Raw genomic sequence first — 72,089 nt, 5'->3', positions numbered from 1 at the left:
ACCGTTTTGTTACCAAAATGACTTTGAAGCTGTATCTCTGCAATTCCTTAAAATATTGTTATAGTGTTGTTGTCACTTCACTCTAGTGATGTTACGTATGACACTGAAGCTTCGATGCGCGTATCACACAAGCGACACAATTTCTAGTGAGAGCCCCGTATCGGGGTGTGTATTGGTTTACTAGAGTCACGTGATCAATGACAAACGAAGCCTCACTTTCTGTCCAATCACGGGCGCGTTTCGCTTTGGGTGTCAGAAGGCTCCAGATTGTATTTAAGGAGTCATTGTTATCTCAGTCTGGTTGATGGGTTTGTGAGGAGAGTGCTGTACTTTGAACGTTAATCAATTACATTTAAATAAGCAAAATTCATTTTTCACTACTTAGGCTATTATTATTTTTTTGTTTTTGTGTCTTTTTGTTTTTGTAAAATCTTTGCACTTTTTGGTGATTTTAGGTCATTTGGTGTTGGTATTTGGGTTTTGGGTGGGATTAGGGGAGAGGGGATAGGGTGTAGGTGTTTGGTGAAGGGTTTGTATTTAGAGCAATGGCAACAGCCAAAAATAATAAAAATAATGAAAAACTTTTTCACCTTTCTGTCATTCCTACAGTTACATAAGCACTATCAGTAACAAGTGTCATAAGCACATTTAATAACAGATGATCCTATCAGACAATGTCCTTATTCATTGTGTGTGTGTGTGTGTGTGTGTGTGTGTGTGTGTGTGTGTGTGTGTGTGTGTGTGTGTGTGTGTGTGTGTGTGTGTGTGTGTGTGTGTGTGTGTGTGTGTGTGTGTGTGTGTGTGTGTGTGTGTGTGTGTGTGTGTGTGTGTGTGGAAAGAGAGAGAGAGAGAGTAGGCCTACATTAAATCTTATTGAATCAAAGCGTACATTATATTTTATTGTCACACAATATAATGGAAAAATTAATTTATTTAATGAACAAATCAAACACAAACATGTAAGGCTTTTATTTGTACACATAAAATATGGAGTGTGTTGTGGTTGCTTCATCTGCCAGAGCTTTTAACACAGGCTTCTGTTCTCGACACTCTCGAAGCTTTTAATCATTTCCTGGAACAGTCAGGGGAAAGCCTCAGTGATTCATGAGGCTTCATTTCCCCATCCCTTTTTATCCCCATCCCTGTCATCCCTACAGTAGTTTGCCACAAATATTGTCTGGACCAGGACTCTTATTTAACTTCTGTGAAAGAAGCTTCATCCTTAAAATCCAACTGACCAAATCTCAAATAAAAATTATTAAGAGCATTGGCAAGCTCACCATTTGAACTGAAACCATCCATGACAATATTAGCTCTATTCACTCTTCGCTGTATACCTACTAGTTTTCATACCGAACCAAGATGAAGCAAGATTCTTCTCAACTCTCTACTTTAATTTTATACCTTTGTTTAGCCTTTAGAATTTCCCCTTTAACCTCATTTTTTGCTGCTTCTCTTTCTAATGTCTCTCCTTGATTGTAAGACTAAGACAGCTTCTTCTTCTGTAGACTTAACTGCTTTAGACATCCAAGGTTTATTATTAGGTTAAACCTTAATATTTTTGGTAGTAGACTTGCCTGGTTAAATAAAGGTTAATATGGAATTGAATGTCTCAAAGCATAAAATGTTGTTAAGAGGTATCAGTTTAGGACCCAAGGAGCAGATGTTTGAAAGAGGACCCAGAGTCAGAATTATAATAAATTGAAGAAAAGTTTTACTGAAGATAGGTTGCAGTTTCATCAGCAGAAGGTCCAGGTCCTTCCAGGTCGCCGATCTGGGTTGCTGGGTGCCAACATGTCCAGAACAACAACTCAGTCTATCTCCAATAATGCCAGTGGTTCCTTAACTTGTAACCATGAAGACTAACACACACACCGACACACGGCTTCCTCAAGGTTGGATTTGGCCAGGCTCTAACTATAAACAGGAGAGTCTTCTCTAAACATCAATTTAATACATTCTTTCTCTCAAGGAGAAGCTACACTTTAGTCTAACTTGAAAGTAAGGCTTTAACAAAGAAATGGTCCCTTAAATTATTGGCTTCAATGACCCCTATATGTTTTAATACATGTTGAAGACCTTTCTCAAACACAAAACAAGTCCCTATTTCATTTCTGGAAGCCGGGCTAAATAAGCAAGCACTGTTACTGCATTCAAATATCAAATACAGACATTAAAGAATACATGAAAAGAACATTTCAGTAATCTATAACAAAGTAAAATCTCCAGAGATGTCATTCAACTCATTTGAAGGAAAAATATTGATGAATATCTTGATTATAATCACTCATTACGTATACATTGAAGCAGCAGTGGATTCCAATCTACCCCCTTCAATGTATTCAGGGCATCGGGAAGAGATAGATCTTGAGGGCACATCTATTCTGCTGTAGTCAATGATGCTCTTGATCCCCTTGCACATTCTCCGGGGATCATTGGTGAAAAAGTGACCCTGCATTTTCTGAGCATAATTAGCCTTTGCCCCCGACCTCTAGTTCCCTCTTGTCGCTCTCAATGCAAGTGCATCTCCTGTCCTCAATGCTAAGTCCCGTGCCTTCAGAAGACACTGCACCTCTCCATTCAGCCAGGGTTTCTGATCATGTAGTTCCCTGAGAGCCATGCTAGCATTAGCACTCGGGGGATGTACAATAAACACAACTGTAAACTCTTGAGGCAGGTAGTACGGTCAGTCGGCATTTCAGTGGCAAATATTCCACCGCTTGACTGCTTACCGGAGAGCAGTTCGTACACCAGCCTTTGTTTATGTAAACACAGATTCCTCCTCCGTGAGTAAGCTATATTTGTCAGTTGGTCATTATGACAAAATACATCCCTTCAGGATGGTATAAGATTCTGATCACTCAGTCTAGAGTTTTACAATAATGCCAGCATAATGTGTGCAACATAATGTCATTTCTTACATAGTCGGTTTAGTATTTGTTTATTGTCCATTATTTTAGAGTTTATCAGAATTCTTTGAACCTTTTTAAATTTAGATACAGTTCTTGGACATAATTTAAATATTTAAAAATACTAATTATTTAATTTATTGATTACTTATGTATCATATTTTAATGGAAATGAAATGAGCCACTGACTCATAAGTGAGGCAAAAGAAGTTAGAAACTATTATCCCTCACTCAGATAAAAGAAAAGAGCCTGTTACTCTTGTTAGTAACACAAAACCACTTATCCCTACATACTTAGTATTATATTGCTAATTACAAGAGCATTAACATTAACATTTATGCATTTGGTAGACGCTAGGTATACCATTATGCATTCCCTGAATCGAACCCAAGACTTTCGCGTTTCTAGTGTCATGCTGTGTTGGTTGACCTACACAGCAATAACCAATAGGCTACTGATGTTTGTTTTTTCTATATAATATTTTGAAATAATGTAACTTATTTTATCCGAATGTATCCACATTCCTTACTGTACAGGTAAGTGATTTATTTTGATATCTAATTTTGTATTTTTTTTTACTCATTTTGTACACAATATTACATTTTTTCTTGTTCTGCAATTAAAAATAAATAAAACGAAAAGAATGTAGGCCTACGTATTCGTTCAGTTAGAGTGGCCATCATTTTTGTAACAAGTTACAATTTTAGTGACCATAATTTTAATTTTGTGTGGTCATCATCATTCAGTGGTTAGTAGATTACTACCTGGTTTCACAGACAAGGCTTGAGTCTAGTCCCAGACTAAAATGCATGTTTGAGCTGTTTAAACTGGAAGCAACTTGTGCTGACATATAAGTGCCATTGTTTTGTCTCAAGATGCACACCAGTAATTTTTTTTTCTTCAAAGGCATGTTTATAAAAGCTACGTAAATGTCCTACTTTAACTAGGCCTACTCCTCGTTTACTCGAGGAATAGTAGTGTGCAACTGTGCATACTAAACTCGGCTCTTTGGTGCTGCCTGCAGTCCTCTTTTACATACTAGGGCGGATCGTGTCTAGTTTAAAAGAGCGGTTGCACATTTAACGTGATTTAATTGGCCACCTTTACTGTCGTGTTACGTCAACACGAAATCCTATTGGCTACGTCAAGTAGCAAGTATTACTACTGGCCAACCAAATGCCTTCGCGCGGTATTTTGAATAGTTTTCAAACATTGGTAGTTGTGCGCCTTATATTCCTCCGCAGATTGACAGGGAAACTAGTCCCTCACTTTTATAATGCATTATATGTTATACGAATCTCTGAATAAGGCTCCGATTAATTATTTTCATGCATTATGTGATATTGTGTTTATATATAGTAAATAACTCTTAGTTGTTTTATTGTATTTTATTTTGCGGAGGGATATATGCCGTCAAGTGAAGACGGCAACACGCGCTGACTGCCTCGATAGACAGTGTGTTAATGTTGGCGCTAGTAGTTTGTGCTAACGGCAGGAGCGACAAGGACAACTATCCGAATGCTGGATTAATCTGATTTTAATTATAAAATCAGGGCTGAACATCGATGGAATATACTTTGACATTTTGATTTACGGAACTTTAGGTAACGTTAACTTAAAGAGACGCTTCATTTCACGAATACAAAGGAACTGTTTAAACTGACACTATGCTAACGACAGATGCGTGAATCAAAATAAATCGATAACTTTATTTTCAGTGAATATGGCCACAAATAGTGTAAACAATATTTAATTCCACTCGGTCACTAAAACGAAGCCAAATGTGAATTTATACCTGTGCTTTTTTCCTGTTATGTAATGTTTTAAATGTCTTTGGCCATGTGCTGATCTTGTGTTTTCAACTGTCTTAAGTTATGTGAGTGTGAACTATATGTAGAGACTATACATTGATATGGAATATTCAGACTGGTTTCTTTGTATATAATATTTTTTTCTTTGTGTTGCATTTATTTTCGCTGATGATATTCGAGTTATGTTTTAGAAACTATTGTAAAATACGGCATTTACAGTACGTTGATGAAAATGTAGTCACTCAATTAATTATATTTTATTTTGTCTTTTGTGTTTGCTAAACAAGGTAAGTAACGTTAGTTTTAAAATGCCTTTGCTGGGGAAGATAGTCGTGATCAAAAGACATGGAGGAGGAGATGGGACTGAATTTCCCCTCACAGCGTCCTGTATGTTCGGAAGGTCAGTAACACATCTTATTACAATAATGGCTTAAGTTACATGATGGCTGTGAATATTTTCAACTATTTCATCTACTGCCAAGTTTTTATAGTGAGGCACGTGAAAAAACAAAATCAAAGGATAAAATCACCACTATAGCACATACACACTATGATTGAAAGTAAAATCGAAGTACATTTGTTTAAAAACTTTAACATTTGGTTTCAAAATATCTAAAATGGCGAGAGCCAAACATGTACAGTTCTTCTTTTGATGCCAGGCGGGCTTCATTGACGTCAAATTTGACGTAGAGATCTCTCCAACCAATCAGAATGCGTTATTACTTAACGGCATGAAGTACATGTAATCGTGCTCATTTCATAGATCATGCATGTAACTGGTTATAACCTTTGTGTTTTAGTATATTTACAGTTATGTTTGGCAAAATATTCACTTATCTAAGTTTTGTCTGTTGGTGATAGTGGTTTATGAAAGTGGACAAGAGGGAATGTTGACAAATGAAACAAAGTTGTTAAAATATACAGGTTTAATGTGTATAATAAAAAAAAAGGAAATCTTGAATAACAAATTAATAATGTACTTGAATGTGTGGTGCATATATGGTTTGTCATGCTGTAACTTTTTTTTTAATTTGATATGTTCTAGACATCAATGAACAAAAACAATGTTGCCTGCAAAAACTAAGGCACTAATGCAAGAAGCTATTGCTAGAATATTTCAATCTATTTTAATAACTTATGGTGAAACTAGAAATAACCAATAAATGGAAGATAGATTCATGGATCTTTGAATATCAACTTAGACCACATGCAAACAATGTTGAAATTATATTTTAATTATAAATTTGTTTGAAAATTAAATAACGTTGATTTTTGCATCATAGTTCAATATTTCTCATTCACCAAAAATTAAAATTAGCTGTTTTAAAAGACGTTTTAATGTGGACTCTTTACCTTTTTAGGAAGCTGGACTGTGATATTCGTATTCAGCTGCCGCAGGTGTCTAAAGAGCACTGTAAAATAGAGCTCAATGAGAACAAGGAGGTAATTTTATTTTGATATATTACACTATGACCCTAGTTTCAAAGACAAGGTTTAAGTTAGTCCCAGACTAAAATGCATGTTTAAGCTGTTTTAACTTAAAGCAACTTGCACTGGCATATCTTAAATATGTCAGTTTCATTGTTTTGTCTCAAGATGCTCACCAGTAATGTTTTTTTCTATGGCACATTCATAAAAGGTACTTAAATGTTTAATTTATTGTCTCTTTCTTGTTTAAGCTCATTTTGACCAATTTAAGCTCTGTGAACCCCACACGTATTAATGGACAAGTGATTAATCAGTCTGAACGTTTAAAGCATGGTGATCTCATCACAATCATTGATCGTTCTTTCAGGTGAGTCTGATTTTTATTATAATTATTTTGAAAAAAAAACCATCACATTTTTCTTTCTTTCTTTCTTTTTTCTGGGATTAATTTGTTTTGTGTGGTTTCATATTGTCATAATGCTAGGTTTGAGTACCCACCTCCAAAGACACCGAAGAAGAAGAGACTGTCCACGGTTGGAAAAGACAAAACAGTTCAGGTATGTAGTTGAAATGACTCTTCAGGGTTTTTCCTGGGTCAAAATTGGTCTTCGGTGGTGGCCAAAAGACACTCATCCTTTCTTGCCATATTTTTTTCCCCCCACTTTATTTCATAGCTTTGTAGGATCAGGGCTTGACATTAAGCCTTTTCATGTGCTTGTCCTTTGGAAAAGTAAATCTGTCATTCACTTGTCAGAGTAAAAAAGTTGCTTGTCCGGAATTTTTGTGTGTGTGTGCTGTAAATATAATTTATTCTAAAGAAATATTCTCATCTGTGTTCAATCAGCTCTGATATATTTAAATCTGCATATTGTCATATCTGCACCTTTAAAGAGCATTCTCCCCCCCCCCCCCCCTAATCTTATTAAATGTAGGCCTATGCTTCATCTTTCGTTTTAAACCGTTTTAGAAACCGTAAAATTGTAATGGTATCGGTACCGACTATAGGGCCCTATAAAATCCGTTTTATTTTTTCCCAAATTCCGTTTAATTTTTTCCCAAATTCTGTTTTTTCCGTTTTAATTTTTGCAAATTCCGTTTTTTTCCTTTTTAATTTTTGGGAATTCAGGTTTTTTTTTACCCTTTACTGTTATTTTAGTCGTAAAAAGAGTGTTTTTAATGTTAATGATTAAAATGTACACAAATAAAATAAGAATGACCCTAAATTTATTGAGGTAACAAACAAAATTCTCATTTTAAGAGGTGTCAAATGTGGTTTGGTTTGTTTACATTAGTGAATGTATTAGGCTAACTAACATGAACCAGGAGCAATACATTTGTTACTGTATTTATTAATCTTTGTTAATCTTAAGTTAACCCTAACCCTGTATTTTTATTATGTTACTTCACACAGTGCATTAAGCTAACTAATGTTAACAAATACAACTTTTCATTTAAATAATGTAGGCTACTAAATGGGGAAATTAACATTAATAAAGATTAATAAATGCTGTAGAAGTCCAGTTTATTAATAGTTAATGTTAACTGATCTAGTTAACTAGAGTTTAATAAATGTAACCTTATTGTAAAGTGTTACCGATTTTGTTATACACCGAACTGATTCAGTGTTGGACAGATCAGTTGTTTTAACCATTCATTAAAGTGAATCGGTTCAAAGGAGTCATTAGTTCGTGAATCGGACGTATCATTAGCAGACTTGTACGCGTTGTGTGATTATCCCGGCAGTTAGGACATCGCACAAGATTTGTCAACACAAAGTTGTTGGTGTTGTGAGACAGATGATAGATATTTTTTTTGTTACCGTAAAACTTCAAATAATAGCCGAGTCCCAAATTAGAGGCCTGTCTCTTTTAAACGCCTGGTGTGACGACAGGTTTGGGTAAATAAAGGCCGGTCTCAAATAGAGGCCTGGTCTGTTTTTTATTATCGGGTTGTATTTGATCTTCTAAAACCAGTCAGATCGTCTGTTCTATGTTTTGATTAGATTTCACGTGACAGACGAAACCGTTCATGAACGACTCATCACTATTCGCGCGCGTGTGTGTGTGAGGGAAAAAGAGGAGATAATATTTCATTAACTTCGGGATGTTATCCTTACTTATGGAAGTGAGGATCACCTTATCCATTGTTTCAAAGAGGGAGAGCCGTGCGCATCTGGGCGGGAGCTGTTAGTGCAAGCAGGCAGAGTTAGCGGAGGCTGGAGAGGGAGAAGTGGAGGAGAGCGACGTGGAGGAGGAATTCGCCAATGAACTTGTAATTGAGGATCGCGGGGATGATGATAGTGATGAATAGAGTAATTTTTTTTATCACATGATTGCAGTTGTTTTACAGGGTAGCCTTCATTCTTTCTTGTTGATGTGTTTCGGGCAACAAGTTCATATGCTCGATAGCGGTAACTTGTGTTCTGCCCATTGCTGTCACATCGTTTCGTTTTTTTTTTTTTTTTATGCTGCCAATAGCCAAAGACATTTCTTACATTAAATGTTTTTGTTAAACACATTTGAATTAATTATCAATATAACATAATATAATGTGGTAACCTCCTACTGTCATGCTTGAACATCTCAACACTAAATTAAAGGCCTGTCTCTTATAGACGCCTGTCTCAAATACAAGCCGGTGCAGTTCGGCGATTTGGGTAAATAGAAGCCCGGGCTATTATTTGAAGTTTTACGGTAATTTATAATTTATTTCTTTGTTAAATTTTGATTTTGTCATCCTGTAGACTTTGCAAGACCAGCAGGAAAAAAGCACACCCGTTCATGCAGAGAAGAGGAAGTCAGAGCATTCGTTTGGTTAGTGATCATGAAATTTATTTTCTATGATATTCTCTGAAGTTCTTTGTTTGCTGAAGTTGTTTTTCCCCCAGTCTTGCTAATTCTGCTAGAATATAATTTCATATCTGTGATTGTCTTGTGTGCTATATTTTTACAGACACTTGTTTAAAAGATGGGTCAAATTTACCGCCATCTGTGGAACAATCTGTTGAGAATGAACCAGAAGATGGCAAAATTAAAAGGGACAGTATGTCACCTTTTTGTGAGCTCTACCAAATGGTCAAACAGGACCTTGTTGCTAAATCACCATGGAAATCTGAGCTACCAAAAACACCTCTTGCAAGACCTCAGGTTGATCATGAGGAAGCTCCCGCTGCAGATGTTAAAAGTAGCCCTAAACCGGTCACAACTCCATCTACCAAGAAGCGAAGATCCTTGAAATCCAGTTCTGAAGATATGACTGGACCAGCTATCCCTCAGAGCTCATTTAATGCAAATCAGGAAGAGAAACCTGCTGATGATATGCCGTCTGAAGGGTCCATCACCCCCTCATTGACAGAGAAAGGTGTAACTCCGGTCTCCCAGAAGAAGAGAACACCATTGAAAACGCCTCAGAAGTTAAGTGCTGGTGAGGTTGTCCAGCAAATTCTCTTAGAGCCTCAGTCTGAAGAGAAAACTCCTAAATCCCCGAAAGGAAGGAGAAGTGTTGGATCACAGGATCAGAGCCTTGATCTCCAAATGCCTCTGGGCCAGCCTCAGACTCCAGGCCCAATAGGTAAGAACACTGAAGTGAAAATGTCACCAAGAACATCCCCAAGATCAAATGCTGGCAAAAGGTTTCAAGTCCAAGGTGGTCCACATGAGATTAAGGCTACAACATCAAGTTCTAAGAACAAAGGTAAGACCGTAAACACTGATGTCTATGGTAGCGATCATAAAAGAGCAAATCACCTTTTAAAAATAACTTGGTGCATCAAATAACGATTGTATCAATTACATTGTTATGCCACTAGGTGGCGACAGGTGACTGTTTAAAACATTTATTTGCCTTTGAATCATTCAGTCAAGAGGTTCATTCAAAAACGCTGATCCATCCAGTAATGAAACAAGTGAAGTATTTATGAGTGAGCCATTGAATCTTTCATTCAAACTGATTTAAAATAAAAAAGTAAAATTCATTCAAATTAATAAAACATTTTAAATAGACTGCAGCAATTACATTTTGTCAGAACCTCTGGTAAATTACATGTTATTTTTAGTTGTCTGTTCAGAATAGTGGGAGAAACGTGATCTCTGTTTGAAACAAAATAATCTTGATTCTCATTTTATCCAGTATCGTGCAGCTCTACTTATTGTTTTCTTGGCATGTACACCATTTGTCAATTAGGTAAATGTTGCAAACATATGCCGTTATTTAAAAATATTTCACCATAATTTTGTTGGTCCTGCAGATGGTACTTCAATTAGTGAGTTGTGTGGGGGAAACCAATCTCAAACCGAAGTAACGGTTCCAAAAGCAAAGAGAAAGCGAGTGTCCTTTGGTGGACAGTTGACCCCAGAGCTATTTGACAAACGTCTGCCCCCGAATTCCCCCCTCCGCCGTGGGGCAACTCCACGATACAGTTTGGGACCTTCCCAGAAACCTCAATCTCTCCTACGACGAGCATCCACCATTGGTCTTTTGGTAATACTTAAAACCAATTTGTAAGGACAGTAACATTTATCTATTGAAAACTTTCAAAGGTTTTTAATGTTTCTTTATTTTCAGGCTCTTCGACTTGAAGAAACTGTTCCAGATGTTCAAAATAGTTCTCTGAAGAAAGCTTCACCCAAACGTGCTGCGAAGATTCCATCACCTGCCAAAAAGTCACCGAGTACCAAGGCTAAAACTCCATCACCAAAACATCAAAAGTCACCATCTGCTCCATCCAAGGTACCTGCCACACCCAAGACACCTGCATCTGCTAGAAGAGCATCAACTTCAGCTGTTGAGGCTGCCAGTGACATGTCTTTAACGGAGACACCCAGGGTGCAGGGGAGGTTTTCAGTCTCTCGCATCAGTACTCCATCGCCTGTCCAGGACCAGGAGGAGAAGTCTGAAGTACAGTCAACCGTTGTAGAAGACATGCCTCAGAAGTGCGAAACACCAAAGATACCCTTAAGGAGGAAGAGCATGAAGTCTTCTGCAAGAAAAACTCCTAAGAGTGCAATTAAAAGTGCACTTGATGTAATTCGTTCAAGACGTAGTGGAGCGTCACGGGCTAATCTAAAAGGTGAAAGATTTAATCTGGTTATATTCATGTTGTCCTGTTTTGAAGGTTTAATCTTTAATTGATTTAGATGGTTTAAATAAATATTTAAAATGTATGTTTGTTTCTCTGTTTTAAGTGTTGACCTCTTGGGCTGATATTGTGAAGTTTGGTCAGATCAAACCTCAAACAGAAGTTACAACTAAGAAAAAACCCACAAAGAGCAATGTAGTCAAAAGAAATGTGGTACCAAAACCCAAGGTAAAATGCGAAATATTCTTATCAGTCTCAAATGTTTCCCATAAGTTTTTTTTTTTGTTCTGATTCATTTTTCTCATTTCTGTTGATGGGTTTTATCTCATTGAATGGCTGATTAATCTGACTTAATTACAAATTACATTTAATTACCTATGCAGACACCTGCACAGAGGTTGAAGGATGATATCAGCACTGGGCATGCAGCATCTCCAGTCACCATTGTTGTTGGCAAAGCCCATGTGAGGACTAACCAGTCTTTTGGTGCTGCACCTAAAATAGTCACCAACATGGCACTATTCAAAAAGGACATGAAAATGGACGAGGACTTTACAGGTTTGTTCAGTATTGAAGAAAACGTATATGCATGCATGTAATAAATGTTCTGTGAAATTGTTAGTTCAAATTCTAAATGTTTTGTTAGGTGTTGCAGACATTTTCAAAACGCCAGCCAACAGCAGGTCTAAGAATATTGTTCCCATAAATAATGAATGTCCCGATATGCTTTTGGATGAGATTTCAGTCATGAGAACACCAGAAGAATTGGGTTAGTGTTTTGGACTTGTCACAAGTTAGTTATCTACTGTGTAATGTTTTGATATCATTGATTTCATGCCCTTGTTTTTCACTGCCCACACAGGAGAAATGATTGTCTCTCCAATAAGTGTGATCTCCACTGCCAAATGTGGACAGTACAACAATGAAGCAGTAACACGACTTCTTTTGGACAACCAGGATGGTAGTTTATTCGAAGATGAAGGTCTTTCTCAACTCACTGACAACTCAAATGAGGCAAGTGGCCATGACATCATTCCAGATCAAGAGATGTCCCCCAGTGACCAAACAGAAGAAGAGGCTGCCCCTGAAATGGTAGTCAAAACCCCAAAACAGAAAGCAGCACCATCCTTGTGCCTCACTGGAGTAAAGCGACTCATGAAGACACCCAAACAGAGGGCTGAACCAATTGAAGACTTGAGAGGAAAGCTGCTCAAGACCCCCAAGGAATATAAATCTCCCCAGGAAGAAAGTCTGGAAGGCATTAAGGAACTCCTAAAGACTCCCAAATACAGGGGAGCTCCAGTAGAAGACATGGTTGGAGTGAAAAGAGTGATGCAGACCCCAAAAGAAAAAAACAACCCTGTACTGTGCGCAGCTGGTCTTAAGAGGCTTATGAAAACTCCCATAGAAAAGTCTGAGCAACATGAAGAACTCGCAGGTTTGAAAGAATTGATGAAAACACCAAAATTAAAGGGAGACCTGGAGGAGAATCAGTTTGGGCTGAAAAGGTTGGTGAAGACACCTAAACAGAAGAGAAATCAAATTGAAGAGGTCCTAACTGTTGTTAAAGAACTGATGAAGACCCCCAAACACAAAGAACCAGTTGAAGATCAAGTGGGTATTCAAAGGCTGATGCAGACTCCCAAAGAGAAGGATGAACCTGTAGAGAACTTGGCTGGTGTAAAGCAGTTAACACAGACCCCTGATCAAAAAGGAGAACCTTTCAGCAATCAGTTAGTAATCGGTAAACTGATGATGACCCCTCAAAATGGAGTGATGTCAGAGGAAGTTATCACTGGCTTTAAAGAACTTGAGCCAGAAAAAAACACCCTGACCACAGAAAATGGTGTGACTGAGCCTGCTGAGGTAAACGGTTAGGTTATTCCTGTTAAACATGCATGTCATGTCTATGCAGTAAATAATTTAGTTGATTTCAATGGAACTTTTTGCCACACTGCTGGCTTGCAGTGTATATATGTAAACGTTATTCAGATAGATGGTACAGTCATTCTGTAATCTAGGTTTGTCAAATATAATTAATTGATCTTCATATATTTAATGTTTAGATTCAAGAGCCTCTTCTAGCAGTGGAAAGTGGTTCTTTATTCGTGCCAGCTAAAGGTGAGTTAAAATTGGGAAATGCACGTATGTTCTCTACTTTGTTGTTCTCAGTCCTAAAATTTGGGAAATTATGTATGTTTTGTTTAATCTTAAACAGTAGGTACACAACGTTAACTACTTGGATTGAGCTAAACTTTTGCTGTCATGACTTATCCCATAGATTTTGATGAGGAATGCGACAAAGAAAATGTCTGTCCAGTTGAAACCATGGAGACTGAAGTGGATTCCCAGTGCACCACTGAAGTCATTGATTCTATTCACAGTGATGTAGAGACTGATGCTGTAATCCCCCAGGAAACGCATCTTAACCAGATTGAAGAGGAGTCCGTTTCAGTTGAGGCTATTGATGTCTGTTTTTCTGGGACTGATGAGAAAAATGAAGAGCAGTCTGAAGAATCTGTTTGTACCTCTGAAAATAGCAGCGCAACCGTTAAAGCTACCCTAACTTCATCCACTGCTGAGGAAGAGGAAGGAGAGATAATCAAGTCTTCAGTTGCCAACAAAATTCAGCGTGGCAGTCGAGGCAGAGTGCCACAGAAATCCAAAAATGCTAACAATGACAAGGTCAAACCTCCTGCTGTGCTGTCAATAACTGAAGAGAAAAATATAAATGGTCCACTTCCCTCTAGCCCTGCCAGGGGAAGGAGAGGCAAGAAGCTTCTCGAAGTTCCAGAAGTCACTGCCAGCCCAGTCAGAAAATCTGCCCGTGGTAGAATACCCAAGCACCACTTTGTGGGTGAAGAGGAAAAGAACACTGAGGCTTCCCAAGTTCCTGTAGACTCCATGAAAACTGAGAGACCAGACTGCCTACCTGTAGTTACCAAAACCAGGAGAGGAAGAAAAGCTAAACAAGATGATGTTGCAGTTGAGCTCATTGATGATATAAATGCTGGTGACCCACAGTGTCCTGATGCACCTGCAAATGAAGAGCTTGTCCAAGCCCCTGTTGTAAAACCTGGGAAGAGAAAGAAAATGGTTAAAGCGGGAAGCCATCCTTCAGAAGAACTTGAACAGAAAACACCTGAAATTGTTTGTGAGGTAGATGCTGTTGCACCAGGTGGTGTCAAATTGTTGGCTTCACCAGTTACTGAGACTGTCTCTGCAACTAGATCTAGGAGAGGGAGGCCACCAAAGAAGGAACACTTGAAAACTGAGCCAACCCCTACTTTGGAAAATGAAATAACCAGCACTCATGCTGCCGTAGTGGCTGAGAAGCCACTGCCACCTGTAGCAAAGTCAGGGCGAGGAAGGAAGGCTAAAAAAGAAATTGTCAAGGAGCAACTCTTGGATCATGATGATGCCATGGTTGTTTCTCAAACTGCGGCAGAGATGTATGTTGAACAAGATAAGCCTGAAGCACCTGTGATCAAGTCTGGCAGAGGACGAAAGACCAAACAGCAGAAACCACAGATGGCTGAAGAGGTTGTTGACCAACCAGCTGTAGATGCCAGCACACTTTTACCAGTGACCGAGGAACACACTGAAACAGTGGTGAAATCTGTGAGGGGAAGTAGGAAGACAAAGCAGTCAAAGGTGACAGAATCAGATGAGACTGAGGAGAACATTGTCAGCCTTGTTGAACAAGCAGAGACCCCTGTTGTGAAATCTGGACGTAAGAGGCCAGTTATTGCAAAGGAAACAGAAGTGGAGGCAGAAGTTTCTGTCAAAAGAGGTCGCCGTGCTGTTGCAAACCCTGCACCACCAGCTGCTGTGGTTTTCAGCCGTGGACGTAAAGCAGTTGCCAAGGCAGAGTCAGAGGTTACTGAGGATGTAGCTTCATCAGAAGAGCCAGCTAAACCTGTCAAACATACCAGGCGAGCAGCAAAAGTACCTGAATCAAAGAGAGAAGAAAATTCCATGACACAGGCAGGTTCTGAATTGGTTGCTGCTGAGAATACAGCAATTGTGGCACTGGAGAAGGTGGGAAGAGGAAGCCGTGGCAGAAAACAGAAGGATTCAACTAAAGACATCCCTAACAACCCAGTCAATGAATCTTCTAAAGCCAAGGAAGCTAGTGAAATTAAACCCTCAAAAACAGTTAACTGGAATCCTGATTTGGTGGTCTCTAAAGACATTGAACCTACTTCAGATGTAGAACAACAGCTGAAAAAATCCAAAAGGTTAGGCAAAATACCAGCTGAGACATCCTCCATATCAAATCAGTCAACTGATCTGCCACCCAGAGGCCGCAGAGGAGCCAAAAAAGAGGAACATCCTGTTGAAGAAGTTCAGATAAAAATCAAGCCATTGAGGGGAGGAAAGGTAGTGGGCTCTGCTGCACCTAAATCAGATCTCAGTGATAGTAAGGCATCAAATCCCCCCAAAAGGAAAAGGAATGATTTGCTGGAGGTAATTGACGAGTCGTCAAATAAGGAACCTTTGCCTAAGAAAAGAGGAAGAGTAGCCGTCAGCGCTAAAGTTCCAGCTGAGGTCTCCAGCAAAGAGAAAATGCCTGATACTGAACCAGAAAAGGCTGAGGTTAATCCCAAGAAGTCTGGTAATAGAGCTGTAAGAGGGCAGAAAAAGACAGCCCAGGAACCAGATCCAGCACCTGCTCCGGAGTCTGTTTCAGGTACGCAGTCTAGAAATGCTGTCTCCAGTGTATTCCAGAATACAAGAGAACTTTACCTTGGGGTCTAGTAAGACGGGTGTTAAGTCAACCTGATTGTGCATCTTGTGACTGTAAAATAGTTTTTTTTTTTTTTAGGATGTAGCGTTCATATCTTTCAGTGAATTCTATTTATCACCTCAGTCCTTATCCCAATTTGGACAGGACTAGTCGTCATGGAGGACGTTAGAGTAATTCGTGTTTCACAGGTGTACTTTGTGATTTTAATCCTGTATGAATCTGCTATGTCTGTATTTTTCTCATAAAACCTTAGTAAAACTTCCAGGGCAAATTACCTAAGTTTTTTCGGCAAACCCAACAGTCCTCTGGGAAATCTAATCCTGTTCAAATGTCTGTGATTTCCAATATTGTATTATGCTAACACTTGAGCTACCTTTTGCACTTCAATCTTTCACAGACTTTCATTTCAATAGGGATGCTGCCCAAAAAAAGAACTTTTATATATATATATATCTGTGTGAGATATATATATATATATCTCACACAGCAGATGATCTTCTGTAAAACCCACGGCTAGAAAACACTCCCACTTCTGTAATTAACATGGAGATGTTAGTACTGTTAAATCGTTACATGAAATCAGACATTGAGTAATAATAATTTGAACTCAAACATCTTTTAAAATCTAGTGCCTTCTGAATAGGGCTTTGTGTCAAAAAGACATAAGCATTGGACCCACTAGCATCAAATAAAGTACAAAATATTTTGCCTGTTTGATCTCACAATAAATATTTATATTTAGCTTTGTGGCATGTAAGGCCACAAAAGCTGATGGGCTTGACAAGTGTCCTGTGTGTGTATATACTGTTTAGACCTGTTTTATGTACATTCAGTACATGTTATAATTGGGCTTTCTGTTTTGAATTTGTTGTGCTATATCATTTATTCACGTTTTGAGAGTTAAGTTAACATTTGTTTTCTCACAGGGACCACCACTCGAAGAGGAAGAAATGTTAAAAAAGTAGAGGAAGTGGACATCTCTACTGAGGCAGCTCCCGTCAGGCGTACCAGGAGGAAGTAAAGCACTGATCCCACAGAGTGGTCTTAATCTTCAAGTCTCTGAAAAAAAAAAAGTTTTAGTTTTATATATTTGTACTATTTCATTATGATATTTTTCTATACATTTCTGTGTAATTTTAGCTGCTTTTATTTTTTAGGGAAAAGTGTTTGTGTACACTTATCGAATGTTTTAATTCAAGAAAATGTTTAAAGACCATTCCTACAGTTTAAAGGATGAACTTCCCTCCAAAACATTTATCTTCTATATCCCTTTGTGTTCTTTAATTTGTGTTTTGTTTTTTACTTTTAGAAATGTATTAAAAGAATAAAATAAGCGAGGCGTTACAAAACTTGGCTTAAGCTGTCACAATTTGCATGTAATGTGGTTTAGTGGTATGACATGTTTGATGTGACATGCTTTTAAAGTTTTCATTAAAAAGATATTTGTAACCTCATGTTTGATTATTTTTTTCTTCTCTATTTTCAAATTTATTCTGTTCGATCTGAAGATGTTTCAACCTTTCATCCATTCATTGTATCTAATCTAATGCAATGCTAATGCAGGTGTGCCAGAGATCAGCAAGTTTCAAAACTACATGTGTGAGGGGAAAACACCTGCAGTGCAATACAAGAAAAATAGTTAATGGTGTATCTACACTAGTACATTTAAATTACGATGGTTGTATAAAATGTTAATAACGTGGTACTTTGATACCATGAAAACCATAGTATAAATAGGCTATTATGTATTTTTACATAGTACTCCATATACTAACTTTGTTTTATCATGGTTGATGTCCAAATCTAAAGTGTCATTTCTGAGGTGGCCCAAGAAGATTTTCTTTCTTTGGACAGAAGGGCAGCACCTCTAGTGTAAATAAACAGAAAAATTTGTTGCAAATTCTGTAAATTCTTTCAACAGTAATATCAAAAAATAAATAATGCTATGTTCTACCATGGACCTGAATAATTGGTATTATAAGTTGGCACCATGGTATTTATTTAAGTGGTACTCCAATGTGCAATCAAGGTAGTACGGTAGAGTAGTAAGATATTCCTGCAATCTTTAATTTTTCTCTTATGTTAAATGTAATCTCAACATGTTTATTGATTGGCTCTGCTCTTATTAATCTTGAATTTTCATAAATTTGAGATTTATTAAAACTGTCCACTTAAGCAATCTATTTTTTTTACAAGTGGGTAGTTACCTGTGCATTTATTTTGAATATTAAAAGTTTTTAGGTCTTAATTGTTAATGGTGGTTTGTGGACAGCAATTCATTTAGATTTGTATAGTAACAAAAGGTTAATATTTTAAAGTGGAACGTTAAAGAGACAGAAGGTCATAAAGGCGTGTGGCTTTTACGGTTTTTATGTTTTAATTTACTAATTATTATAATTCATTGAGCTATGTAATAATTCGAGTGGTGAGGTATTGTAGGGTAAAATTTGTTGTATATTATTATTATTATTTTTTTTTTACAAAACTTCAAGCCTTGATGCACAGCGCAGCTCCGCCACACCAGCAGGAGGCAGTACTCCGCGCAGCAGCTCAAACTGAGGCGTTTACGTCATCAGAGTGATCCGTTGAACAGCGTTCGCGGAAATTTTTGAAATTCAACCGAAGCATCGACGGAAGAATAAACTATATATTCGTGAAATATCTGGTATGCTGATATTCATATCTGTCGTATAGTACGTGTTAACCGAGAATCGTCCTCCAGCTGAAGTTTATATCGGAGGTATTGTTTTGTCCATAATTCTCATTTATTGCGTTACTAGCATTATGTAGTTAATTTGTTATTCATTTAGCACCATTTAATGTAATGCAGTTTGGTAAGAAATTGATAATTTCTCAATCCTTTTAGATGGCTGTTGTGTTTCAATGTTTGTATGTGTGGGTTTTAAGCTTATGTTCGGACAAGTTAGTCATATATATTGCTAACATATAAGTTACTACAGTTAAAGTATAGTTTTGTTTGGTTGTAACGTTAAGATTCAAAGTACTGAGTAAATCTGCCTTCTTTGTTTTTACGCATTCCTTCTATTGGACTATGGTTTATTTACATTACATGCCTAAGAACAACACCGACGCATTCTTTATTAGTAGTATTTTAAGTCATTAAAAGTTAAGACAATGGCCGAAAATATTAACAAATCCAAACTGTCTTATGCTGGATTTGATCACTACTTTTCTTTTACTGTTGTAGTAACTGAGTCTTTTCTCTGTCCTACGTGTGAAGGGTGTGTTTATAAAGGTCAAGATGAGTCGGCGACCCAGCAGCAGATATTCGGAGATGCCCATGCGAGTGACAGACAGCAGGATGAGCCTGATCAATGCCACCCCTCAAAAGTACACCCCATCTATAATTCCTTTTACACTATATTACTGTAGATGTATTTAGTGTACATCTGAAGTGGTTTTATTGGCCTAAACTGCTTTCAACGGTCATGCTTCTATATATTTGATATGTTAAGTTGAATTTCATTACAGCAAGGACAATGTCTTTGGCAAGCTGAACATACCTAAACCTCAGTCTACCACATCTGAGAGACGAACAAGCTTTTTTGGAAAGTGAGTCTGGTAGTAACTTGTGATTGTGCATTGATCATGTCATTTAGGCCTGGTTTCACAGACAGGCCAGGATTACACCTTAGTTCAATTAGAGCATTAATATTGCTTTTATAAACATGCCATATATATATATATATATATAAACATTACTGGTGTGCTTCTTGAGACAAAACAATAGCAGTGACATACTTTAAGATATGATAGTGCAAGTTGCTTTCAGTTGAAATTTTAGTCTGGGATTAGTCTTAATCATTGTCTGTGAAATTGGGGGATAGAGTTTTTATTAAACCACAATTGGTTAATCATGTACTGTAGTACAACAGTGTCTACATCTTTCTCCACAGAGGCATCGGGGCAGGTGGCCAGAGGAACAGCATGTTTGGGGCATATGGGGGCCCAGAGAAGATGAAGGACCCCAGACCCCTTCATGACAAAGCTTTTGTCCAACAGTGTATCAAACAACTTTGTGAAGTATGATTAGTTTTAATGTCATATTGCGGGTTGGTGAAAAGTTAAAGTGATAGTTCACCCAAAATTAATAATTCTGTCATCATGTACTCACCTCTAACAAGTGTACACTTGTCAAGCCTCCATGTGTCAGATTCCTTGTGGAAAACAATATTTCTTTAGAAGGTTCATGGATGTTTTTCAGCGTTTTCACAATCAATGGGTTTTCTATTGGGACTGTGAACAGATATTTCTAGTTATGGTCAGCTTTAAATGAATAAATATTTTGTCAGTTAGAAATTGCTCTTTGAGGAGGCACACTATATAATATGGTTTTTAAAAAGCTTATCTTGTAATTATAAGCAACTTAAAAAGTCAAAGTAATTGGGCCAAAAGTCTTTTTACAATTAATTTATTTTTCCATTATTTCCAGTTCCTGGTGGAGCGAGGCTTTCCAGGCAGCATCACAGTGAAGTCTCTCCAGTCTCCATCCACAAAAGAGTTTTTAAAGATATTCGAATTCATCTACACTTTCCTGGAACCATCTTTTCAGATGCCCACTGCCAAAGTGGAAGAGGAGATCCCAAGAATGCTCAAAGATCTGGGGTAATCACATTATCATAAAAACAAAGGATGACAATATTACTTCATTACTACGCCCTGTACGAAACGCTACAATAGTAGTCTGATGTCAAACACACTTTTCTCAGTGTTAACCACCCTGTATTTTGCCCTAATCGTTAAGAGATGATTATCGTTTTGTTTCAGATACCCTTTTGCACTCTCGAAAAGTTCCATGTACTCCATTGGTGCTCCTCACACGTGGCCACAGGCTCTCGGAGCTCTTATCTGGCTCATCGACACAGTCAAGGTGACTCTTCTTCAGACCTTTAACATATTTACGTGAGATATAATCTGTACATAGAACTATTACTGGTTTCCATTTTAAAGTTATGAAATAAGCGAGACTTTCACTGTTGCTCATAGCAAAGCAAACATTCCATAAATATATGTACACTGCTATTCAAAAGTCAAGGTTTTGTAGGGTTAAGGTTTTGTCACTACCAAGGCTGCATTTCTTTGATCAAAAATACAGCAACGGTAATATTGTGATATATTATACCATTATACCATTTTAAAAGGCTATTTTCTATGTGAATATATTTTCAAATGTAATTAAGTCATTTAATGTCAAAGCTGAATCATCTCATTAGTCATTAGCATCATTACTCCAGTTTTCAGTGTCACATGATCATTCTAATATGCTGATTTGCTACTCAAGATTTTTATTTTATTTATTTTTTTATGTTGAAAACAGTTGTGCTGCTTAATATTTTTATGGAATCTATGATTAAGTATTTTCAGAATTATTTGATGAATAGAAAAAAAAACAGCATTTATTTTAATTAGAAATCTTTTGTAACATTTATTTACTGTCACTCTTGATCAATTTAGGGGGTGTTCACACTTGGCATGTTTGGTTTGATTCAGAAGATTTCTGTTGCAATTGCTCTGTTTGTGTGTGAACGCTGCCATCCGACCATTTCTGCTGAAAAGATGGGGCTTGGTCTACTTCCAAATGAACTCTGGTCCGTGTTCCATTTGTATTTCAGTCGAACTGTACCAAAGACAGGATGAGACCCACAAGAAGAGACCCTAAAAAGGACAGAATTCTCCAGCATGCTTGTTTTTTCTCCTCATAGTTGCGATGTTGTCCATCACATTTCAGTACATGTGATGGAAATGCGGTCTCCTTATAGCAGATGTTTGTTTGTGTGACGGAGGAATTCCTGCCGCTGTTTTGACCCTTTTACATATTTTCTAAGCTCTTATTCATGAGTTCTCAGCTGGTCCAAATACCATCATATGTAGACACATACACTGAGCGCATTTAGCCCAGAACACAGCATTGTTTTGGATGTTCGTTAAGTTCTGTTAAAAAAAAAAACATCCCCCCCTCTCTCTTTTTAGGTTCGGTCTTAAAAATGACAGCGTGAAGGCTAAAGAACCAAGAGAACCGAACTACAAGTGTTAACACCCTTAATGTGTCCTTCCTGAACAAAACAATTCTTTTAAAAAAAATTGTGCCCTTGAGTTTTGACGACAAGGACCATTTTCACTTGAAACTCTGAAAATCGAGCTTTCCTTACTATCCCAGACTGCAATGTGAACAATAACGTGCAGCTTTGACTGACATGTAGATATTCTCCCTACAGCTCTTCAGTGGTCAGAGAGACCAGGATCTGCTGTTCTCTGACTTCTCAGATGAGCTGTGTGATATAGAGGAAGGGGCCGAGTACAACAAGGTACCGTATCAGGCAAAACGTCTGCTTTGACTGTATATTTCACTCTTTTGCATAATTGTAGACATCACATATTTGCCAAATGTGTAAATGTATATTATCTCTGTAGCTCTTCATGGATTACTGCTCTGACACCTACAACAAGTTCATGCAGGGAGCAGATACGTTTGAGGATGAGGAAGATGACTATCTTAATAAACTAAGTAAGTTACACCACAGTGTGATTTATGTAAAGTGTACACTGAACTTATTTGGATGGGGGAAATTTAATGGAGAAGATTATGATGGAGGTAAATTATGTCTGACCTTCTGTACAGATTAGACTTCCAAATTTCAGTAAAACTAAAACAAAGTTGGCGTGAAATAAAAATGTACCCTATTTTCTAAATGCATGTTATTGTAAACAATTTATGTGTACGTGTTTTTTTTTTTTTTTTTTTTATAAATCTCATAATGTTTAATCAATGTCATAGCTGGACCTCTTGTGATGCATGGACATATTCTCCAGTCATTTACCCACTTAAACCCGCTCCTGCAAGCTTGTTCACCTGCCTCTGCTTTTGAGTGCAACGGCCACATTGCAACATCCATACAAAACCATTGCATTTTTATTTTGAGTTTTTTTTTTTACATTTGGATGACAGTAGTAACAAGACCAGATATTTTATTAGGAACTACAACATAATACATGTTTGACTTTGAATGCCTTACTGATGCCACATTTGTTTTTCTCCAGCACTCCATGTTTATGTGTGGGATATCCCTCACATTAAGCAACTGAAACAAAAATAATAAGAAGGGAAAACTTTGTGTCTTTATGTTCATAATAATCACAAATATGGTTTCATTGCTGATAAAAAATATTTTTGGAATTCTCTCAGAGAAGCTGTACAATGTGGATGGGGCGCTGTTACACTCCCAGCAGGAAAAACATGCGATACTGATGGAGCACGTGGAAAGACTTGAAAGGGAAAGTCAAACTGTGAGTGTTTACATGTTTCCTTCACTTCATTTATCAGGTTCATTCAGATCATGAGAATTACTTCTTACTATAATCTACTAATTTTAGAATAATAGCATAAAATAATAAAGTCAGTCAAAACTGTGAAAAACATTAATGTGAGTATGAAGTATGAGCTTCTTCAAAGTTGCCACCCTTTGTCTTCTTGATTTACATCTTTTCACACACACATCTCTCATCTACCTTCATGAAATGGCTGAAAATGTATGACCCCAATATGAAAAAGAAAAAAGGATGGATTGTGAAAACTAGGCTAGATGTTACATAGGTCATTAAGGTCTTAGAGAGAATAATGGATATGGAAAAGTTAATGTATTTGCTCTTTGCGGAATAGATCTGCTACTCTGCTGCAGAGCAAGTACCAAGACTTTGCTACAGCCAATACATTCACAGACATTGTTGTGAGCATGTAAGACATGTTGCTGCACATGTAACATGCATGAAATAACCCCTCAGCAAAGCAGGAGACAAGACATGAGAAGTGTAGAGCCCTCTTAAAGAGACTACAGTTTGCACTTATCTTGGATGTTGATTTCAGATGCTTTCTGAAGCGCGCTGCAGACTGCTAACAGCAACACTACCGGTATTTGGTTGATGTTGAGCCGCTGCTGATGCAACAGCAACCAATCAGCTGCCCTATGTAGATGACAATGCGATCGCAAATAAATGACTTAAGGACCTATCAGCCTGTCTAGAGTCATCAGCCTAGAGTTTCATGCCAAAACTAGGTAAAAAAATAAATAAAAATATCAATGTTAATGCTGTGTGTATTGACAGGATCGTTTAGCAGGGAAGAGGACCGAGAAACTCAGATTACAGGCTGATCTGCAGAAGCTGCAGGATTATCGTTGTAATATGGAGGACCATAAAACTAAACTGAAGGAAAAAGCTGCTGGACTGTCTGAGGAGCTCGAGGCTGTTGGTAAGAGAGATTACAAGATGCAGTCACACATGCCTTGTTCAATTTGCACACTGTACGTTGTCTTAGCTTTGCCTTGAAATCCAGACCTAAATCTGAAAGATTAATGGTCTGGCGTCGACTAATGAAAATCGGCCAGCTCGAGGGGCGGCACCAAGCATGCATTTGAAAATCTCACTGCACGCAATTGGATAACACTACGACCAATCACAAGAAGTTATCGCTTAGCTACCAGCGGAGCTAACTGGTAGATTAGACTCTTACCGTATCCGGTTGGCAAAACAGCAAAAACGGCATTCTTGCAAAGGAACGATTCGAGCGCCGTCTTCTGTTCCTGTTTTAGAGAAAAGGCCTAAATATTTCATTGTAGCGGCCAAAGCCGTTTCAAACAAATGGTGTTCATCTATAGCCATCTTGCAATGTTTACTAATGACTTCAACGTCGTAGCGCTGTCGTCATCTCGCCTCTGGCCCGCCTATATCAGATAACCCGATGTGATTGGTGCAGCTCAGATCATTACTCTATGAGTAACATCAGACACCAGAGTCACTCGCTGAGCAAATTCAACTTGTGCTCTCACGAGAACTCTGGATTACCAGGGTAGTCTTAGCTCTGCAATAAGTAAGAATTTCATTGTCCTTTGTACACTACATATGATAATAAAGATACAAAGGTTGAATTCAACTGGTAAATGTCCCTGTTCTTTGTACAGAGATGCAGTTGGAGGGTCTGAAGCAGGAGAGAATGAGGCTGCAGCACATCCTGGAGAATCAGAAGTTCACTCCAGCTGATATCGAGCGTATTAACCGAGAGAGGAATGAACTGCAGCAGACTGTTCAAAGCTTAAACCAGAATCTTGTGGAGGCTGAGCAGCTGGTTTGGAATGAGGAGGTCAACCTGTCCAAAACCAAAGAGAAGGTCAGGACTTTACCCACAAACAGATTTCCCAGCATGTCTAGTAAGAGTTGTTTCACAGACCAAGGTCAGGTGCAGGTCAGTGGAACAAAAATAAGGTCTAGAGATGTGGTTTTTAAAAGTTTAACAACTTTTAACTTAAGTGCCACGTTTTTTAGAATGCTGTGTCATGCATGAGAAGGTGCAAAAGACGTTGCAGTGGTCAATGAATAGGTACTTCATTTGAATTAATACATACTTCGTGACCAAATAGTATGTTCTGTTGTGTGTAGTATGAATGAAATTCGGGCAAACTACATCTACCATGTTGTTATTGTAATGTGACTTAGTGTCATTTATGTCACTTTACTGTCATTCACAACTCCTCTCCTGTGGCCTCATTGGATAGTATTTATATTACCATAAATCTCCTGGACACATCTCTGATGGACACTTTACTATGTATTCAGACATGACTTTTTTCGCATACTTTTTTTATCCTTAAAGGGGGGGTGAATTGCTGTTTCATGCATACTGAGTTTTTTACACTGTTAAAGAGTTGGATTCCCATGCTAAACATGGACAAAGTTTCAAAAGTTAAGTTGTACGTTTGAAGGAGTATTTTTGTTCCAAAAATACTCCTTCCGGTTTGTCACAAGTTTCGGAAAGTTTTTTCCGAGTATGGCTCTGTCTTACGTAAGATAGGGCGGAATTTCCTTATATGGGTCCTAAGGGCACTTCTCCGCGGGCGCGCGCGCACTCGTAGACCAGAGAGAGAAGAGAGCGACAGTACGTTACCTCAAAGCGCTATGCTCGGCTTTTAGGGAAGTCAATGTCACCAAAGAAGTGGGTTTTTGGTTGCCAGGGCAAGACAACCCTGCACAGATTCCCAAAGAACCCGGCGTTAAGGGACCCGTGGATGGAGTTTGTTTTCCTGAGCATAAACGGAGTTGTGTAAGACTGTTTGTTCCCTGCATTTCGACGATGATTGTTTTATAAACAAAGCCCAGATCGATGGATTTGCAGATCGTCTAATGCTTAAGGATCGAGCAGTCACAATGATAAAGGTTCGCTGTTGCATGCGGTGAGTAAACTACTTCAAATGTCTCTCTGTGTTGTTGTTAGATCGGTTAGCACAGCTATAGCACACCGCCCACACGGCCCGCCCCCAGCAGCTCGTTTTTTTCCGGAAAGACTCGGTACAGCCTATCTTTCGTTTATAAATATAATAAAACTAAAGACTTTTTGGAGATATGAAGGATGCAATACTACTCTATAGGTACTCAGGATTAACAGGAGATTGAGTGAAAATGAGCATTTCACCCCCCCCCCCCCCCCTTTAATATAGTAGGGAAGTAGGCATATTCAGATAGAGAGCAAAACTCTCTAAATATGCCTACTATATAGTATGTGAAAATAACAATACGAAATAATAGCATGTCATAATTCAAAGCATTCTTAAAACGATGTGTCTATGTCTGGCGAAATCTGTTGGTGTCACTTCACTATCTAATGAGGCCACATTATAGGATTTTTTTTTTTATGCAGGAAAGTGACGACCCCGACATTGTAGGTCACATGGCAGTGCCAACATGGTGAATGGTATACACATGCATACTTGCTCATGCACAATGTTTTTTCAACATCTCTGATTTCGAACACGAACTTGCAACTGCGTTCGCCGTGGTCTTGCAGATATCAGAGCAGAAACGAAACCCGCTGCTCTGTTTTTCCATTGTCTACAGTCGTGTTCATTTGTAATTTGTGTGAGCTTACTTGGTCCATTAGATTGCAAGATCTGAAAAAGCCCATACATTTACCTGCCCATTGACCCTCCCCTCAAAGAAATCAGGACAGTAGTGGTTAAAAGTGGACGCAAGATATGGATTAAAATACCAGGTGTAAACCGAAATGTGCCTCCCTTATTTACTTGTGATCCGATCGACCAAAACGGATCTTAATACCAGGTATAAACAGGGCCTAGGAGTTGTGTAAAGCCAGCCAATCAGTTTAGAGAGAGTTTTGTTTGTGTTCCATGCAGTATACATAAGTCCGTAAATTTTCACATTTTGTTGCAGGCGGAGGAAAGGGTTGCTGAGTATAATAAACTGGGTCGTAAGCTGAAGCTCATGCCGCAGTCAGCAGAGAATGCCTGTGGTCATGACTTTGAAATCAGAACGGATTATAGTGCCATTACCATCATGCAGTACAAGACACAGATACAGGTACAGTCACTACTGCCATCCATCAGAAGCTTTTTTTATTTATTTATTATTATTTAAGGATGTTTCTTTATTCTTTTTTTTTTGTCTTGTCTTAACTGTGTTAGAATCCTCTGAAGAATATGATGGTTGACGTGGAGGATGAGTACAGCAGACTCACCAATATGAAATTGAGTTTGGACGAGACTGTTGAACAGGTGCAAGGCTTTTGTTCTACCTCTTATTCAGTTGCTGTTTATGCCTTGCATAAGAAATCATTTATGTCTTGTTAAATACACCAACTTACTGATGTGTGACCCCTAATTATCCTAGTCTGGTGAATCTCATAAAGTCTGTCAAGAAAATGTCCGGTTCATATTTCACTCTCAAATCAACAAAGAATACTATCAACAAAGAATGTTTTAGTACAATAAGACTGTTTATTATTTGCATTGTAACATTATTTTACCAAATCTTAGTGAATTATATGTATTTTATTATTATTTTTGGTTAGAGTTGATGAATTATGATGGTGTTTATTTTGTAAATTGTTGTAGATAGTTGTGGTAAGAGTGCATATTTGATATACATACATTTTTTTAAATCTAATAGGTGCTGATGAATTAATCGAATAAATTGCAACGTAATTGCACGTCAATTTTGGCTGAGAAATTACCCCCAAATAAGACCATGTAAAGTCATTTTGTGTTAGATGAGAAAAGCATTGAATAGATATTACAAAAAGTACATTTATAAAGAAATAATTTTAGAAAAGTTTAGAACTTTTCATTGTCAGTATTGTCTGTTTTTGCTCAATTTCGGCAATGTAACAAATATTCACTTCTTATTTATTGAACTGTTGTATGAAATCCATATCACATTTGCAATCGTGCAGATATTTTGGGGATAAACAGCACTCTTGATTGTGTGATATTGCTAAACTAGGCCTATATCATATGAAATGAATATGACACAAATCCATACATGGGCATTTGTTGCCCTCATATCTTGAATTTTAGTGGCATTTTTAACTGCATTCTATTAGGCTTCATCACACAGTTAGTCTGCCCTGCATCATGTTTGTTACTAAACTGCATGCAGTGTAAGATGACGTACAGGTCTAGGCTGGGGCGTGGTGTGTTAATAAATTGAACACCTTTTTTCCCCATAAGTAATCGCACCAAATTAATGCATTAAAATAAATCGACAGTGCTAGTTAGCACATAAACCTATTTTAATACATACCAAATACAGCGCTTGTCTTGTCTCTTTAGTCACAGTTGGCCAAGTCAAAGTCTGGACTTATTCTGTTGAACAAATTTGGGATTTAATGGATTCAAAGACAGATCAAACAAAAGTTTCATCTACAGCAAGTCTTTGAGAAACTATTTGGAAGTCAAAAACAACAGAGACTTTATCAAGGCCAAAGGATGCCACTCAATATAGTTGTTTCAGTTTGTTATTTGCCTAATAAATGACAATGACATTTTTAGTTTTAAACAAGTTTTTGAAAGATTCCTAAAATGTTTGTTTTCTCTTTATTATTACAGGTGGTCTAATAAATTTAAGCACTGTATATTGAGTATTTTAAACCTGCAGTTAAATGTGAGCCCTAGCCAGAATCTGAGATTAATGATTTTATTTGTTTGTTCCGTATGAACATACCATATTAATTTCATTTGTACAGTTTGTAAATTTGATTTTTTTTAAAACTGCAAGAATCCTTGTTGCAGTTGCTGCCAATGTAAAGCACTTCAAATTAAATCAGTCTTTTTTAAGTAATCAGTAATGAAGCTACCTTAAAAGGGAGTTATCTATGTAGAAGTCAAAGTGAGACCGCTTTCTAGGTTTTGTAATAAAGCATGTGCTTTATTACAAAGCTTGACGTTAGCTCATGTATGTACCCCATCTGTTTATTAGGTGAAGTCCAACATGTTTGATAAGGAGAATGACATCAAGCAGCTAAAGGAGCAGATTCGCAGAGTCGACCAACAGCTGGAGCATGACATGCAGGTAAAATTCATCAGTATGGGGATTTCTGATTTTAAACCTGCTGTAATATATTAGCCTAATATATGTTAAAGTCCACGTGAACCAGAAGTTGCAAACGACTTTTCTCCAGTGTTGTGACTTATTTCCCAGTGAAAAGGAATATTGAACAGAGGGCAGGGTTTTACTCTCCATCTCTCACTCATAGCAGACTAACGGTTTGAGGGGAGTGGTTTAGCGTTTCCCAATCCAAGCCGTCAAACCTACATCATCAGCCATTCCAGACCGGAAGTAACTTTTCAGACTTTGATTAAAGATTACGACGGCAAACAATTTTTTTCTGTGTATTAACTTGCACGGATTAATTTTTCACCACAAGACTAGTAATATGCGCTAACAAAGTAAATAGGGTCATTTTGATTTTGATAGGGTCGTTTTAACAGCGGCGATGTTGTGTATTGTTTAGGGTCCTTGCCACCACGAGTTAAATCGGCATTGCAAATTGAACATGTAACTCTACTTGAATTGCCTTCTTTTGACTGAAAGTACTGCCAAACAACACATTTTTTTCTGCAAATGAGTTCCATTTTCACTAGGGGTGTCAAAATTTATCGTTTCTATGATAAATCTACAGATGAGGACGATTTGGTATTGGTTCAGTAATAGACCATAACCGATTATAATGTACTGACGCTTTTCTGACGTCATTTGTCGCGTACGTGCTTAGGGTTGTAACGGTATGAGATTTTCATGGTATGATAATCGTCTCAGAAAATATCACGGTTTCATGGTATACGATATTAAACTCTCATTATTATTATAATCATCAGCTACAATGACCCTTAAATGAATGAAAACAGATATGGTTTTTGGTTGAACATGGTTTATGAAAATGCAATCAGATAAAATGTAACAACTTTTGTTTGTCTACACGAGAGGTTTACTAAATTAAAACATGAACAAAAAACTATACACAACAGTAATATATTTCAGTCATTATTTCTTCAGGCTAAATCAAACTTTTTTTGACAGGTTGTACTGAACACCTATGAGTTTCAGTCAGTGTATTTGATGATTATTCTTTAAATTTTTTTTATAAAATGCTCATTAAGTGTTCTCTGAGTAGCTCTGGATATGTTCATGTGTTCATGTCTTCACATACATAGTGAGTGAGACAGAAGACGCTTTAAAAACCATGAGCATCATGCGTACTTGAGTGTGTACTAGATCTACTAGACGAAACGGCGCTGCTCATTCATACAGAGACACGCTGAATTTAGAATTAAGGGGGTCGCACACCAGTCTTTTTGCGCTGTGTATTCACAGACACGCACATCGCGATTTGATTTACTGCACAGCTATATTTTGATTTATTCATCCATCGATCTATCTATCAAATCACACATTTTACGTGGCATCTGTACTGTACTGTAATTGTTTCCAATTACAATACTGGATTCTGGGATTCCCTCTGCATGACAGAACCAATATGGCCTTAAGTTATAAATGGAATTACCTTTATCTTAACGGAAGGATGGTGTTCCCGAATATGGGAGAACATGTTCGACGTGTTCCTCCTGCCGCCACTCTTCGTCCACATCTCTTGCAAACTGGATATCCATCTTCAAGGACAACCCCACGAACGTTTTTCGGATATCCAAAATATTCCCATACAAAATTCGGCGGGGGATAGAGATTCACAGCCTCTGTCTCGAACATTTTCAGCGCTGTACAGGTATGGGTGGAGTCTAAGCAGTCAAGCTGAAAGAAGTTGCATATATGCGGCAGCGCGGGTGAAATCTGGTTTCATTTATTTATTTATTTATTTTTTAAACCACGGATAAGCAAATGTGCACGATATAATAATCGTACATGTCAATATCGCAATAAACCGGTATACCGTTACAACCCTAGTCACGGTAGCATACATGGCAGAGACGCGAATGCGAGAAAATTAAAAATGCTCCAACTACTTTTAAACCCTACATCTGGGCACATTTTGGCTTTTATGAACAACCTGGTAAGCACGACCTGCAGAAGACGTGCTGTGTGCGCACATGTCACACACAAATAGAATATGCAGGGGGTAATACCACTAACTTGTTAAACCACGTTAGCCGTTTTCACCCCGAGCTGTTAACGCCTGGCAGAGTCTGACTGCTTTAAGCGGATGAGCTCCAACGCCAAATCTGCAGCCAAAAATAAATCAAGCACCCGTCCTGCCCCAATAACTTCCTCTGATTTAAGTATCCGCACCCGATGGTCAAATTACAATTATTCTGTGTTGTTATGCGTGATTATAAATGGATGATCGTCATCTTCAACAGCGGACTCGGCGACGGTTGATGCGCGCATCTTTAATGGTAACATAATACACTGATTAATGAGCGCTGCTTTTAAATGAACATTTCTTTAAAACTAAATTTATTTGACAGATTTTCCTTTTCTTAATGGCATAAACAAGCTTTACTCCCTTGAAACTTAAACTGGAATGTCACTGTTTCTGTCACTGCGACTTCCCGAACAGGCGAGCACACATCACTTTTGAAGAAAAATTTTAAATTGAGGATGCGATGCATTGTAATATCGAATTGAACTGAATCAATGACATGATGATTGTAATCGGGGCCTAGGGTGCGGTGGAAAAAAATTCTAAGGTTCGGCAGAAACCGAACCCCGTTAAAAAAAAACAATATTTGGCTGAATCCTGGATTCGGTGCATCCCTAATTTTCAGTAATGACACATTTGAAATGGTTACTCGGAGCATGTGATTGAACTAGTTATGGTGTGTGTAGGAAATGGCACAAGAGGATGAAAAGTGGGCAGCTGAGGTGGACTCTGCTGAAACCCACAAGAAGCGTTTGGAAAAGAACGTAACGCAGGGATGTGAGGAAGCCGAGGAGGATTGCAAAGCTGCCCAACAACAGTGAGCGTCTTTTTTCCACTTTATTCTTCTAAATACGTGACCTGTCGATCTCACTTTACGTATCTGAACTTCTCCACCAGGTACCATGTGGTCGTGCAGGAGACTAAAGAGGAGCAGCGCATGGTGAACAAGAATCTGACTGAAATCTTCTCTTATGCAGCAGACCACTTGGTTATAGTTGAAGTATGTGATGATTTTTGCCTACAATTACCAGTCACATCTTGACTTGATATGTTCTACATGAGGTTGAACATTTTGCAACTTGAAGGGAAATCCAGATACAGTTCTTAAAAAAAAGCTCTATGTATTTGAATTATACCATGGTTTGTCTGAATACTCTATTTTAATTGGCTGGAAGGTGTCTGTTAAAGTTCTGATTACACCTAGACTAGAGTGATAACTATAAAAGTACCTATATTAACATCCACACCAACGAACAATAAAGTTCTGTTTATTAGTAGGGCATGCTGCAGTTCTGCTGCTTTAAAGGCTCGAGATCTGTAACGTCAGGTGGATTCTGATTGGCTGTTGATGATTTTTATCATTCATCAGCTGGAAAACATTATTCTAAAAGTGATTCCAGCCATCATTGTAGTTGTTGTGTGAACTTCTCTATTCTAATAGTTATCATCCTTGGTGTGAGCAACCCTTAAAACAACCCTTAGTCCTAGTCAAAATGTATGTGTTGTCTTCATTGAAGCACACACACTAAAATAGCATTGCTTAAGCCTTACACTAAGAAATTAAACTCTGATTTATTTTCCGATCTTAATGTACTACTCTCATTTAAATCTGGCAGATTGCTTAAGCAAGTGACCTGTAGCTAAAATGTTTGGCTGTTTACCAGTCAAATTTTGTGCTGCAAACATTAATGACTGCTTTAACTTGTCAGTGCTGGCAAGTGGCCATGGTATAATCGGGATAATCGGTGACTAGGTGTGCATTACTTGATTTTATTTGACTCCGTGAAGATTCTTTGCTGCCATGTGATGTATTAAAATTGCTTCATGCACACCCAGCCCTGTATTATTCCTTATATACCACTCCATTCTTTACATCTGTACTTCAAAAGGTTATATGACCAGGTTTGTGAAGATTCTACGTGTGAGCAAAAAAAAAATTTTTTTTTTGTTTGTCTCTTTAGAAACATTGCAGCGAGCTGCTGAAAAGGTTTGATAAGATGAAGGAAGTCATCCGTGAAGACGAGGCTGACATGAAACAGCTGATGGATCTAGTGGAAAACTTTGTGAAGAAATTGAACAGCTTGTAATGTCTTAATAGTTTTGGTTTGTAAATAGTTTTACTGTTAGACTACTTTTTTTGCTGATGTTGTTTGATTCTGGCAACCATAGAGTAATATTGGAGTAAAGACATTGTCTTTGGAGACTGAATCATACTTTGTGTATTTATCCTGTATTTACATGTGTGTTTACTAAAAAAAATAAAGTTTTTTCTTTTTTTTTTACAAATTAAGTTTTTATCTATAATTCATGTGTCTGAATAAAACATTTCACTTCACATTATGTGGAGGAAAAATTGTCTAGTTTATTTTAATAGGATTTAGATCAGATGTTGTTAGTAGGCTACTATGTTAGCTAATAAGAATATTTAGCCACCTATATATCAAATCAGATATAATTGTCCTTGAGAAATTTCACATTTGTGGGAAAAGTACATTTTATATTTGTACATTAGAGTGTAATTCTATATAGATTTGTCCTCGGAAATTACTGCTAGAGAGAGGATGCCATATGCCACAATATAATGCATTTAGCTTGACCTTACTGTTCCATGTGGTTCAGAGCATAGACTGTAAAAAAAATAGAGGTAATATTACCAACTGTGATTTCAACTCTTTCCCTGCCATTGACGGAATATTCCAGCTTTCCGTGTTTCCACATTTATACGCTAGGGGGCGCTATGACACATCTTATGCATATCGTTAGCCTTATAGCATAATTGCCTAATTTTTTTTGTTTGTTCTTGTTTTCCAAAGAAATTTAAATATGACTTAGGCAATTATGCTATGAGGTTAGCGATAGGTAAAATAACGCGATCATCAACAGTAAACAGCATGTAAATCATAGCTGCCAAATGTCGACCCAGGACGAGCTACAGGACTGTCTGCAAGCATTAGGGGTGTTGATGGACTCGATCTACTCCATCTTTGTTTTGATCATCGTTCTGAATAGATAGTCTTTTGACATAAACGCAATTTTCTCGGCTTATTGCTCAAAAGTTTTTTTTTTTTTTTTTTATGAAACTTGCCTACATTCAAGTAGGCTATTGGTTAAAAAAGAATGCAGTTTTTGTTTAAAAGCAGAGATTCTCTTCTTTCCTTTGACATATTGCATGTTCAAGAATTCATACAACAAAATATTCTGGAGGCCATGACATATTGGTGAAAATTATCAAAAACGCTGGTGGTGGCTGGCAACTTAAAAAAAAAAAGTAGGCGGGGAAACCTTTGGGAAAGGTTGAGACATTTCTATCCAAAATTTAATTTAAAATGCAAAATAAAGTTTATTTTCATAAAAAGTGTCTATTCACTATAAAAAATGGGACTCAAGTGTAAGAAAACATGGAATGTTCTGAAAAATATATAAAAAAAAAACACAAAACAAGGACATGAATAAAAAGTAGGCTATATTTTTTTTAGTAAATTTCCAGGGCTGTGCTGCATAGCATACACAAGACAGAAGTGAGCACAATAACAATAAAATGTCACTTATGCTGAAAAATTCCACTTCTGCCAAATATTTGGGGCCAGTTGTTCAAAAGTAATCTGATCAGGATTTAATCGGATTTAATAAAAAAAAAAAAAAAAAGGATTCTGAATTCAGATTAGGTCACAAAATCCAACTTTGGTTTTGATCTGGATCAAATCGTCAGTTTCCATTGCATTTTTGTATATGGAAGTCAACAGCTACTGTCAACTATCTGGTTATAAACATTCTTCAAAATATCTTCTATTGTGTTCAACAGCAGAAAGAAATTCATACAGGTTTGGAACAACTTGAGGGTGAGTAAGTAGTGACAAATTTTCATTTTTGGGTTAACTATCCCTTTAAAGGGACATGGTGATGGGAGGTGAAATACAAGGTTGGAGGAAAGATTAGATTATGATTATGATTAATGCTTTTGCGTTCTTTTGCAAATTGCTTGCAAATGTTTTGCGTTCCCCCAAGAAACTTTGTGTTCACCCTCAAAATCTTTTGAGTTTTTTTGCGAATGCAAAGTTTCTTGGGGGGAAAATGCTAAACTTTTGTGAGAGAACGCAAAAATACATAAATATAATAGGCCTATACAGTATATGTCTCATATTTTTGTCCATCACCATGTCCCTTAAGTGCCTCTGTAGGGGTCTGATTGAAAATTTAATGTAATAGAATGAGCAATACAATAGAATGAGTACGTCCCAAATCGTAGTATGTTGAAATGAGTATTCCAAAGATACCCGGATGGTCTACTATTTCTATTATATACTATTAAATAGTAGACCAGCCGGGTATCTTTGGAATACTCATTAAAGATGATGAAGTAGTATGTCCCCAAGCCTGCCTATACTCTTTTACTACACACTCAAAAGTATGTACTTTTTCATTACAAAAAAAGAGTACATGCTTTTAGGGCGTAGTATAAGATGAATTGGGATGCAGCATTCCTGTTGTTCTTTACGTAACCTAGGCTACATTGTGACAAGTGATCCTATTTAGAGCACTTGATTTGATATTCTGACAAAGTGTGTAGCATATAGGATCAGGGTGTTCCAATCCAATTTTTTTCAAAGCACAAAAGTAAGATGGATTACCTGATCCTGGATAGCAAAACATGGGATTCTGATCCATAAACCTTTTGAACAACTGGGCCCTGCCCTGGAGACTGGAAGTCATTGTGTCAGCCAGTATTGGGAATTCGGGATAACCGCAAGCGCGCCATCTATAAATGTCATCTTCACAACACCTTTTAGACAGTGCATTTACTTTGGTTGTCCTGGACGATCCCATCTGAGCAAAACAAATTTACTTGCAGTTTTGAGCCAAAAATTGAGCTAGTTTTTTCTTCTTAGATGTTTACTTGCATTTCTGAAAGCAGTAACGATCATAGAACCTAACTATTGGGTTTCCCCCTCACTTAGCTCATCATTGGCAAAGATTGCAATTGGAAATATAGGATTAAGAAGGAGTGAAAATGTGAGTGCATTACGAAATTCTTAAATCTATAATTATATGTACAGTATTGTTATATTACAGATATACCTTCCCTTTGACAGCACAGCTAAATATCACGAATTGTGATGTATTATAATACATTTTAAAACCCTGCTTTTGGAATAAAAATGCAAAACCTGTATTTTTTTCCTAGATTATAGGCTACTCTAATGAAGTTATGCATATTGTGTTTTTCTGTTCAGTTAACAGTATTTTTCATTGTACGTTTTATTGTATACGCTAAATATATATGCATAAATACAAAATAAATAACTTAATAAATAAATAACAAGAAATAACTTGTAACTTCATCAGATTTTCTCTGGCAACCCTCCTTCTGAAGGGCGGGACAAAAAGTCCCCGCTCCGTGTTTCTGTCGGGAGAATTACGGGGACGGACGCAGCGGAACATCATGGAGGGAGATTTGAGTTGTTATATCTAGCAATTTGGACGCTTTTCTTTGGAATTACCAACACAGCCTCACAATGGAGCTCGATAAAGACATCCAGACAACGCAAAAAGGATTTCACTGCAACCTCTGCAATGTTAATATACCCAACAGTAAGTTGTAATAAACTAAAAAGAGTAGGGCTAACGTTGACAACAAGTGAAACACGTTTCGAGAGACGTTTCGAGACTTGTTATAATACAACAATTGCCACTATATTTAGTTCACTGTTAGCCAAAAGTACGTTTGAACACATTCTATGGACTATGATGATATTACGGTATTTCTTGCAGCATCTTTGAGTTTTGTAAATATGGAAATCATACGCACCAAAGTATTTCGAAATGCTACAGCTGCAAAAATAGATAGACCTAGTGTGGTTTTGCATCCAATTTTAAATACCATCATAGGTTATAAAAGTACTGTTTCTGGTAAATACTGGAGAATTAAGGAAACTTAAATGAGCAACTAAATACATGGATATACGATGAAGGTGATATATGAAGTATAAGTATGTGAATGCTTGAATTTAAAGATAGAATTAATAAAAGAGAAAACAAAAAACAAATGAATAATATGCATAAGAATATATGGTAATACTTTTACAATAAGGTCTCATTCGTTAACATTAATGTATTAACTAACAATGAGCAATGCATTTGTTACAGTTGCCTATTTCATTTTTGTTAATGTTTGTTAATAATTATTACACTGTCAATCATTGTTTGTTTATGTTAGTTCACAAAGCATTATGTTAACAAAAACAACTTTTGAGTTTAATAATGTGTTAGTTAATGCTGAAATAAACATTAAAGTCAATACATGATGTTGAAGTATTGTTCATTATTACAGTAGTTCATGTTAACTAAATAAGTTAACTAATGAAACCTTACTGTAAAGTGTTACCGAAAATGTGAATTAAGAAAATCATCACAAACATTTGACTGTTTAGATACGCCAGTATTCCATCAACGACGTTGCTTTCGCATTTAACTGAAGTGTTTTTTGTGCAGAGCCGAGCCTGGAAGATCATGTTAAAGGAAAAAAGCACCAGCATCTGCAGCGGCTCAGAGCTCAGCGTAAAGCTCAGGAGGAAAACAGCGTGTTTGTGAGCGGCTTTAAACCAGACACCTCTCAAACCGATCTGAAGGAGTATTTCACACAGTTTGGGCCGGTGTCAGATGTGATCATGGACAAGGACAAGGTTAATATACACACTATCTTTATCATGACATGTGGTACACCGGTAATTCTCATGGTAATCATTTGATCTTTGTCTTGCTTGCATCTTTATTTGAAGGTCTGCCATAAATCAAATTCATAATATGAAATTATCTTGGCATTTCATCACCAATTTACAACCCCATTTCCAGAAAAGTTGGGACATTTGGAAAATGCAAAAATGTTATTTATTTATCTGACAAAAACATTTGAATTTGATTGCTGCAAAAGTTTGGAAAGAGGCATGTTTACCACTGTGTCACATCACCTTTCCTTTTAGTGTGTTTTCACACCCAAAGATAGTTTGTTTTGTTCTGAAACGGGGACTTTTTTTTTCTTGGTTTGGTTCGCTTTCACAAGGCAACCTTTCAAAGCATACAAGAAAGGTTACAAGTCAGAGTTTCCTCTGCGTTGTCCATCAAGATGATTGACAGGTTCGCTCCATGAACTTTATTTGTAACTGTAGAGACAAACGCAAACACTATACGATTGTAGCTGTCATTCCCGCTGTTAAATGTTATACTACACTTGTATTAATACTGCAAACACTAAATGAACGTTATAATGCAGCCAGAGCAGGAATCAAGGCCTCATTCTCACACTGAGAAGCACATTTTAAGAAGAAGATTTTGGTTTTCATTTGTGATAACTAATGTGCTCACTCACAGAGTCAGACACTACTGCTATTTATATAACATTATTGCATTTTACAAAGTCTTTTCTGGAAATGGGATTGTAAATGTGTGGTTAATGTTATCCAGTTATCAGTGGTGTTTACTAAGGCAAGCATCACTATTACTGTTGCTTATACAGTACTTGGGCTTAATGATTTAAATAAATGATACCTGTGTGTCTACATACTTTACATTTATTTAGAGAGCAGATTATCACTGGGCATTTGAAAGCATTCCATAAAACAAATATATATAAAAAAGTTGTAATAAAGGTTGTGAATATGTGAAGGTGTTAACTCAGTTAAGCCAGACATGACATAATAGTCAGAAAGACAGAAGAGTTAGTGGAGATGTTAATGTGAGAGTTGTTCTGTGTAGGGTGTGTATGCTATCGTGGAGTTCTCCGAGCCAAAGAACGCTCAGACAGCTCTTGAACAGCTACAGCATCAGCTTAATGGACTCCAGCTCCGTGTAAAGCCCAGAGAGAGGAAAGACTTCAAATTGTCCAGCAGGGGGAAACCCAAAAACACCCAGATCAGCCCGGACAAACTCAACTATGAGATCTGCAAGGCTACTTCTGTAAGTGTACATCTAGAGTGTTCTACATTCACACAGCTTTCTTGTTTTAAAGCTTTTTCTCATTTTTACGTTTTCTTTTCTTTTTGTGTGTAAAAGGTCAATGAGCAGATACAAAAGGTGGTGGAGTTTTTTGAGCTGAATGACAATGAGAAGAAAGTGAGAGATCTCCTAGTTCAGCTGCTACAGGAAGTCTTCACAGAGTTCTTTCCAGGTCCATTCTTAACTCAAACTTGAACCAGATTTCCATCATTGCATCCTTATCCTATTGGAAACCAGGGTTTCCAAAATGCAGGGTTCGTGATGGAACTGCAGGGGTTTGTTAGTTTATGAAAAGCTAGTAATTAAATCAAATGCAGTAAATGCAGAGAACTTCATCTCTGTATGTGCTATGAGTTAAACATACATCTGTTAATGCAGTGTGTGTTGGGGTTCACACTATTTAAATTCACTTTTGTATAATTTCCAACATTTTTGTTGACAAAAGTTCGTAGCATTTATTTTAGTTTTCTGGCAAAATAAACGCTTGAATTTGAAGTTTTAAAAGTTTGAAGGTTTGAACGATTGAAAGTGAACAATTTAAGACACAAATATTTGTATTATAACTTTTAGTGTAAAATAAAACATAATTATCACATTTTATTTTACAGTACAATTGTAATTTATAACGGTAATGTATTTCTGTTTTCATTTTAAAGTTAAAACTAATAATAATATTAATTGTTGTTTATTATTATTACATATTATTATGAGTCACTTATCACAACTAAAAAGAGGTTTGTGTCCACTTCAAATCCAGCTACAAAGTGATCATATTGCAGTTTATATCAAAATATGACTTAATAATCACAGTATAATATTTGGCCAAGTTGTGCAGCCCTAAATATAAATCATTTTAAAAATAAAAACAATCTAAATAATAAAAAAAATATTAATTGAAGATTATCTGTTAACTCGCATGTCATGTGACCATTAACCCAAATTAGTGAACCATGAACATGCAAATGCGTCATTAAACTATTGAAATAGTTGCTTCATGTCTTTTAGAACCCCTCCCCTAGACAAGAGTGTTTAAATCCAGCAGTCTTTTTTTTCTAAATGCATGCTATAGATCTTATTTTGGACAATTTATCTGTGCATGTATTTCTTTTTCTTCTTAAAAAAAAAATGTTTGACCTCGTAATGTTTAATCAATGTCATAACTGGACCTTCCGGTGAAAATGACAGATTTATCTCTGGTGACGTATACAGGACTTTTCCAATCATTTAGTCTGCTTAAACCCATTCCTGCAAGCTCGCATTTATCTGCCAACACTTTTGAGTTCATTAGCCACATCTCAAAATCCAGTCCACAATATTGAATAGGATCAAGTTTGACCTATTTTTTTCTTATTTGATAATCCGTTACACTTGCATGTATGTTACAATCTTTGTTGGGCTCGTTAAAATGTAATTTATTACTCTTTACACCTAACTCCTTTCAGAAGTAGTATTATTACTTTACTCATTACTACCTGGCAACAGTAATTTGTGACACTCCTTGGTATATAACCTTTCCATTACACGCCACAAAATTGGTAATTGCATATTTTTTCCTCAAAATTCTGACTTCGCATTTGTGGCTCCTTGTGAATGTTCGGCTATATTTACACATTTATTTTGAATTTCTTTCAGAATCATCATTTCTATTTAAATCATTTTTATAAGATCATTTGCTGCACGTGTCACTCGTATTACATGTTCATAACCTGCCCTGTCTTTCCCGATTGTAGATAGCACATCATTTGTAATTGAAAGAGTTTAATGACCATATCTGTTTATACTTGAAATAGTTACAAAATAGATGTATGAGATGATAAAATCATATACTATTAATTGTACCCAGCCTGTATGTAAAATGTTACCTGAGAGATAGGTCAAGTGTTGACCAAAAAAAAAGATGCGTCTTTAGCCGTTTCTTGAAAATAAGAGTTTAGGCAGGTCATTCCACCAGCAGGGAACAGTCAAGTTAAAGGTCTGTAAAAGTGATTTTGTGCCTCTTTGAGATGGCATCACATAGCGCCATTTACTTGCAGAGTGCAAGCTTCTCTAGGGCACTTAAGTCCAAAGTAGTGAGTTTAGGTATGGGGTGCAGAGCCTGTGGTTGTTCTGTAGGCAAACATCAGTTCCTTAAATTTGATGCAAGTGGTTATTGGCAACCAGTGAAAATTGGTGAAGAGAGGTGTGACGTGTGCTCTCTTCTGTTCATTTAAGACAACTCTTGCTGCAGCATTCTGGATCAGTTGCAGAGGTTTGACAGTGCATGCTGAAAGGCCTGCCAAGAGAGCATTACAATAGTCCAGTCTGGATAGAACAAGAGCTTGGACATGGAGTTGTGTAGCATGCTCCGATGGGAAGGGCACATCCTCCTAATGTTGTACAAGGCAAATCTTCTGACTGTGAAATTTAACGGATCATCAGTCACAATTTCAGGGTTCCTGGCTGTCCTGGAAGGAGTTAAAGTGACCGTCAGATCTTCTGGCTGGAATTAGAGGTAGAGTTGTGTGTCATAAACATAGGAAAGGTGACAGAAAAAGCCATGTTTCTTAATCTCAGATCCTAGTGTAGATGGAGAAGAGAAGAGAAGTAGTCCAAGCACCGAGCCCTGAGGCACTCCAGTAGCTAGATGTTGCGACTTAAAAACCTCACCCCTCCAAGACACCCCAAAGGACCTACCTTAGAGGTAAGACTTTAACCACTGGAGTGTGGTTCGTGAGATGCCCTTCGTCATGAGGTTGACAGGAGGATCTGGTGGTTATGTGTCAAAAGCAGCAATCATATCCAGTGTGTGCTGTTAAGATGTGTTTGTCAGTTTGTGGTGTGGAGAATTGGTCACTGATGGTTGTTTTATTTATGAAGAATAGCCATCAGCTGTTAGAGTCGTTGAAGGATGGGGAGGAGGAGGACAAAGAAGAGAGGAAAATGGTTTTGAAAAGTGTGCGAGAGTCAGAGGAATTGTTCATTTTGTTGTGGTACTATGTCGTTTTACCAGTGGAGACATTTGCAGAGAAGGCAGAGAGGAGTGGCTGATACAAACTAAAGTCATTGGGATCTTTGGATTACATTACAACACTCAATGTTATTACAAACACTCGATAGTGGTTTACAGTAAGTTTTGAGTAAAAGCATAGTATTAATCTTATAAATTGACAAAATCAAAGTAATGGCAATATTTCCAGCCGCTGGATGTAAGCTTTTCCATATTCCAAGTGACTGTAATCAGTGCAGAATATAGTACAACACTTTTTTTTTTTTAGCAGCAGCATTAGTTCTGGATTTTTTTTTCAGAATCAGAAGGAGCTTTATTTCCAACTGTTTCCTGTTCATTTTCTAGTGATTAAAAAAAAAGTCTTTGTGTCATGTGTTATAGATTGCCAGATTGTTCCCTTTGGCTCCTCTGTGAACACATTTGGGATTCACTCCTGTGACCTTGATCTGTTCCTCGACCTTGAGAACACCAAAGCATTTCAAGCTCGCGCAAAGACTACTGGATCGGTGTGTTAGCACCTCTAATACGGGACATCTGTAAACTCAAACATCAAATAATGAATCTATTTACATCTATCTGTAAAATGTCTAAAACTACTCATTTCAACAGACGGGAGAAAATCAGTCTGAGGATTGCCATTCTGAAGACTCCATTTTGTCCGACATCGACCTGTCCACTGCCACTCCTGTTGAAATTTTGGAGCTTGTTGCAGCCATTTTGAGGAAGTGCGTTCCAGGTGTACACAAAGTACAGACGCTCAGCACTGCCCGACTTCCTGTGGTCAAGTTCATTCATCGAGAGCTCAACCTCCAAGGAGACATCACAATCAACAATAGGTTGAAAATAGTTATTTTTGGCCATTTTGTAAAAGAAACCACTTTGAATGTAGCACCCCATTTGACAGGTGTATACTTCAGGTTTTTGAAATCTTTGTCTATAATGTCTTTCCTTTTTGCATCAGATTGGCAGTAAGAAACACTCGATTTCTGCAGTTGTGTTCAGGCATCGACTCCAGACTGCGACCCTTAGTCTACGCCATCCGGTTATGGGCTAAGCAGAAACAATTAGCAGGTAATATAGATTTATATGATAATTAATTGTCTATAAAAAAGGTACATTCTGCAATTTTACTGCTGTTAAGTTTTTATTGTGACAGCATATTAGTGATTATAACATAGATTTTCAGTGCAAAAAATGTATTCTCAATACTGTAAAATGATGACACTTCATTGTAGAAAAGTAATAAATACTTTTGTTTTTAATTAAAGTCAGTGTTAAAATGATTCAGACATATACTTTAGAGTTAATTTTTTTTTTTTTATTACAGTAATGATAATTATAATAGAGACGGTATAAAAATTCGCTTTGTTGTCATGAAAATAATATCAAAATGCAAACTCTTTTAATGTTTCTAAAACCAAGTTTAATTTTCCTTATGCAAAATATAACTAACTACTTTTTTTTTTTTTGATTTTGAGGTAAAACACTGTATGGCGGCCTGGACATTTCTTTATGCATGTACAGTTTTCTGAGTTAAACCTTGTACATTTCTAATGTCATAGGGAACCTGTCTGGCCCTGGACCGTTGTTGAACAATTACGCTCTTACACTGCTGGTGATCTTCTACCTTCAGAATCGAGACCCTCATGTGCTTCCCTCTGTGAATCAGCTCAAGAACATGGCTTGTGCGTTAATCTGGACTACTATTTATTTAACTTCCCTAATCAGTTGTTTTATCTGTATTTTATTACATAATACAAATTTTATTGACTGTTTTTCAAAGAAATATTAAATTTAAAAGTAATAGGAAGCCAGACAAAACAGTATCTGTCATGAGAGTATGAGATGTGTATTAAAATTATTAATAATTAGGCGTGAATCTTCACTTGCCTCTTGATTCGATTACAATTCTCGGAGCATCACAATGCATCTTTTCCTCATTCTTTTATTAATAATTATTATATTAATAATCACACTATATTTATTTTTTATTTTATCTTTGTTATTAAAAATAAGAACAAAGATGCAAATAACAAACAATAGAGCAAATACAATATTAGAAAGAAAAACATTTAACAGTGCTTTACATTTTTTTTACATTTTTCATCTATTTAACTGAAGCTGTTGAGTAAGAAATACAGAAATTTAATAAATAAATGTAAAAGTAATCACTGCAGTCTTTCATGTATTAATTACACATTGATTATTAAACCTACAAAAGTTTAGAAATGAGCAGTGAGTGGTTCCCTCTTCTCTTCTGTTCCTTGATTAACATTAATGACAGACAGCAGCAGATTTATTATATTAGACCTAATGCACGGATCTAATATAAAGTTACACATCAGAATCCCCCCCAACTATTTACGTTCACCTAAGACATAACCGACAATGTTTACATGAATACTCAAGACAGATATTTTTAAACAATTATCCGTTTAAGTGGAATATGCCACTAAAGAGAACTGAATTCACGATCGCATGCTGTCTGAGAGAGGTGTCTATTTGTGTGCACGCTTTGGGCGTGTGTCAGTCAGCGAAAGTAACGTATTGAGATCTTTTTCATGGCTTATTGTTTTTAACTCTTTTTAACATCAAGCACATCCTGCACTTATTCACGTTCATGCATGTTCTTTTCATAAAAACTGCAATATCAATAAAACAGCACATTATTATGTCTTATATGCCTATTTAATTAAAAAAATTCTAAGATTCTTTTGTTTTTATGCATCAATGCAGAATTGTTCACATCAGCAGTGCCATGCATCATAAAAACGATTATATTTCACAGCTCTATTAAAAATGTTTTTTGTTTGTGTAGGTGAGGAAGAAGAGTGCGTTATTGAGGAAAGGGATTGTACGTTTCCTAGTCAGCCCTATAGTGTTCCGCCCAGCAAAAACACTGAAGATCTCTGTAAGTACCACACATGCTTTTAGCTCATTTCAGTTGACTTGTCAGTGAGTGTTTACATGAACGTTCTTAAACCAGTTATTCTTAATAAGGTGGCAAAGTGCGTGCTCAAGTAAACAAGGCAATCTGTTTCGATTAAAATGAACATTCTGTCATTATTACCTCACCCTCATGTCATTACAAACATGTATGCATTTCTTTCTTCTGCTGCACACAAAAAAGGATTGTTCCCATTGACTTCCATTTTATTTGGTCAATGGGAACTAAAACTGTTTGGCTACCAACATTCTTCAAAATATTTTATTTTATGTTCCATTGAACAAAGAAAGCCATACAGGTTTGGAACGATATGAGGGTAAATAAATGATGACAGATTTGTCATTTTTGGGTGAACTATCATTTAACCGGCATTCTGTCTGGTTACTGTTCTCATCTTGCGCAGCCAAAGGAGTTGTACAGTTTAAAAGTTTAGTTACAGGTCTAAATGTTTTATTTAACATAGCAAATTATAGTTTGGATACAGAATTGGATACTCTTCTAATTACATATTCATGTAACTTAGGTAATAATCTGATATTTAAAATGTTTATTTAAACTGGTTGTCAACCATATTTCAATGCACTTTATTACTTTTAATAAACTTTTTTCACGTAAACAAAGGTTGTTGCATGTATCCTCTGTGGGTAATGCAATCCCAGAATAAATAGGGAAATGTCTTCCTATTTCTTCTGAGATTGTCTTATTGCCATTTATCTAAATGGTAATTGGTTGGCTAATGTCGACCCACCCTGCTGTACTCAATTAGTTCTTCAAATGTAATCATATAATTTATCTACCAGAATATTAGTGTTTTTGATTTTGTTGATGTTTTTTTTGTAAGAAAGCTGCTTTTGAAACTATAAGGAACATGCTGAACATTCTGTTTACATCCATTATATATGCTGTGTAATGGTGTAGTTACAACATCTACCAACAGGGGCAACATGGGCTAGTTTTCAGTCAATAAATACTGGAAATATTCATTGAAATCTAATATGAAAAAGGTTGTTCAGTAATTGTGAATGGTTATTTCACACAATATTGTTAGAAAATTAAATTGCGATTATTAGTCTACTGAGTGGTTGAAAGTGAATCAAATGCCATTAGTCAAGTCCCCCATGTTAATTGACAGTATCAGAAAAAGGACAAATGAACAAAATAATGAAAAAAGAAAATGTTGTCTGTTGGTGTTTATTTATACAGAACATTTTATATCACAGCTCTCCATGATATGAGAGTTTTTTTAAATCTAATTTTCACTTTAAATAAAATACTTTTCTACTGTCCAGTGACAATTCTGAAAGAAAATGCCATGGAAGCCCACTGTTTTGCTTTAGTAGCGAACACAACGCATTTTTCCATTCCACGACACTGCTTTTTCATTGTTTTTCAATGTAAATGCACTAGACGGACGTGTTTGACAGTTGCCTGTTACTGATCTGATTGCATTACGTCCATGCTCCGTCCAGCTATCTTCTGGTGTTATTTTTTGATTGGTTGGGGCATTCTACAAAATGAACACTATTCAACATTTTTTATTATTGTTTTAATCATCATAAGAATGTCTATTAACCTAAAATTATATTTAACAGCTCTCCTCAGTCATCCTATCAGATATTTCGCTACTTTTTTGAGTATGCAACTGTCTGTACTGGTATCATTAGATTGTGCAAATGATGTAAATTGTGTTACATGTGCGTTCATGGACAAGCAAATTGTTATTCTCCATATTAATTTCCCTATCTCCTTTCCCTCAGGCACTTTGCTTTTTGGATTCTTCACCTTTTACTCACAGTTTGATTTCCCTGCATCAGTGGTGTCTCTGCGAGACGGCCGCGTGCTGCCTATTACAGACTTCCTTCGAAGAGACAAGGAAGCGGTAAACGCTCCAGAGGCCTCTAGTCCCAAACCGAAGCGCTCCTCTGCCCCTAAATTGGGCCCAATGAATGTCCTGGATCCATTTGAGCTAAACCACAATGTGGCCGGGAACCTTAACGAACGAACGCAAAAGAACTTCAAGAGAGAATGCTGCGAGGCTGAGAAGTACTGCCGCAGTTTGCAGTACCAGCGCAAATCAACCAAGGGCAAATCCTGGGGCCTTGTGCGGCTCTTTGCACCGCCAATTGAAGTAGGACCCCGTCCGAAGGTCGAGACTGAGAAGATTATGGAGATCAGCATCCCTTTCAAGGCAGCCGTTCTCCCAGAACCCTTGCGTGCCCAACTGGCATTGGCTGGGAAAGGTTTTAGGGGTCTTTGGTTTGCAAAGGTCTGCTCTGCTGTGCAGATGGTGTTTCAAGAAATTTTAAAATGTTCACCCTCTGAGGAGGCTCAAACTGCACCCCTTTGTCAAAGTCTGGACAAAGCTGACGGAGATGGAAATGAAATGGAGGTGAACAATAACCAGAGTCTAGAAGATACTGGTCCTCAAGCCAAAAGTGAAGCTGGTAAGAAGAGGCCTCTTATAATGGAGGAGGGTCCATCAACCTCCACTGTTATACAAGCTAAAAGACAGAGACTAGATGTTGATATGGAGCACCCAGAGCCGGTCCACTGGACTTGGACTCAAAGGAACTGTGTTTGGGCTGGCCGACGGAAAGTGCGGAGAGATCTCTTGAAGATCAGTGATGAGACTTCCAAACCTGAAGGAGGCTGCATTGACATTGAAAGCAGGGTGACACAGAGCATTGTGGAGAAAGAGGAGAAAATTCAAGATTTGTTGTTCAAAGTGGATGCAGAAGTTGTTGGGGGGAATGAAAACACCATGGTTGTCCTCCGTTTTCACCCCAGCCATGATACTGCAGGCGTCTTTCAAGACTTCTTCCATTTTCTAGAGTCCTTCCTGCCTAAGATGGCAGAAACGATCCTAGGGAGAGCAGAGGATGTTGCAGAAATGTCATAATTAAAATTATTTTTTTGGTTAAACGTTGAATTTGTATAAAATCTGCATATTTTGATGTAGAGCTGAGAGGCATACTTTTTGCAAACCTTGTAAGCAAAAAATATATATATTTTAGTGATTTATGTTTTGACAATATAAAATACTACATGCTTTTTGTGTATTGCATGTTTTGAGTTCAATTTTTATTTCCTGTTTGAATTGGGTTTTGCTTTTTTTCCCCCCCATGATTTCGGCTTGTTTGCCTCTCTATAATGTACATATAATGAATGTGAATACTGACATTAAAATTTAAACTGAAAGTATAAACCATTGAGACCCGGATTGTAGCTTTCTTTATAAAATGGTTATGATTTCAATATCTTCCTTGAGCCATTTCCTTGTAATGGCATTCTTACTAGTTGCTAGTAATATATTAAAAAGGTATATGTCCTTCTTTGTTATTTTGGAAGGAGAAATACCCATATAACATTGTTTTAAAGTTACACTCAAGATTCCACCCCATTGCATTTATTTCTCTATTCAGATCCTGTTAATAAGTATGAATAACGTTTTTCAGTCCCACAAGATGTGAAAATTATCAGTCATTATATTTCTGCATTTTTTCCAGCATTCACCAGCCTTTTGGTTCCCAGTTTGCATATATTTTACTTGGGGGGTTATAAAGAACCCTAGTGCATTTTTCCAAGCAAATTCCCTCCATAAATCTGAATTTGTTGTACTCATCTGTGTTGTACACATAGTTTGCCGTTCTTCTTCTGTTTAACTTATATTGGCATATAGTAGCAAAACATTAATCTTTATAATCTCTATTCGATTATATAAATCTAAAGGTAGGAGAAGCTATCTATTCAAGTCTGTTTTTATGATTTAACCAGGACATGTGAGAAACAACACGTCATCAGCATATAGACATATACTGTAAACTATATCCTTGACTACCACTCTATTTCTATATCATCTCTGATCAGCTGTGCCAATTGCTCAATAAATAAAGCAAATAGGGTAGGGCTTAATGGGCACCCTTGTCAGCATCCCCTTTCTAAAGTAATATAATCTGAAATGTCACCATTAATTTAAGTTCTTGCTGTAGTTGAATAAATATTTTATAATTCTAAGAGACTCATTTCCAAATCCAAAACTAAATATAAGAAATCCTAACTCTCTGAATCGAACGCCTTTTCCGCTTCTAGACTAATTATGAGGGCACTAGTTTTATTCTGAAATAATGATCAATTATGTATAGGGTTCGCCATATATTATCATATGTCTTTGTTTTACAAAACCTGTTTGATCGGTATCTATTAAATCTAAAAGAATGTGTTCTAATCGTTTAGCTGGATGCATAAAGTGTAGGTCTATACGAGCTACATTCCATCCGATCTTTTCCTTCCTTTGTCAAACTCATTATTTATACTAATTACTAATTAATACTAAAACTAAAACTAATTGTTGTGTTGCTTGGAAACTATAAATCACCTACAGATACTCTTAAGACCTATACAAATGTATCTTGGTGGAACAGTTGTTCACATTCCTGCTATAAATGGTAAATTTATGAATTTTCACATGGAATTGAGCAAATGTTCTACTAAAACTTGATATCCATAATATAAATACATATATAGTATATAATATAGTATTTGAGAATATTTTAAAGCTGGTATGCCCTGTATTATATTTCAGTGGTTAGTTGCCATTCCCATACCTAAAATACATATTTTACAGTCACTGTTATGCAAATTGAAAACCACTGTATTGTAGTGATCAAACACAGCTCAAAGGCTGCCCTTATAGAACTCTGATATGGCAAAACTTTTATAAAATCCACCTTTATACTCAATTTACAGTGGTACTGTGATGTAAGAAAATGAACTAACATGATTTCAATATTAATAACTTGTGAGTTTAATGTTTTATCCAATATATTAAGACATGATTGTGACATAAAAATGTACCAACCTTCAGTAAATTAAATAACACACCTTATATATGGCTTTTTGAAGATTTCTTTCCATGTTAATATTCAAGACCTGTTCTACCCGTCAGTCTGATGTCCATGTGGTGGACGCTATGGCCGCAAGACATGGTTAGAATGGAAAACCTGTGAGTCCTCTGGAATGAGAATTCAAAGGTGTGTGCAGAGATAAATGACTGTAATTACACAACAAGGCATGCTGCCTCATTACAGCTAATGTATATGACACTGGAGGATTAGTCATAAATGAACAGCACATATTCTGCCTTATTTCATGCAGTTTGTTGTGGATGCAAGAGTAATACTACTAAAAGCAGTAGTATTTTTCTTATTTTTATTGTTGGAAAGAGTTGGAGAAAATGTAGACCTGTTTCAAATTTTGTAGAATATATATTTTTAAATTAAGGTTAAATTTGCCGCCGTATTTGAAGCATTCGGTTTGATATTCAAATTAATGTCAATATTCCGTGGTGTTCTGGTATGTTTTTGAGCATGTATGTATTTATGGGTATTATGCTTGTTTTATGGTGCATTCCAGAAGACGTCATCAGTGACATCTGTGAGCTGATTTTTATTTTTATTTTTTTTCTTAGTTGTTGCATCAGAATGTCCATTAATGAAGAGAACAGTCAGTGTTTGAAATAAACAGATTAAATAAAATGGAGTAAACCATTTTGTTAGGGGATTTACAGACCCAAGGGCCAGGGGCTCGTTCTTCGTACGTTGCTTATTACATCCGAGATCAAATGACACATCCAAGATGATATCATCGTGCTAATCATGATCCGGCTAATTGGGTTCTTCGAACTCATCTGTTGTTTATGATTAGTATCGCTGGATTGAGTTATCTGAGATAACTGCGTGTTCATGCGCTGGCTTAAAAGGGGATATGTATCGATCGTAGAAACATTGATCAGCAACGCTGCTATTGGCTGTTCAGCGTGGCCAAAGAGCACGCACAGTTTTTCTCCTCAGCAGAGCAAGATAGTCGAAGTTTATTCGGAATTTTAATGTTTAATCAAAACGCCAGGAAACACAAAGTCTGCAAAAGCCAGGAGAGAGGGCTGGCAAAAAGTAGCAGACAATTTAAATCTGTTAGAAGTGGCCATGTTAGATGTTTTTATCACTTATTAGCCTTTTTTGTATTTTAATAATTGCATAATTAGGCTACTTTGTTCATTGTAATGTCAGAGTCACCACACTAGAACATGGGAACAAATAAAAGTGAAGTACAAAAATATTCTACACAGCCTAATGGTAATTTTTAGTTATATTATAGTCTCTTCTCTTTTATAAAAGGCACTGTTAAATAAATGGTTGTCTGTTTATAAAAGCAACCAAGAAAAAGGCTGAAAAAAAAGAAAAGATCTTAGTAGCCTACACTGTAAAATAATTGTACAAATATTGCTGCATTAAATGAAGGCCGCATTAAAAGTAATGATGAATTGCTTTGACTTGTGAAAGTGAAAACTGATAAACTTATATTAATGTAAAAATATTTTGCCATGAGTTATTGATCACATTTTCCCGAGTGTAGTTCATTGTAATGACATTGTGTTTTCCTCTTTTGTGCACTTTTACATAATACACCAACACTTGTATCTGTTCCCAAGAAAGTGGTGGCTGAAATATGTGCAGTAAGTGGACATTTTCTAACTTTCCAAAGGAAAGAAAGTATAAGACCTTGTAGTGTCCATTTGTTTCCATTGCACTGAATAACCCCTCTCAGATAACTGTCATATGGAGGAATAGCCTACCTGCAAGTGCATAAATAACTTTACTTTATTTATACTTGTATGCTTTATGGCTGCAATATAAGTTGCAGGATTCCACATCTACAGAAAGTCATACAGAAGAGTCTGCACAGACAGAGGAGACATAGGCCTACAGGTGGGCAGTGGATAGACAACTTCTCCTTTTTATTTGTTGCATGTGGCATGTGTCTAATATCTTGTTGCAGGCACTTGACCACTGGCTTTTCTTTACAAAGAACAATTGAAATAAAACTCAAGGAACTAAGCATATTTGTCTTTTATTAAACATTTAATGATTTTTTTTTGGCAATGTTGTGTAATATGGCACATGTAGCAATGTCACAGGCCCTGTCAGGTGTGCAACCCTCAGACTTTTCAGACACTGAAATCTTCCCTTTAGTTAGCTGAAGTTCATTTCATTGTGTGCCCTTGTCCTGGCTAGAGCTGCATTGTAACTGGTTTGGGTCAGGGAATGGGGTCATAAAACACCTGTCTGCAGGAACATGTCATAATCACCTATGAAAAAATGCAGTTCTGTTAGGATCAATAAGTGTATGTAATACAGCGAGCTTGATATTTAATTGTGGAACTTTCCTTACCACTTTCAAATAATGTGCAGGAATGTGAATCTCTGAAAATTCTTAAGTCATGCACAGATCCTGACCTTTTTGCTTTCACATTTGTGATTAAGATTTGTCAACTGCCTTTTTTTTATTTGATATAATATTATTAATCTGGAATATTAAGAATCACAATAGTAACTGGGCTGCACATTTACATTGTGAACCCCCTTTCTGTTCACATAATCCCCTTCATTGAGGCCTTGATGGCAGTCTATAGTCTATGGTACCAATCACGTTAGTGAAGCCTGAGTGACATACTGTAATCGGCATGGTCATGATTGCATGATCTTCATAAAAAAAGATGATAGCCTAAAAAAAAATTTGCTTTAAAAAAAACTGCTTTACAACATTGGGTCTGAAGTGGCTTGGAAATGCCAAAAAAAAAAAAACTGTTTTTTAAACCTAAAAGCTCCAGGTAAACTCCAAATGACACGACAGACAGCACTTTCCATCAACTTCTCCGCATCTCCAGTGTAAAGGAAAGAGCCACTCGCAAATAATCTTAGGGCAATGCAAACAGTTTGTGCTGTATTTAAAGCCAGACTCCGACAAGTCGAAAATAAATGTGCGTTTCCAACAATTTAATAATGTAAACGACAATCTCACGAGTCACGAGAAAAAAAAACATCTCAGAAAGTGCACTATCGCGCTGCGCTGGACTTCCCGTATCAGCTCCGCTTATGAAGCCGCAAACTAATCCTGTTTACATTAAAGGGGACATATCATGCTAAATCCACTTTTTTAGTCCTTAAATGCATTTTGTTGTATATTTGGAGTGTTTAGAAGTACAAAAAAGTTGAAATTATTCTCTTCAGGTGCTTCGTTGATATCTTTATATTCTGTTTTGGTCATATTTTTCAACCTGTTCAGATTTTTCTGTTATCTATGACGTTTTGTGAACAATCACGTCACAGTATTTGCAGCGGAACTGCCAAATAAGGACATTGACTTCCAGCCCAACACTTCGAGCAATCCGCCATTTTTTATTTCTCGCTGCAATTTTGTAGTCCAAGCTAAAAGATGCAGAAGTTACGAGAGGGTAAGTTAAAATGTTCGGTTGTTGGATGTAGTAACCCATACGCTTCATTACACCGTCTAATGTAGATGAACTGCCGCGCTTATGACAGTGCGCATGTTTGACTGAAAGAACGAGCAGAGAGAGAGTGAGACCCGGTCGCGCGCGCATTCACTCTCTCTCTTCAGACCCTGGCGAAAGTGTAAACCTTCTCCATACTAGACGCTGTCTTGCTCTCTCTCCCTCGCACATATTAATCAAAATAAATCGACACGGTGGTAAAAGGTCGGAAGACCAAAGTTTCATGTATAAATACAGTAACACACCATTGCGATACATCCATATGAAGACGTTGTTCTGCAGGTTCGTCGTCTTCATTTTCATCTCGCTCCGGCTCCGGACTCTGGCTCGAACATGTAAGGCTGGCTGGACAAGTCTTCCGTTGTTGACATTTTGTTAATAACGTGTGAATAAAAAGTTTCTGTGCCGCTATAATCGTATCTCTGCTATTAAACTACAAAAATGGCCGAACGGGGTGGAGTTGAACCTCTGCAAACTGGAGAAGGGGCGGGGTATGATGTGTCTCAATTGTATTTAAAGAGACCGCACCAAAACGAGTTGCTGTCAGACGCACACCAGAAAAGGGGTAAAAAGGGGGCCTGTGGAGCTATAATAATGAGGAATTCAGACCCAAGCATTGCAGTTCTGCTTTATATAGACTACAAATGTATGATTTATATGTTAAAAGGAACGATTTAAAAGCATGATATGTCTCCTTTAAATAAGCCTGCTCCTGAGCAGGTTTAAGCTTGCGCAGCTGTTGCTATGACAGCAAGTCCAGGATGAGCTTCGAAGAACCAAACGATCCAAGATCATGCTAAATCGTCAACAATCAAATCCAGCTAACTGAGTTAGCGACGTACGAAGAACGAGCCCCAGATATGATTAATTAAGACCTGGAGTCAGAAGTGCTGTCAATATAAGACAAGAGTCAGAATTATAATAAATTAAAGACATAGTTTGCAGTTTCATGAGCAGAAGTCAGCTTTAAGACTCACATGGGAGTTTGTAGGCCGCCCTGCTTACAGTTACAAAGATCAGTTACTTCATCAAGGTCTAAGCTATGTCATTGCCTCAGGTTGAATGATTCTGATTGGCTAAGAAATAGATAAACCCACATTTTCCACACATATACAGATAGACTGAAGCATATCTCCATCGATTAGGCAGCTGACACTCGGACCCTGAAGTTAGGCACGTCGTGACCTTCCAGGACGCAGATCTGGGTTGCTGGCCACGGTCCACCAACGTGTCAAAGAAAACAAGCAAGTCCATCTCCAATAATGCCACTTGTTCCTTAACCAAAAAGACTGACACACACACCGACACACAGCTTCCTCAAGGTTGGATTTGGCCAGGCTCTAACTATAAACAGGAGAGTCTTCTCAAAACATCAAGATGGTACATTCTCTCTCTCAAGGAGAGGACACTTTAGTCTAACTGGAAAGTAAGGCTTTAACTGAGAAACGGTCCCTTAAACTATAGACTTCAGTGACCCCTGTGACTTACAGTCGTCAGGGTATCCTAGAAAAACAGATGGATATAGTGACACATGTTAAAGAAGTCCACACTTCATTTCTGGAAGCCGGGCTAAATGAGCAAACACTGTAACTGCATTCCTGGCATTGGGCCAGACCCTCAGTCACCTCTCATATATTTAATACAGACATTAGAGAATACATGAAAAGAACATTTCAGTAATCACACTGGTAACTTCTATAACAAATTAAAATCTCATAAGCCTAGAGAAGTCATTCAACTCATGTGATATTTAGAAGGAAAAATATTGATGAATACCTTGATTATAATCACTCATTAGATATACATTGAAGCAGCAGTGGATTCCAATCCACCCTTTCAGTTTCAGACACACCCTGTATCTCTCTACACTGAAAAAATGGTGTAGAAATTTGTTTCACTTTTAACAATTTCTTAACAATTAACAACAAAGAAACGGTAAGTAACATTGAATTAAACAGCATTTTGAAGTAGAAAGCCTGAAATAGTGTTTTCTTGTAAAACGTGCTCTAATAATCTTTTGTTTTTCTGTTTACCACTTTGATCGGCTTTATAGTTTCAAATGCTCCCAAAACCACTAATTCCTTTATTAAACTTTTTTAAATTCAAATAATTTATATTTAACTGAACATAAATTATAAGTAAAAAAGTTAAATAATTAAATTTAGTAAATTCAATTAGATTACCTTTGAAATATATTATATTTAAAATATTGAGTTTTTAATTATTTCTTAATGTAGATTTTTCAGATTTGAATGCTTTTTTGCCGATTAAAACATGACACTTTTTGAGCCAAGTGAATTTTTCCTGGTTTATTTAAAATGAATATATTAAGTTGGGAGTTGGCTGGTTTGTCTTTGATTAAGACAGGATTAGGCCTAATTAGTTAAATTAGGATATTTTATGGAGCTTTTATAAACTTGCCTTAGAAAAAAAAAACATTACTGGTGTACATTTTGAGACAAGATATGTCAGTGAAAGTGGCTTTCAGTTTAAACAGCTCAAACATGCATTTTAGTCTGGGAATAGCTTAAACTTTGTCTGTGAAACCGGGCATGAATGGTCTAGATCACTGTAAAAAATTAAACCGTGATTTTTACGGTAAAAAAACGGCAGCTCGTCCCCTTGGAATTATAAGGTTCTATCTGACATTTTTGTCAAAATTGAGTTATTCACATATTCTTATTCTGTGACAACTTATTTACATTATGTGATGTTTTTTTTTTTAAGTTGTGTACATTTTGGGACTTTTTATTGAAAAAACAAAAAGGTTCTATCTACAAAGTCGAACTCTAACTTGGCTCTATAAGGTTCTATCTGCGTGAGCCAATCAGCACTTCGAATGGATAGAAGAGGACCAATCAAAAAATGAGTCATAGAGAGTATAAGTCTGTGTTTTAAAAAATGAGTCACAGAGAGTATTATAGTTCTGTGTTTTAAAAAATGAGTTTTTGAGACCTTGAAAAAATGAAAAAATTGGACCTTTTTTGTGATTATATAGTCAGTGAATCATTTTTCAATGATTATTAAACTTTATGAATTAATTTGCTGATGCATGTCTGTTTTCTTGCAGTTTTTAAAGTCTTAAAATTTCTTAATTTTTACAATATTAAGCCTTAAAGGTGAAATAGTCAATTTAATTGATGGGGTCTTAATTACAACAATAAACATTAGCATGTTATTTCAGCCATACTGATGTCTGGAAAGCCATTTTACCTGGCCCACTTTAGGTGGAATAAAGTCCTGCTCAGATTTATTACAGTAGCTGCTTTTTGTCTAAACAAAAGAAAGATTAAAGTAACAATTTCTGCAATAATGTGTTTAATTACCCACCAAATTGGTACCAAAAATTAACATCTGCACTGGACAAAATATTTAGACCTACCTTGCTTAATTTGAAATGTCCTAAATACATGGAAGTGCTAAAAATATGAAATAAATGTCATAGAAAAGATCCAATTTTACTTTCTAACACATGTTGAGACATTGTTACAACATTAATAATTTTATATTTAGTGTTCAAATAATGTTTTGGCAGATAGAACCTTATAATTCTAAGCGAAAAGTGTTTTTTTAGAATTAGAAGGTTCTATCTGCATTTGACCCATTCCAAAAATCCCCATTTACAAATTTTAGAGGATTTTGATATTGTATATTTAGAATACATTTAGGGTCCCTGTTATTTTCATGTTTGAAAGAAACTTGTTCCCCATATACATTTTCCTATATGTAATGCAAAAACTTTGAAGCTCAATATCTCAAAACTGCTCAGAACGCAGATAGAACCTTATAATTCCAAGGGGACGAGCTGTGGTTGCCAGTACTTTACCGTCAAAAGGTAGCAACGTTATTGGTTTTACAGACTTAACTGAAAATTTACAGTAATAATCCATAATTCATTTTCTGATATAATGTGAATTTAACATCCTATTGAAGTATTAATATCTGTTTTGTACCATTGTAATACACTGTTAACCAACAATCACAGCAGTAATGAGAGTCACATGATCAATCAAAGCTCATCACAAGCAGCTCTTCCACAAGAAATGTAATCCTAATATATAGAAGCTGCAGAGTGTCATTCACACAAACATTAAACACCATCATGGTAACACATGAAATTTTTAAAATGCAATAAACATTAATTTAACAACATTATATGTAACATAAAACCCTAATGTACATAACTGATTAAAACAAACTAAGAAAACTATGAAGAAACAGTTATTTTAACAAAAATACATCAAATGTGAAGCGTCACGCAGGGAATTGTGGGAATGTCAATTTACGTTTTTTCACTAAATTCTACAATGAGTTGCTCTTTTTCACTTTCAAAAACTGTAAATTTAATGGTATTTTACAGTAAAATTACATTAAATGTACCATTAGATCTATCACAGTTATTTACCGTATATAGTACGGAAACTTTCTGTTAACCAATTAACAGTTTTTCACTGTAGCATTTTTACAGTCTTTTACCATTAAAATCACGATAATTTTTTACAGTGTGTTTATTCTATCTTTAAAGATTCATGAAAGGTCTAGTTTTTTTAAGCACAAACTACATTTTCTACGTCTACACAGTCTACTTTTTGAGAGAAAATTTTATTGTCGAAAAGTGGAGAAATTGAACGGCAGCGACTTAATGACCCAGACGCAACACATTTAAGCTGTAAATCTTTAACGGCACATCAACTGGTATTTATCTGTTTTAATAAGAGGATGGTAACTGAAGAAGAAAGATTGGCATGGTTCTGTAACCTGAGGTACACTCTAGGGAAATCAGTCAGGTTGTCTGCATTACGAGTCATTTAGTTTCAGTTGAGTCACTACACTTATTTGTTGTTAGATGCTATTTATCTCCCAGTGGGAGATTTGAGAAATGTCAATGAAACAGCCCCACAATAGTGAGCATTTAGAAGTGTGAAGAGGTTATGTCTTCAATGCACACAATGGTGACACCAGAATAAAAATATTCATGATTCTGAAGCTGAAAATACAGAGTTATTTTAGAAGAACATGCTTCTCTGTCACTGACTAGATATATGTAAAATAATATAGGACACTTTTTACTGGTAACATCAGACATTTAGCATTATCAGGACCAACATTTATTCCCCCATTGCATTATTATACATTATATTCAACATTATAATGTAGTACTGACACTAAAACTCTGAAAACGTGACTTTTTTCTTACACAGTAATTTTTATTTTTGGGCGAACTATACACAATACATATCGTCACTATCCACGATGCATATTGTTGCATTATTGTTTTGATATATATATTTGGGGGTGTAATGCAAAGTAAATTTCAAATAAAACATTTTTATTTTTTCAAATGAAAATCAGCTAAATTGCATGTACCCATTACATTGCATAGTGTTAATAATTTAGTTAATTTTAAAATAATTAAATTTTATTAACGTAAAACTTTTACCTAAATTAAAAGGATTTTACTGTTTATACAGTTTTTCCCCTTATGATATAATTTTCCCCTCTTTACATCATATTTACTGGAGTAATATCATGTTTGTGACCACATGGTTAAAACAAAGATTAGTTTCTCTTTTATCAGTATTTCATGACATTTACATGTATATTTTCCTTGTCAAGCTCAAAAGTTTGACTGTTATCACAAAAAATATTGTTTAATTGTATAATGTTTTTAATTATAATGTGTGATTTTAGGCACTCTTTGAAGTAAGTATATAAATTTCATTGCGTTTTAGTGTTATGATTAAGGCTGGTAACTCTAAATAACTATGCAGTTTCAGAATCAGCCCAAGGAAAAACACGAATTTGTTCACCAATTTGTATATTTGTGTGGACGTATCCTATATTGTGATCCCTCAATGGTTCGATGGATGGTAAAATCTCCTGAAATTTACTAACTCAATGCAGGACTACAATACTTCTAATAGGTTTACAAAGTTTCATCATAAAATCAATATCAGTTTTCACTATGACCTTACTACACGGCCACTCACACACACGCACATGTTGATAAGTTTCACTTATCTGAAATGAACATTAAAGTAATTTAAAGCACACTTTGGAAATGTTCCCTCTCTCTTTCTCTAATGTCTTATTCTTAGTTTTTTTGGACTGACATTATGCTATCAGTGTTCTGTCTCTCCCAGGTCATCAAACTCTCTCAGGTCGTCTCTCAGAACTGAATCAGCTCGTGTAAACATGCTAGGCTGCTACCAAAGCACTCTGCTCACATTAGTGAGGCCATAACATGCGATAAGTCTGATAATAATTCCATCTTTTCCTCTGACTCTCTAACATTATCCCTGAGACAGGAGGACAGCCATAAATGCAGGAAGTTTCAGGATTTTGTGTGCGTAAGTGGTAGCAAAGTTAAAACAATGAACGAGTGCAGTTTTTCATAAATGGTCATAAATGGCTTTTTGGCTCCTTTCTGTCTGAATGATGGCAGTGAACTTTTCTCGCCTCTGTCTTTGTGTCTATTTTCCACGTGTCTTTTTGGTTCGTTAGGCTTCTAACACAAACACAACCATAGCCAGAATTGGCTTAATACAATACAATTTTTCACCATCAATCATCAATATTTTTTAACTGATGTAAAAATACGGCCCAATACCATATGGATATGAAGGACTTTTCTGTATTGATTTTTTTTACTAGACCATACATTGTAAAACATGATTGCTGTGATTATTTATCACAACTTAAAATTCAACATTAAAATAAGAAATAATGTGTTTTTCAACTTTAAAAAGTATGTGTTTGTGCTTGACTTAAATATTAAGCGGTGTTATTTAAATAAACTCCTGATGTACTTAGGGGTGGTGTGGCGCAATGGATAAGACACATGCCTTTGGTGTGAGAGACCCGGGTTCAAATCCACTGTGAGACACCAATGTGTCCCTGAGCAAGACACTTAACCCCTAGTTGCTCCATAGCAATTGTAAGTCGCTTTGGATAAAAGCGTCAGCTAAATGAATAAATGTAAATGTAAACTTAAAAACTTTCCAATGCCTCGTTTTATGAGTACAGAACCTATTTGTACTACTGTAGAAGTTTGGTACCATTCTGGGCATTATTACGAGATACAACCTTGGATCCATTAGCGCCTGCTGTAAGCCGTTCGGCTGATATCTCTAAAATAAGCTCTAACTTTAATAATGTTAAACCAAGGGAAAAAACGGGGGGGTGGGGGGATGGGTGTTTGGCTCGAGGTCATGGTGCTTGGTTGAAATTACTCCGAACCCTAGGTTGAAATTACTCCGAACCATCCCTTTAAGTTATCTCAACAAATTTGAAGTTGTTATAAACTAATTGCAGCAACGTTTTATACCCAAGTTTTGAATTACACACATACTATATTTGAGAAAGGAATAAGAAAATGTTAAACTTTCAGGACAGTGCTGATGCTGTGTCACACCTCATGTCAATTACCCTTAAAAAGCACCCATCAGACATTTGGTGTAAACTGTTTACAATTAAACTCTTCATTGCAAATTGACATTGGTGCATTTTCCATTTTAAATAAAAGGATAAGATGCATATCATACTCTATGATGGAATAGGCTACATTCATGTACAATAATAAACTGTTGTCTTTTTTATCTGCCATTTCGGTTTTCCTGCTCTAACCTGTTTATTTTGTCATGTTTATTCTGTAGCCTATATCACTCCCTCTCCTTACACATATTTTTATGATTTCATTTTTATGCCTAGTGGAATTATTACACATAATCCAGTTAAAACCTAAAATCAATACAATTACAACAAGCTCCATAGTAAAAAGGTGTTCCCACCAGTATTGATCAGAAATAACACCATTCATTTTCATATGGAAGTATCTACATTGAACATGCAGAGCACTCTCAGATCAAAACGTTTCTTCTCTCAAGTTCATCCGAGCAGCCTTTCATCCGCACAACAATCTCCGCGTCAGAGGATATTATTTGTAGAGTTATCATAGCGTAAACACTCAGCCAATCAGTTTGCGCTAGTATTATCTGGTGTGGCTTTCTCAGTGTTTATTCGTACTGATAAGCTGAAGTGTGAGCATCAATATCTACTGTGTGTTGTTTCTCCTCATTGACTTTTATGGTTGCACTTGCTGGGCGACTCCAGCCACCGATGCAATCCTAAAAATTTTACAACAGAAGCCATGGGAAGTGTTCCTGTAAATTGTATGCGTAATATAAACAGAGGAACAAGCAATCTGTATCAATCTTACACATTGTAGGCTGATATCATATTTATATTTGCTGAAGAAAATGTCCATGTACAGACCATGCACCACTGAGATTTACACAATTTCTATACGCCTTCGTGATCGGCCATGACGTGATGATTTACACTTTAATCTATTCCTGCATTTATGGGAACTCAGAGAGAAAGCGCCCATGTGCCTTTACTTACCTGCAAAACTTAATAACAAGTTAGAAGATTAATTACTCAGTTGTTGAATGAAGAATACGGATTTATTTGTTGAGTAGAATTAATTAGGCCTAAGTATTCAGCAGAGGTGGAATAATATTTAACAATACTACTTAATATTTAACATTATTGATCTCTGTACTGATGCTGCTGTTTGATAACTGAACTGAGCTGGACGATGCCATCATTTTTTGTAGAACTGCTTTATGAAATTAACTTATTTAATAGTTTATGATCTTTACAATGGAACTGAATTAACACTGAAATGACTTTAGCTGAACAACAGCCGAAATGCGTAATTTTTCGGTTTTCACTGTAAAGCTGCTTTGAAACAAAAAAGCGCTATATAAATAAAGGTGACTTGAGGTGGAAGAGTAAACGACAAAATAGCAATTTTGAGCAGATATTCATGAGAAGAATGCAGATTAATTTGTATGATTGTCTTGAATTGAATGAATGGCTTCATTATAAGCAATAGAGTTCTGCATGGATGAAGTGGCCTATTTTTGTGGGCCAAAACCCTGAAATGAATTAGCATTTTAGCACTTCTGATTCCATCGTCCTGAAGTCAATGGGTTTTTTGAATGGGTTTTTTTGGTTAAAAGTCTGAAATAAGGTCTGTGGTGAACACAAGCTCAAGATATTTCTTCATTTAATTCTATGACATAAAATATATCAGCATTATACCTACCCCCCTTGTGATTTTTATAGCTTTTACTTGTCTTGAAAAAGGTGGTTGCTAACAAGTTGCTAAATGTTTTTAAAATAAAGACTGAAGTTGTCGGAAGCTGAGTGATGATGTTGAAGTAACACAACTATGGTGTAGTTTGTTTATAGAATTCATTTAGCTTTTTACTTCTGTTGACTGTATTTGGGCTTCATTCATACAAATTCATAAAGATTGTGTTCATTTGTGAAGATTATCATAATGAACAAAAGAGCTCTGCGGAGCTCTACAATAATAAAAAAGCCAATGGAAAAATCCTATCGAGGGAACTGGCCTATAAATATGTAATTACTGCAGCACTGAAAAAAATGACAGAAATACATAAACTTCAACTCAATCTCATGAGAAATATGTAACTTACTATTTTAATTATGTCATTGATCTTATGAATTTGTAGGAAAAAATGTAAGCATGAAGAAGGTCCATCCCTGACCTGAACCATCAGTAGGGCCTAAAAGCAGATCATCCGAAAACGTATGAATGATATCATACAAATTCATATGAATTAGCTATTTACCCAAACACAAAATAGTAGCCTAGCTTTTCAAAGAGAGTTTGTTGGATTTGTCTGTTTATCCATTATTTGCATATTATTACATTTCCTTAATTTAATTCACGACACTTAAGCTTAAACATAATGAGATTTAGTCAATATTTGTAATTTGAGCGCTCTGATAGTTGTCTCATTAAAACGCTTGAAGATTAATTCCACTGGCTAGTTAAGTGATCGAGATCAAGATGAATATTGATTAACCACCCCTGCCTTCTTTACAAATCAATGACGTATAATTAACATTTCCAGCTCTCATTTTCTTCCAGAGTCTTTATTCTAAAAGAATGTCTGTCAGATAGGCCTAGAGATTTGAGAGGAATTCTTTGCGTCAAAAGCGCCAACGCCATCGTCACAGTTAGGCTACACGCTCACACGCAGCAGAACAGTAAGGCGCCCATTTTCACACAATTCGTTTTATCACTTCTTTTGTACGACTCGTTACTAATGTCTTTGTGAATCGTGATGCTAAAACAATAATATCCAAAGATAAAAAAATAAAAAAATCAATCTGGATTAACGAAGGTCAAAACATGAGTTCCACTCCGCACGCATTCAGCACGCGCTGTGTGTTTGCTCAACTCCGCCTAATAGTGGATTTACCGTAGCCTAGCATTTTACATTTATTAAAGTAGTCTATTATTTTAGCATACACTTTTTCAAACGCGACTCATGAATATTATTCGCAGTTCAAAATACCAACCTTCAAAAAGACCTTATATCAATGGACGCTACGCTTCCTGGGTGTTGATCATTCACCTGACACAACAATGACAACACATCTTTCAGAAAAATTTGCTAGTGACAAAAAGTTACGGGAAACGTGTTTTAGTTCAAATTAGACATAGGGAATCAAGACGGTAAGGTCATCAAAGCCCTATTTTCATTCATAAAGATATTATGTAAAATGAAAAAGGTCCATAAGCCACTAAAAGCTGTATGCTGATTTTACCACATCAGGGGTGTAAGTTTCAGTCAGTGTAAAGCCATTTGATAAAATAGTAACAGATTACAAATATACAGTATAATAATAATAATAATAATAATAATAAAAACACCAATGATTATTAAGAAGTTAAATGTATTTCTAATAATAACCTTAAACAACTAAATTCAAACACTAGCTGTTTTTGTTTCCCTATTGCAAATTTGAAGGCCTATATTATTGTAAAATTCAACGGATGTGCACTACAGTTGTGTGTATGGAGTATTTTACAATAGCTTCAAACACAAACAGTTGATCTAATCAGAATTTGGAAACTGAACTATTCAAGGAATAGTTTTATTCAAAAAAACTATTTCTTAAAAATATTTTCTATTGTGTTCAGCTGAAGAAATAAATTCATACAGGTTTGAAACAACTTTGAGGGTGAGTAAATGATGACAGAATTTTCCTTTTGAAGTGAACTATTCCTTTAAATAGGCCTACATCATTCCATTCAAGTCGAAATACAGTTGTACATAACTGCACAGCACACATTGACAACTATTATCCTTAGTTTACTTGTCAGGGAGGGAATATGTATTCCTGTGGGAGAATACCAAATAGTTTTTCTTAACAAAATATTTTTTTAATGAAAATGTATGCCCTTAATATTTTTGTTATGCAGCAACCATGTTATTATGACAATAAGGCACTTGATGCCGTGCTGTATTGTGAGTATACCCCTGCTTGTTGTGCTTAACGCATTATAATATTCACAATATATACTTAATTGCTGAATTATGTAACAGCATAAAATTATGGAAGCTTGCTCCGCCATGGAATAAAAAGTAAAAAAAGGTAATTGCAACTTTTTTTCTTGCCATTGCAAGTATCTCGCATTTCAGACATTATAACTCGCAATTGCGAGTTTATTTCTCACAAGTCATCAAGTTATAAACTCGCAATTGCAAGAAAGTCAGAATTTGTGAGATGAAAAGTCTCAATTACCCTTTTATTACGTGGCGGAAACAAGATTCCATATTAAATATACGGCTGAGTAGTTATAATTTCAGAACCAAAATTGAAGTTAGTTTTAGTATTATACAGCTGTCTATTTAATGTTCAGAGTCTCATCGATATTGAGATCACAGGGTTGGGTGGCTTGAGCCAATGACTCATTAGTTCATTATTAACACTGGTTGTGTGTAAGTGCTGGGTGGGGTTTGGACCTCCCTCTGGGGTGTCTTGAGCTATAAAAGCATCATCGTCTGCTGAGAGAGGAGCAGATCAACGCCAACTACCAACATCAGCTCTACACAATCCTTCTAGGCCTGAACATCTATTGCAGAGTAAGTATCATTTTGCTTCTTTTACTCTTTAGTGGATGATAACTTTAACATAACGGCATCAGAATCAGGACCATGGATAGCTCTGTGACAAAATACATCAGTGAGTGAACTTGACAAAACCGTTCAGCAACGAGAGTTGAAAATCTATAGGAAATGTTTTGTAGAATTGCTCTACACAGTCTATCTGGATCAAAAGTGCATCCTACTTTGTATGAGTCCCAAAGGTTTTCTCTCTGTGTCTATCAGATGGCAAGTGCACTGAGATCCTGGACTGTGCCGCTGGCTCTTGTGCTGTGTGTCATTGCGTGTCTCAGCAGCCTGGCCGAAGCTTACCCGCCCAAACCTGAGCCTCCAGCGGGGGATGTGGGTCCAGAGGAGATGGCCAAGTACCACACGGCTCTAAGACACTACATCAACCTCATCACACGACAGAGGTACGGCTACAAATACCTGTGCATTACCTGCGTATAATTACATGGATAACACGTTACAATAAGGTTATTTGTTAACATGAACTAACTATGATAAATACATGTATTAATCTCAGTTAATGTTTTTTTTTTTTTTACATTTACTAATAAATTATTCAAATCAAACGTTGTATCTGTTAATATTACTTAATGGACCTAAATTAACATGAACTTTTTATTAACAAATGTTAAGAGATATTAATAAATAGCCTACTGCAATTCATTTTTTGCTCATTGTTAGTTGATATTAACTACGTTAACTAATGATACCTTATTGTAAAGTGTTACAATTACATGTCAGTGCAGATTTAAACAGATAAATCAGGATTAGGTGCTAATAGTAGCACTGATTAGTTATTAGTAACAGTTAATAATAACTTTCCTTAATAATTGTCAGAACATGATATATGCAGAATTTAAAACTAAATGGAAATGTCATGAAACATTTTATTTAATATATTTTAAACATTTGGTAACAGTATTTAATTCCATTTTACATGATTATTACATTAGTCATCATTAACTGTTAATGAACAAAACTTTTACAGCATTTATTAATGTAGAATAATTCTAAAGTCTGCATAAACTAATATGTACATTTGAAATTAACATTAGTTAATCTATTATGAATGAACATCAATCAACATTGATTTAATTAAATTAACATTAGCCTATAGATTATTAATGTTTGTTCATTTCTTAGTACTGGAAGTTAAGTGTTACAATTGCAAAGTCTATTGTCTTAGAGACAATCATAATTCATGAAACAGTAGAAGACATTCTGTGTAAATTGTTTGAAATGCATCTAAATGGTAACACTGGACTGAATGCAACAATATTTTTAAGAATTATTTTACAAATAATTTATACAGATTTTTTTATTTATTTTTTTGTTCGTAATGCATGATTAAAGCCCATTGTACGGATGCAACCCAAGCTGAGTAAGATCAGAGGATTCTTGAAATATGATTCTGTGGAAAAAAAAGCAGAAAACAGCTAATGGCCCAACAAAGATTTTCAGATGATAATGGAGATGATGCCCACATTAATGGAATCATTTCTAACACATCTCTCTCTTGCTCTCATCATAATGACGTAATTGACTGTGAATCAGTGTATTTTTTTCACATCACAGCATTTTCCAGTCATTGGGTTACTTGAGCCTTTATTACATTTCTTTAAATATTCCTTACAAAAAGATGGTAGTAAATATTGAGAAAATAGTACTTCGATATATAGGCCTACATATCGTTTTCATATTCCTGTAGAATGATATTTAGGTACTCAAGAGTACTTAAGGAATACCGTGGTACTGCCACAGTAAAAAAAGAAAAAGAAAAGAAAAAAGTATTATAATTTACCAGAACTTCTAAGCTAAAAACTAAAACCATAAAAAAAAAATATTTTCTTGAATAAAAAAAAAAAAAAAAACCTTTTTTGATTTTGATTCAGCTAGTTGTTCTCATTTTCTATATATATACATACATACGTACATACAATAGAGATTTACAAACAAAAGAAAGCTTGAGAACCTTAGGGACTAACATTAACATACTATTATATATATATATATATATATATATATATATATATATATATATATATATATATATATATATATATATAATAGTATGTAAATGTTAGTCCACAAACAAAAGAAAGCTTGAGAACCTTAGGGACTAACATTAACATACTATTATATATATATATATATATATATATATATATATATATATATATATATATATATATATATATATATATATATATATATATATATATATATATATATATATATATATATATATAATAGTATGTTAATGTTAGTCCCTAAGGTTCTCAAGCTTCCTTTTGTTTGTAAATCTCTATTGTTTGTAAAGCTCATTTGAGCAATGCGGTGTGTGAAAAGCACTAAACAAATAAATTGAATTGATTTGAATCCAGTCCCACTTAGCAATGCAAGAGGGTTCATAGGAGAATAAACGGAATCTATTTTACAGTTTAAACAAACCCTATTTTTTTGTGTGTGTGTGTTCATGGTTTTACCAAATTGTGCGTTGCTATGTTTTTATCTGAACACTCACATATGTGCGAGGGATGGGCTGAGTTGCCAGATATCATTCAACCTGTGCGTAACCCCTCATTATTGTGCTGTGCGCTAAGATAGATTGTTATTAAGTGGGATTAACATGTCTGGTAACGTCTCTGATGATGCATGCTAGAGATCTACCCTGATATTTTCTGCAACGGGTTTAACCTTAAAAGGCCACAATTAAATGACGTTCATGTGTTATTTTGGTTCTGTTTTTTGTGGATTTCCTTATTTCTCTGAATTGATCTACATTTATCTTCAGTTAAATCAGGAAGTTGTATTGTAATCCTTTTTAGTGCTTGTTTGTTCATCACTGCTGTAGCTCACAATTAGGGTAATGGAATTTGAACAAACTTCTGACTCTATTACTAAGCACATACACTGTAAACAAAAGTTGCTGCCTTAAATTTTTAAGTACAATCAACTTGGATGTTTAAGTCATTTCAACTTAAATTAAAAACACAAGTTGAATCTTGTATAACATTAAAATTAGAAAATTGCTTAACTTATTTGGATGAGTTAAAGCAATGTAAAAGCATATGCTGTCAACTTATTGATCATACAATTTCTTACAGTGTAACTGACAGCTCAAATCAAGCATAATTCATTCTCTTACATCTTGCTTTTCATTCTTCAGATACGGGAAGCGCTCCACCCCTGAGGACGTTGTGGCTGAACTGCTGTTTGGTGATAATGAACAGGACGTCAAGCCCCGGTGAGCAGTGAGGGAACAAGCTGGAATATCTTGCTTACTCTTATATAGTTTTATCCCAGATAGCATCATAGTGTCTGCCCAGATCTGGCCCACATGTGGTACATGTAGTTTACATGCATACCAGATGTGGGCTGGATCTGGGCCGACACTATGTTGCTGTCTGGGGTATTACTCCATGTTATATTTAATCACAGTCAGTCCAGAGATATTCAGACAAACCCGTGGTGGAGATGTGAAAATGAATGATTTTGTTTTTGTGCAGCATGGAAGAATTGTTATGGTGATGCGACCTCTCTCCTCCTCTGTGGCTGGTGCAGTGGTTTTCTTCATCCATCCATCTCTATGATAATAAATGAACATCAGAAACCAGCATGAGCCAAACTCTCATCAAAACGAGTTTCCAAAAACACCTCATGATCTGTACATGTCTATCAGCCTCTTTCTCTTTTCTCTTTCTATGATTTAATTTACGCTTTGTGAAAGACAATTGTAAATAATTTATTATTCACTGACAAAATTGACAATAATAAAAAATAACTGAATGTTGAATGCTTGATTCCTCTCTTTATTTATGCATTTACATGTTTGCATTTATTTACCTTTTCTTAAACAAATAAAGAAAGATTGTGTCTGAACTAGGACATCTGCACACCACTAGATGGAGGAACTCAACAATATTTATACATTTTGAACATTTGCCTATCATTGTTTCATAATCACAGTTTAGACGTTTTGTTTTTTATTGTTATAAGGTAAATAAAAAATACCATAAATATTCACATTGCACTGAACAAAAACTGGAGATTCTTTAACGTTTACTGAGTATTTACTGAGTACGACTCTTTGGGGAACGAATGCCTACTATGCCACACACCAAATATGCCTGCCCTAGTGTGAAACTGTCTCAGGCACAAGCTAGGACGAGCACTCGTGCACCCGACGTGTTGATGAGGTGCAGACTATAAAACCTGATAAAGGTGTGAGGGGTAGCCCAACCGGCTGCCTCACAGATCTCTTGGAGGGCCCTGCCGCTAGTGGAATGAGCCCTCACAGCCAAAGTTGAAGGCAGATTGCGCACCTGGTAGGCCGAAGCAATAGCCTGTACAATCCAATAGCTAATTGTCTGTTTGGTTGCAGGGAGCCCCTTCTTAGGTGACCCAAAACACACCAACAGTTGGTCCGACCTCCTCCAAGAAGAAGACCTCTCAAGGTAAATGCTCTGACAAGACAGAAAACATGGAGCCTCTCTTCTTCTGCCGACACATGTGGTGGTGGATGAAATGCCTGCATGACCGTAGACCGTGCCATACTGGAGGGCACCTTGGGCACATAGCCAGGTTTCAGATGCAAGATGGCCTTAACTCCTCCCGGGGCAAACTCCAAGCAAGCTGGTGATATTGCCAGGGCCTGGATATCTCCCACCCTCTTAAGCGAGGTAATGGCTAGGAGAAAAGCCATCTTAAGCATCAGGTCTTTAGCTGATGCCGACTGAAGTGGTTTGAAGGGGGCCAGGGAACCACCCTTAAAGAACCACCGCCAGGTCCCAGGTTGGAACTCTGGTCCTGGTCGTCGGTCTCATCCTCCATGTACCACGGAGAAAACGAATGACCAGCTGGTGCCTCCCCAGAGGCCCATCACTTAGTGGTGCATGGATAGCCGCAATGGCTGCCACGTACACCTTAAGTGTGGATGGGGTGAGACCAGCAGAGAAACGATCTTGAAGGAACTCCAGAACTGAAGCCACCGGGCAGTTAACTGGGTCTAACTCATGTTCTCTACAACAAGTGGAAAACACATTCCACTTTAGGCCATACAGTCTCCTAGTGGAAGGAGCTCTGGAACTAAGTATGGTCTCGACTACTCCGGCTGAGAGGCCAGCATCTAGGAACTGAACCCCCTCAGGGGCCAGACCCACAGCTTCCACAGCTCCGGGTGAGGGTGGAATATTGTGCCTTCTGCCTGAAACAGCAGGTCCCTCCTCAGAGGGATCTGCCATGGCGGACCTGTCAGGAGTGCTATTATGTCTGAGAACCATACTCGGGCCGGCCAGTACGCGGCTACTAGAAGTAGACTCCATCTCAACGGATCCTCTCCAGAACTCCCGGGAGCAGAGCAATCAGGGGAAATGCGTACAAGCGCAGCCTTGGCCACACCTGTACCATGGCATCCAACCCCAGTGGGGCTGGACGTGTGAGGAAAAACCACAGTGGACAGTGGGAATCAACAGGGACGCCAACAGGTTCACTTCCACTGGGCCGAATCTCTATATCGACTTCACCACATCTGGGTGAAGTCTTCATTCCCTGGGCCTCAGCCCCTGCCTCAACAGGACATCTGCTCCCTGATTCTCAATCCCTGGGACATACATTGCTCTGAGGGACAACAGTTTCCCCTGGGACCAGAGGAAGATCTGATGCGGCAGTCTGGATAGAGGGCACAATTTGAGTCCCCCCTGTCGATTCACATAAGCGACCACTGACGTATTGTCTGACCGTATCACGACGTGGTAGCCTTTGATGTCTGGGAGGAAGCTCCTCAGAGCTCTGAACACAACCAACATCTCTAGGCAATTTATATGCTAAGAGCGATGATGGTCCTGCCACAGACCCCTGGCAAAGCGGCCTTCCATGACCGCGCCCTAACCAGTGAGGGAGGCGTCTGTCGAAATGGTTTTCCGGCAACATGACGCTCCCAACACTGGACCTTGGGGCAGAAACCAAGGTTTCCTCCATATTGATAGAGAACGAAGGTATCTGCGCATAACCCTGATCATACGGAACAGATTTACCCTTGGGGAAAACCCCTTGGCTTTTAGCCACCACTGAAGGGGTCTAATGTGCAGGGCGCCCAGCAGTCATGGACGCAGTTGCCATGAGGCCCAGCAGTCTTTGAAATTGCTTTACAGTGTTGGCGTGGCCTAGCTTCATCCTGGATACCATGGCCAGGATGGACTCGATACGCACGGGAGGCATTTGTGCCCGCATCGTAGTCGAGTCCCATACCACCAACATGCTTTTCTTGGTGTTGAGTCTCAACCCTTTGATGGTCACCACATCTAGTGATGGGGGGGTGACCGAACTGCAGTCTGTATGCTAAGTTTATTATACGCAGGACCTATGCAGATATATTGGGTAGGCG

General features: G+C 36.7%; 4 protein-coding genes across 6 annotated transcripts; all 4 read left to right on the top strand.

Annotated features, from left to right (window-relative positions):
- Nucleotides 1–4,341: 4,341 nt before the first annotated feature.
- On the top strand, nt 4,342–17,430 carry mki67 (marker of proliferation Ki-67). Of its 2 annotated transcripts, XM_081393310.1 has the most exons (17): nt 4,342–4,514; nt 5,009–5,121; nt 6,083–6,164; nt 6,401–6,516; nt 6,634–6,706; nt 8,764–8,805; nt 8,893–8,962; nt 9,102–9,842; nt 10,396–10,628; nt 10,713–11,217; nt 11,333–11,454; nt 11,610–11,784; nt 11,873–11,995; nt 12,089–13,092; nt 13,293–13,347; nt 13,508–15,919; nt 16,903–17,430. In XM_081393310.1, the coding sequence occupies exons 2-17, from the start codon at nt 5,030–5,032 to the stop codon at nt 16,995–16,997; spliced, it is 5,940 nt and encodes a 1,979-aa protein (XP_081249436.1). In that variant the 5' UTR covers nt 4,342–4,514; nt 5,009–5,029; the 3' UTR covers nt 16,998–17,430. The 2 variants fall into 2 exon arrangements, with proteins under 2 accessions (XP_081249436.1, XP_081249437.1); XM_081393311.1 differs by lacking the exon at nt 8,764–8,805.
- Nucleotides 17,431–18,472: 1,042 nt separating this feature from the next.
- On the top strand, nt 18,473–33,984 carry ndc80 (NDC80 kinetochore complex component). Its single transcript, XM_081392524.1, has 17 exons — nt 18,473–18,716; nt 19,218–19,327; nt 19,469–19,549; nt 19,894–20,020; nt 20,430–20,602; nt 20,765–20,867; nt 22,213–22,302; nt 22,409–22,502; nt 23,181–23,281; nt 24,098–24,242; nt 24,952–25,157; nt 27,212–27,358; nt 27,463–27,552; nt 29,255–29,347; nt 32,120–32,250; nt 32,331–32,433; nt 33,395–33,984. Exons 2-17 carry the CDS (start codon nt 19,239–19,241, stop codon nt 33,518–33,520), a joined length of 1,899 nt encoding a protein of 632 aa, XP_081248650.1. The 5' UTR covers nt 18,473–18,716; nt 19,218–19,238; the 3' UTR covers nt 33,521–33,984.
- A 2,846-nt stretch (nt 33,985–36,830) lies between these two features.
- tut1 (terminal uridylyl transferase 1, U6 snRNA-specific) lies at nt 36,831–48,562 on the top strand. 2 transcript variants are annotated; one of them, XM_081392228.1, is made up of 10 exons: nt 36,831–37,022; nt 37,923–38,113; nt 39,183–39,383; nt 39,480–39,594; nt 42,790–42,914; nt 43,018–43,244; nt 43,370–43,479; nt 43,971–44,093; nt 45,227–45,319; nt 47,113–48,562. In XM_081392228.1, exons 1-10 carry the CDS (start codon nt 36,947–36,949, stop codon nt 48,252–48,254), a joined length of 2,403 nt encoding a protein of 800 aa, XP_081248354.1. In that variant the 5' UTR covers nt 36,831–36,946; the 3' UTR covers nt 48,255–48,562. The 2 variants fall into 2 exon arrangements, with proteins under 2 accessions (XP_081248354.1, XP_081248355.1); XM_081392229.1 differs by lacking the exon at nt 43,971–44,093.
- Nucleotides 48,563–65,920: 17,358 nt separating this feature from the next.
- pyyb (peptide YYb) lies at nt 65,921–69,272 on the top strand (the record flags this gene model as incomplete). Its single annotated transcript, XM_081393452.1, has 3 exons — nt 65,921–66,108; nt 68,874–68,951; nt 69,214–69,272. The coding sequence occupies 3 exons, from the start codon at nt 65,921–65,923 to the stop codon at nt 69,233–69,235; spliced, it is 288 nt and encodes a 95-aa protein (XP_081249578.1). The 3' UTR covers nt 69,236–69,272.
- Nucleotides 69,273–72,089: the final 2,817 nt, after the last annotated feature.

This window comes from Scardinius erythrophthalmus (genome assembly GCF_964197995.2).
Source record: "Scardinius erythrophthalmus genome assembly, chromosome: 18".
In the NCBI taxonomy this organism is placed as follows: Eukaryota; Metazoa; Chordata; class Actinopteri; order Cypriniformes; family Leuciscidae; genus Scardinius; species Scardinius erythrophthalmus.
This window is presented reverse-complemented; position numbering and strand designations above follow the sequence as displayed.

Coding starts and splice junctions, on each gene's coding strand:
- mki67 (XM_081393310.1), top strand. CDS start 5,030: ATGCCTTTGCTGGGGAAGATAGTCGTGATCAAAAGACATGGAGGAGGA. Junction 9,843..10,395: donor ATCAAGTTCTAAGAACAAAG/GTAAGACCGTAA, acceptor TTGGTCCTGCAG/ATGGTACTTCAATTAGTGAG. Junction 10,629..10,712: donor CATCCACCATTGGTCTTTTG/GTAATACTTAAA, acceptor CTTTATTTTCAG/GCTCTTCGACTTGAAGAAAC.
- ndc80 (XM_081392524.1), top strand. CDS start 19,239: ATGAGTCGGCGACCCAGCAGCAGATATTCGGAGATGCCCATGCGAGTG. Junction 19,328..19,468: donor ATCAATGCCACCCCTCAAAA/GTACACCCCATC, acceptor ATTTCATTACAG/CAAGGACAATGTCTTTGGCA. Junction 32,251..32,330: donor TGCAAAGCTGCCCAACAACA/GTGAGCGTCTTT, acceptor CTTCTCCACCAG/GTACCATGTGGTCGTGCAGG.
- tut1 (XM_081392228.1), top strand. CDS start 36,947: ATGGAGCTCGATAAAGACATCCAGACAACGCAAAAAGGATTTCACTGC. Junction 43,245..43,369: donor GACATCACAATCAACAATAG/GTTGAAAATAGT, acceptor TTTTTGCATCAG/ATTGGCAGTAAGAAACACTC. Junction 43,480..43,970: donor TAAGCAGAAACAATTAGCAG/GTAATATAGATT, acceptor CTAATGTCATAG/GGAACCTGTCTGGCCCTGGA.